The sequence below is a fragment of the Pseudochaenichthys georgianus genome, chromosome 7 (assembly GCF_902827115.2).
Source record: "Pseudochaenichthys georgianus chromosome 7, fPseGeo1.2, whole genome shotgun sequence".
Classification (NCBI taxonomy): Eukaryota; Metazoa; Chordata; class Actinopteri; order Perciformes; family Channichthyidae; genus Pseudochaenichthys; species Pseudochaenichthys georgianus.
In genome coordinates, this window is record NC_047509.1 from 25,862,015 (window position 1) to 25,934,103 (window position 72,089).

Sequence of the window (72,089 nt, forward strand, 5' to 3'; positions counted from 1 at the left end):
GCTCAGACAGGATTTGAATATCACACCAAGCCTAACAAAGCTAAAAGCCAAGCTGCAGCACACATCTGGTGGCGCACATTTGTTTTGCTCTTCAAAGTTGACAAAGGTAAACTCAAAGCGTCGTATGGGCTTCTCAACCAATAGCTGTCCAGCTCTGACAGGCTTCATGCACCTTAGTGTACGTACCCCATGCTCTACACAATGCCAGCTCTCTAGCAATCTATTAATGAACAGACGTGTATCGTAAAAAGAGACACAATGTAAAGCTTTGGGGGAAAATATGCTGTTTACATGTTTGTCTTTTCGTTATATCCTCGGATGTAAGGGTTTAAAGCTGCTCTAGTATACAGGAGAGGAATTGGACAGGAAGGACAGGTTTGTTGGCGGGGTTTTTGAATATTGGATTTCTGATTGAGGGGGATCCATTGTGCGGCCATATCACGGGCACGAGAACAGCACGAGCCAGGCAAACAAAGGCACCAGATGGCTTTCCTGCTCCGATAAATTGTGTTGAAGGTACAGAGATGCAAGGGTCATTAAGAGTTGTCTGGGGGGAAATCAAAGAGTTTAATCACAAAAACACATTAATATCAAGTTATTCTATATTGCAGCAGTGTGCACTGTCCACTATCGAAGACAAATATTCAGATAATTATAAAGGAGTGTGTTGTGTTACAAAAAGAGATATAAAGAAAAATACAAAAACGAGATGAAATATAAAATGAAATATTCAAAATTGTTGCTATAGGATATTTATGGCATTTGCAAAGATATATGGAATATGTTATTTAATTTTGAATAAAACAAAATCTACTTCGTAGAAACAAATAAGAAATACATTTCTTTCTTTTGATCCAATATCTGTTGCAAGAAAATTCCAAAAGAATAAAACGGGCTTATAAAGAATTAACGAATAGAATTTAAAATCTTGAAATGTTTAGTCTTTATTTCCTGCTGTTGCATGGTGCTCGGTCTTGCAGGGGTTGTTTGAGGAGGGCATCAGAGCCATGGGAGGGCGTGGCCTGCACGAGGCTCCGCCCACAGAGGAAACGCGTCTCTGTAATTTGTCCTCAGACCTCGTGCAGTAAAAGGGCGCTCAATACAACTTCAGTCTTCAACCAGCAAAGACCTGCACGCACCGCCGCATGGCCTTTAATCGACGAGTCACACCATGGTAGGCATATTATTTTTACATTTTACAAACGTGATATAATATTTATAGCTTTTGTGTTTTGGGAATGTCGTTTATGTTTAGTATGGACTTAATTGAATCTGAAGACAACGTGATTTACATGGAATTTCAGCCATTTATCTTGACTTGTCTAAATTTGCTTGTATGTTATGGTAAATGTTTATTGATTAAAACGTGAATTCATTTGTATGTATTAATGTAACGCTGTCTAAGCTTGAATAATAAGGTTTAACAACCCCTAAATGACACCTATGTAGTTTAACTGTAACATGTGACTGAATGTTTACATGAGATGTTATATCATTGCAACAGGTGAAGATAGTCTTCTTTTATTTCTTAATTCTTTACATTTCTTGTTTGGGGTACAGCTTTTATGATGTACAGTTAGTTACAGTAAGCGTAAGCAACAGTTGAATAACTGCACTGACATTGTCTGTCTAACAGAAAAGGACAAAAAGAAACAATTAACATCTAAACACATCCAGTCATTAGTGGTCTCAAACTTTTTGGACCTCTCACTGTGAGCTTCATTGTTAAAATGCCTGTCTTGTCAAATCACTTGTCCTGTTTCTGTCAGTCTAATGGCCTGAGTGTGAGAAAGTCTGACTGTAGAAATTCTCACTGCAGCTCACGGATGACTGGGTCCCTGTGGGAGACACATCACGCCTGCATGGTGAGTTCAAGGGGACAGAAGACATCTAACTAATGTTGAGAAGGGAACAACCCCCCAAATTCACCGTTCATTCAGAAACATGGCATTTTCCCCCCTGCTTTTGTTATAATGCTGTTGGATATTTGTAGAATGTTGCATTGTTCAAGGGATGACAAGGAAATAAACAATGTTTCTTCAACTATATAGAATATGCAGAAACGTGACTTTTGTCTGGATGGTATTTATATACTTCTATATCTTTACATCTTCAGTGAAAAAACCCTCCAATTCAGCACATTTTAAATATTTGTATGCACAAATGCTAAGTAAGCTCATTTACAGTATAGACAAAACCTAATAGTCAGTATTCAGAAACTAGCTGCAGTGTTTATTTATTATAACCACCATCCAAGAAGAGCTTGACTTAAAATGACCCTTATTTATGTCCAAGTGTTTCAAATATAACTCTGAAATATATTACAATTGTAAATGTAAAATGTTTTATTTTTAACTAGATTATAAAATGTATTGGTTTTAAATAAACTTCATTTAGTCTCCTGTAGCAAAAACCTTACAGGACATAATAGCTTACATGATGAATTTTAAATGTGTCAGTTATTAAATAAATTGCAGCTCCAGCTAGAACATTTCAATGCAAGACTGCAAGAAAGACAGAAAGAAGCTCAGCATTTAAGAAGAAAGACAGAAAAACAGAAAGGGAGAAAGAAAGACAGAAGGACAACATTTAAGATAAAATACAGAAAGAATGAAAAAGAACGAAAGAGAGAAAGAAAAAATGAAGAAAAAAGAAACAAAGAAATATTCATGGGAAGATTAAAAGATGCAACCTTTGGAGATGGATGAAAAAGGTTAATAAAGCAATGTCCTCTGTGTGTGTTGGTCTTTTTTCAGCTGTTAAATAAAGATGATTGGGTCTGGTCTCCTTTTTTAAAAACTGAACCTCTTGTAATATATGATGGGGAATGATTATTATTACTTCTATTACTATTATAAGAATTGTATTTTATATATTAAGGTAAAGACCTGCTTCACTTTTCTGTTTAACATACACTGAAGGCATCCTCCCTGCACGCGCCCAGGTTTACTGAAGAAAAGCAATTACTGCAGGGCACGCGCCAACCAGCTGGGCCGTTGCAGATGGGCGCGAGGAGCTGCTTTATACATAGTCATGTATGCATATGATTTTGACATAACCTTGTTTTGTTTCAAATATGGAGTAAATTGAGAAAATACAAATATATAAGTTAGGCCTACTATCATTATTACTATTATTATTATTATTATTATTATTATTAGCGACCCAAGTAAGACAATTTAAACTAAAATAGGCTAAATCATAAAAATATTTAAACTCGTCCTTTCAAAAATATGTCTCTGTGTTAGCCATTAAATATATACTTGTATTACGTTTCTACGGCAGGCATAGCTTGCACTTAGGAAAGCACACGTCAATTATTCACTTTAATCAGTGAATGATGTGTATTTTCGCTGGGACATTACCTGCTGTTTTAATGGCTTTGGGGCATGACAGGTTGCAAACAAGGCAGTGGGTTTGTATGCGCTATAATAAGCAGCATGAATTTGAGAAGAACATTTCCGTATTTGAATGTTCCCGCGCAGCAGCAGATGTGACCACACAATAGATGAGGCCCACGCCTGAATAATTGAGTCCAATTTGAATAACTGTCGCATGTCTGACGCGTGCAAGAAATTTCCCAGGCTTTGTAGGAAAACCGTTGGCAGCCCCTTTCCAGTTCAATAGGGATTTAGCCTCTGATTGCTTGAAGTTGTGGGAACGTCTTTAATGAAGCCTGGGAAAAGACTCCAGATACACATGATTACATCCTGTGTTAAAACCTTTATTATAAAGGTGCCTAACATCATGCAGCAGCTGCACCAAAAACTGCCCTGCTCTTATGTCTGGACCTCAATTACCAAACTGGCAAATAAATAAGCCTAACAGAATAGTGGATAGCCTACATAAACATACTTTCAAGACAGTATGTCTAGCCGTATAGTTAATACCCATTTAAATGTTTTTCTTTAAATTCACATTCTGTGTAGGTCTATAAATTTGTGCCATAATATATGTTTTAAACTGGAAGGTATTTATTAAACAACAAGCAAAACGAAAAAGTTGTTATTGCAACCACATATGTTATATTACAGGAAATTCTGTCTGGGTTTACATATTGAAAAATAAATATGATAGCGTGCTAGAACACCAATAAATAGCTTAATCCAAAAAACAGAACGTTTTGTTATCGTTCAAATTGGCCTTATCATATCGGTCTTTACTTATGTTATTTATAGGATACCAAATAAATAACTCCTGTAAAAAGAAAGATATCTGAGGCTATGCTGGCATTGATATAGAGCCCCCCCGAATCGTGTTAAGGAGTTATTATTGTCCTTATTCTTTGGGGAATTGTACCATTAGTCAGACTCGTGGGGATTTCCCCCCACGCCTCCTCCCCCAAATCGGCGCGTGGTGTCTATGACAGTTGGACCGGTGCAACAGATGGACCGGAGAGGCACGCGCCAAGCACGAGCATGAGCCCCCTCCCACTCATCAGCAAACCCACCCACATCAAGCAGCCGACTAAGCGCAAAATCACTCAACCTAATCTGACAGTGAAGGCGCAGAAAGTGTGAAACACGGAGTATGTCTCGGAGTTCATGTTAGAAAATCATCCCATGAAAATATAAAAGCCTTCCAAACAGATATTAACACATACACAAGACCTCTAAATACTGTCTTGCATTTAATAAACTATTACATTGTGTTTCAAATGAAGCCTGCAGAGCACTTATAATTACTTACTAACACAAATTATGTGATGAAACGGGACGTTACTTAAGTTTTGCTATATAGTATTAGTCGTTATTCAGTTATCGTGTGTGAGGTAACTACAGTTATTTAGAGAAGCCAATACAAAATGTCCACTTGACACCTGAACATCTCAGGTGCATCTATACGTTAGTCAACATGAAGCTTTCATGCCACCGTTTGGTGACCAAAATAAGTATTACAGTTCGTCAAATTCATGGTTATATACTTAATCCAAATACTGAATCCAAATATCCATAGAACAAGTTCAGTCAAACCAAACTAAGATCATATTTTGTTTTATTTGACCAGTGTACATGCAAGGGGCAGTATGAGTAAATGGGTTCACAGAGAAACATGTTAACGGATTATACTTGTACGCTTTGAATGAGTTTAACTGTTGTCAGAAAAACGTTAATTATCAAAACGTAACATTATAAAAAAGAGTATAACTATTACAATCATTATAAAAAGGGGTCCATTTTAGTGTTAAATATTGAATTATTGTTATAGATTCATTAACATTGGAGCAAAAAAAAAATCGAGTTGGTGGTGTGGAGCTAATTTATTTTATCTTTAATAAACCATCATATTTAAGATCATGTGTGTTGTAGGTCTACATAAAATCAAAATCTGCAGAGTAACTAATAACTATTAATATTACAATTCAAGAACAATTAGTGGCTCTTTGACCACGCTCACAGCCTGCAAAGATAAGGCTGTGTGTGTGTGTGTGTGTGTGTGTGTGTGTGTGTGTGTGTGTGTGTGTGTGTGTGTGTGTGTGTGTGTGTGTGTGTGTGTGTGTGTGTGTGTGTGTGTGTGTGTGTGTGTGTGTGTGTGCGTGTGTGTGTGTGTGTGTGTGTGCGTGTGTGTGTGCGCGTGTGTGTGTGCGCGTGTGCGTGTGTGTGTGTGTGAGGAGCTCCACGGATTGGTCCATTTGGTCGTCGGATACGTCACTGACCAGGAAGAAAAAAATGAAAAAATAAAAATCTCCAACGAGGCGTTCTGGGGCAGCAGGTCTTTTCTGTGTTAGAGTTTTACTCGCTACAGGGTGTACTTGGAGGGTTTGTGACTTTGCAGACCGTTTACATGCATAAAAAGCTTCATAACACACATGGGGACGGGTAATAACCGGAAATGCATGTCATGGGACCTTTAATACATTTACACAATAAACTTCCACTTAAAAGAAAGAATAAACACTCTTTTTTATATTGACTCATTTGCTAAAAATATATAAAAATATCGTCTTCTTTAGGCCAACTAAGCAGACACATAAGTGATATAACATGCCATATTAAATTGTACAGATTTAAAAGGGTGCTTTGTTCCCCTTCAGTTCAACATAAGGCCAATATGGTTTAAAAGTCAACTAAAGTCCAAAAGTATTGCTAACATGAACTCTCCTAAATCAATAAACAACCAAAACTCAAATGTGTGATATCATTATTATATCTGAAACTGTTCTAAGGAAAACCATTTGAGAAGGATGTTAGATGACAGCCCCATGGGGAATAATCCGGGGTTCTGTTTCAGAACTGACAACACAATGAAAAAAAGCTCACTTGGGAATAGACCTAAAATATCTTAAACAAAAGTGCAACCATTTTTCAGAAGACTTTCCACCAAAGGCCACCAGATGGACCTCTGTGTACAAACTGTGCGTGTCTACTGATGCTGATTTCACTGCCATTATGTAATATTAATGCCGGGGAGGAAGCATGCAAACGAGACTGCGGGCGTGAGTTCAAAAAGTCCATTGTTGAGTTAGTGTTTACTGTTTAGCCATAATTATGTCTATATTTGACTGACACTTATCAACACAGTTGTACAACTTTCTCTGTCGGACTATACTAACGAGTTTTAAGAGGCAATTTCGTACTGTCCCTTTAACTTCTGAGCCGATTTCCAGAAGGCTACAACCTGTAACAGGCTCAGCGATCCTCCCCCTGATGGATTATTTAACAGGCGCTGAGTCCCCTGTCGCCATCTGCTATAGGTAGAAAAACACCGTGGACTATTCGTAGGCACATGATACCTACACGTTAACAAACAGGGTAAATTAAACAAAAAATAATTTTCTGGAGTTTAACTTGCGCAACAGGTGTTCAGCATCCTGCGGGTTTAAGAGCGAAAAGAAGCGGATAACTGAGACACATCGACGGGCAAAATAGAAAGCAGGTTAGTTTATCGCTCAGATAAAGAGTAATGGATTAAGTTTTAACTCAACATGTACAAATGTTCCAATCACATTGGAACATGTTCATGAACGGGACTTGCTTTTGACAATTTGGCTCTGGGAGGATGTGGAGCTATCACTGAGTTTACCCACTCCACTAACCGGGTGACTGAGATGATCTGAGGCTGTGTAAATACGATGCTGACCCCATTAGCACGGTGAAGTGATCGGGCTCAAAGCAGGCAACCACAGGAAGGAGTCGCGCTGTGTGCAGCATGGTGGTGGAGGGGGAGCGGACGCTGCTGGCCGCGAGGCAGGGGGACGTGCCGACCCTGAAGGGGCAGCTGGCCCAGAAAGCCCTCGGCAGCGACATCAAGGACGGGCTGGGGGCTTCACCCGTCCACCACGCAGCCCGGGCCGGGAAACTAACCTGCCTGCGCTTCCTAGTGGAGGAGGCTGGGCTGCCGGGGAACTGCCTGGCTAACAATGGGGCGAGCCCGGCACATGACGCAGCAGCCACCGGGAACCTGGCCTGCTTACAGTGGCTGCTGACCCAGGGGGGATGTGGGCCAGAGGTGAGTGACCGGAGCTTTAGTTGAACACGTTGGAAATGGAGCAGACTGAAGCCTAATTCTCTCTTTCCTCTGACCTGCTGTCATTTCTCAGAACTGTGCAGCCTGTTAATCTTGGGTGGTCTAGTTTCATGCGTAAAACAGCAACATCATGTTGAATGTTCTCTGAAGAACTGTTCCAAATGAAAAAAGCTTCTGTAACACAATTAACCTAAACATTCACCAACCTACTATAATAAAATGCCCCCCAAGGTAGGGGGAGAATTTGCTGTTTTACATGTGGGAACTCAGAGATACATTAGTCTTAATTAATTGGGGATTAAATTGAATGACTACATCCCATATTACATTGTACAGACTTAACAGGGTGTTTTGTTTCCCTTCAGTTGAACAAAAGGTGAATAAATATGGTTTAAAAGGCAACTGCACCCATTTTCTAAATTCAGGTTATTCCTAGGTCTGGTGAGTCAACAAATATTGTTAACATACACTCTCTCCCAAATGTATAAACAACCAAAACTCCAATTTCTGATATCAATATTATATCTGAAACTGTCGAACAACTATTTGAGAAGGATGTTCAGCACCGTGGGGATGGGGAATGAATCAAGTGTATGTTCTGTTTCAGAACTGACGACACTACAAAGAATAAAGCTCACTTGGGTATAAAAAAAGAAAACATGAACTGTGTGGGTCCCCAAAATCAGTCCCCATTCTTTCATTGTCTATGGGTAGATAATAACGGATGGATAATCTGCCTATAATAAGGACATCACAAGTTTAAGACTTGCTTCTCTGGTTTCTTGCTTTGAGGAAGAGCATGATTGAAAATACTGAACTTCCATGAAAATAACATAATTGAATTCTCTTATACCGTATCATGCCACCATGAATTCACTCATAATGGTCTATAATACTAGAATAATGTTATGGTGATTAGTTATTTAGTTGAGAAAAAATAAATAACTTCAACTTCAACTTAGCATTGAGCCTGATGTGTCTCTGAAAGCTTATGTTGTTGTCCTGACGACAAAGGATTGGAAAACAAATAAATGAAATTTTACTCAAAAGTTCAGCAGATGCAAAATAATGTCAGCTGTTAGAACATTTTGTGTTTAGTCTTTTGCTGCACTGACTCATGTTTCTCTGGTAATGAAGTATGCAAAACTCGATTTGCAAAATGTATATTAATTTACAGCCCACACAGTAACTCACAAAAAGAACACATACAAATACATAATGACAGTGTGGCTTGATATGATATCGGGGAAGATGAAGAATATAGTTGAACATTATGATCTCTTTCGACTCAATAACCTCAGTTCCATGTCGCTGCTGTTACTAAAATGCAAAGCATTAACTTCATGCTTGAAGTAAATGATGTATACAGTATATATTTAACATTATTTGTTGCCATGGTGTGCCTCTATCAATAATGCATTGTTTCCCTTTAGTAAAACAATATAATCCATTTGTTTTCTACAACTTACTTCTACAACTATAATATGTAGACTGCAAGCAAATCAATTTCCTGCTGCTTTATACTCCACAACAATTCTGAGAAGAATATTTTACTTTTCACACTACCACACCACTACATCTATTTGATAATTTAAATTACTTTGAATATTCAAATAAAGATTAATAACAGAATAATAAACAAAAAAATATCTAGCATTATTATAAGTTATACTTTATTGATCCCTTGGTGAAGTCCACAGTTTTTTAAGTCAAAGATAATAAGCTCCCCCACAGCAGCAAATGTTAAGTGTTGCACACATTAATGCAGGGCTATTCAATTAGTTTGGAATGGGGCCGGGCCGGCTGATGAAAATGATCCAAATCAAGGGGCCGGGAAAAAGATGACTTGAAATATGAGCAATCATATTAAGAGCTTCAGATACAGTAAATACTACAACAGCATATGGAGTGCATATATTAATTAAATCAAACAACATAGCCCCAAGGCCTTTTATAGATCTAAATGGCAAGTTCAGAACTCCGTAGGCCTACATATGAAGCTAATTTAACCATCAACATCATTTCATTTGATTTAATTTAGGTGAAATTATCTAATCATTCACGCAGAGATGCAATAAATGACAGGAGTTGTCAGTAGCTAGTAGGTGGGTTCGAAACCCGAGCCTGCCGAAGTTTTCAGGCAATCTTCCCCTCTATCTCTCAATGTAACACCCTCTCTGGAATAAAGGCACTCTTGCCCAAAAAAAAGTAGATCTATTACTTTTTAACATTATACTCAAAGGCCAGTAAATATCACACCGGGGCCGCCAATTGAATAGCCCTGCATTAATGTTATTCTTAAATGGTCCGTAGTGCATGAGCACTTTTTTAGATGTGTAGGCATATTCCTTTGCACATTTTTTAAATGTAATATTTTCTACACTGTGGTATTACTCAAGTAAAAGATCTGAGTACTTCTTCCAAAGTATCCCAGAATGCTTAGGGTGAGAGGGAAAACCTTCTCATCCTCAACACTGTCTTATCAGGCCGCAGTGCTAATGACAAAGTGCTGCAAATGAGTCAATCGACCACTCAATCTAACCTTTAGTCATCTTTGTTTCTAAACGTAACGCAACGCAGACGGACCTTTCCACCGGGTGCGTCTGCGCCAACCCCTAGATTCCACCGGGTCCGTCTGCGGTCCGTCTGCGGTCCGTCTGCGGTCCGTCTGCGGTCCGTCTGCGGTCCGCCTGCAGCGCGTTACGGCTGCGCCGCGGCGTCCGCTAGAATCGCGGCCACTCTAGTCAATGGGTGCTATTCCACCAGATGCGCCGTGTTACGGCTTAAAAGCGTCCCAGAAGCGTCTCTCCGCTGGGCTCCGCTGGGCTCCGCTAGAAATAGGATTGAAGTCTATTTTTCGACGCGACGCAGCCGTACGGTAGTAGGCTTGTTTGAGACAAGCGAGACCTGCGCAGTTGCGATCAACGTCTTGCTAGTGCGTTGCATGATGGTTAGTCATTTTGTCCGACTTGCTCTGGAGGCTCGCCAGGGTTGGGTTGTAACGGAATACATGTAACGGCGTTACGTAATCATAATACAAAAATCAAGTAATTGTATTCAGCTCGCATTACATTTGAAAAACGAGTAATCTGATTACAGTTACTTTCATAAACCTGAAGTGAATACATTGTGGATTACTTATTGGAATTATTGGTGGAAAGATTTCCTCACAACATTTAATATTCATTACTAAGGGTACAGCCGAATCATCACAGCGCACAAAAACCTTTACCGCCGCAGATGGACCAAAAAAGGGAGCGTTTGAAAAAAAAGGGGCGGGTCCGCTCAGTGAAACAATAACAACGAAACATGGAGGAACAAAAGTCTGCGTTTAAGTCGTGTGTGTGTGTGTGTGTGTGTGTGTGTGTGTGTGTGTGTGTGTGTGTGTGTGTGTGTGTGTGTGTGTGTGTGTGTGTGTGTGTGTGTGTGTGTGTGTGTGTGTGTGTGTGTGTGTGTGTGTGTGTGTGTGTGTGTGTGTGTGTGTGTGTGTGTGTGTGTGTGTGTGTGTGTGTGTGTAGAGGTGTGTGTGGTTCAAACACATCAGCCTGTGGTCACTCTTTAGCCTTATGATTCTGAAGGTAAACACAGCGAAGGCAGTGCGTGAAAGGCGGTGCGTGAAAGGCGGTGCGTGAAAGGCGGTGCGTGAAAGGCGGTGCGTGAAAGGCACTGCGCGCTCGTCTTCTCAGAGGCTGAGATAACCCTCCCGCTGCCTCTTGGTGCTGCAGAGATTTCATGAAGTGAAGGAGGTTTTCCTTCTATAAAACAGCTGTGGGCAGCAGATACTGTGAGAGTCACATACATGAATTCATAGATCAAGGCAGACTGGTGCACACACTCTCCTGTTTTGCCAATCCGGTGCTTAACAAATATAGCTCTACACCCCTGGCCGAAATGTCCTTAAAATGAAGTCCGAGTTCGACATTTTAATTAATGTCCTGCCAACACTGGCAGGACAGTAGGCGACACGCACGTTCTAAGCCGTGTCCCTCACTCCTCACATCCCAAGCGGCATCCCCAAAAAGTGTATTATGTTGTTACATCGTTTCAGATGTAATGTTTCAGTTGTGCTCTTGATAAGCCATTAAAACAGTAAAAACACGTTCAGTTTCCTTTTGCTTTTTGTGTCTCCTGTTCACCAAAACATACCCATCTGTGATGGAAAAAGAAAGTAATCCAAAAGTGATCTAAAAGTAATCTGATTACGTTACTTTTTTAAGACACGTAACTGTAACTGTATTCGGATTACTTTCAGAGCCATGTATTCAGTAATCAGTAACTGATTACATTTACAAAGTAACCCTCCCAACCCCATGGAAACGACTCGCTGGTATCTCGAGCTGAGCGCTCATTGATGGTTTTTACCCCGTGCTGCTATAGAAACTCTTCAATTGGCTCGGCAAAAGTTTGTTGTTGTTTTGTGTCAGTTTTACGTCGCCACATCCATTTCCATTTTTCATCATTGTTCCACAATGTTTATCATCATGAAATTAATATCTATATATTTTATACTATACTTGCACTGCTTACCGTTTTCATACTTTATATATCTTAGCATATTCATACACACTGTTCATACTGCTCACAGGCTGATATCTAGTGTATTCATACCCCTCACTGTTCATTCATCATTCAATTCATTCTATATTTTATTCTGTCTATTGTGTACATTACTTTTCACTTCACTGCTTGTTGCTCCTGGTTAGAAGCTAAACTGCATTTTGTTGTCTCAGTACCTGTAATATGTGCAATAACAATAAAGTTGAATCTAATCTTGAGCAGGAACAAATGTATTTACTTAGTACATATCTGACATTAACGATTAAACACGTGTGTGCATTCTTTATAAATGCAAACCGAGTCAAGCCGACTCCGGAGGTGGCGGTATGCACCTTAAAGTTGTTTGCAATCTGCCAAAAAACCGAGAGAAGAAGAAGAAGACGAAGCCGACTCCGAGGCTGCAGTCGAATAGTCCAAAGATCAGATCCTAAGTTGCCAGCGTTCTCCTCCGGTTTACAGGCACTGTAAATTATATATATAGAATAATTATGATGATGAATGCATTTTTTTACCACTAAAATACAGCAACACATCTTTGATTCATGTCGTTTATAACTGGGATATTACAATTATTATTAACTTTGTCTGTACAAAGTAGCCTGTCCAGGAAATATGCCCAAATCAACAAAAACTGCGAGCCGGCAGGCAAGACGCTCCGCTTCTGAAACGCGCCCGGTAGGGTATGACGCCGGAGGAGGCCGGACCAAAACCGCGCCGCAGCCGTAACGCGCCGCAAACGGACCGGGGGGAATCTAGGGGTTAAGACTAGAATAAGTATCGGAGGGATGAAACCCTCTTTAATGTCCACACATGCAGAGCACACAGTAAAATGTGGCCTCTGCATTTAACCCATCCTAGTACCAGGAGTCTAGTAGGCTATATGAGCAGACTTGGCTGACATTTAGTAAAACAGGCATGAAAACGGGTCAGGGGTGAAAAAGGTGAGAAGGATATTATTCCTCTAGGGGGGTCCGGGGGCATGCTCCCCCGGAAGAACATTTTGAATATTCCATATTTTAAAGCATCAATCTGATGCATTTTGAGATGCATTTTTTTTGCCAACCTGGGGAGAGCTGGGGAAACTTAACTTCAGCCATGAGTCAAAAATATTATGGCCTCCTTACCAAGTATTATCAGGGATGCAAACTCATCAGGTATGGAAAAGGTGACAAGGACCCGAGCCCCCCGACCCCACGGAATATCGGCTTTAAAATGAGGAATAACAGAGGATTTTAGCAGTCAAAACAACTAAAGCAGCAGTGTTAATAATAACAGAAACGCTAAAGAGTCACATCTAATATAAATATATAAAAGCATTTATTTTAATTGTGTAGCAGTCAGTTTATAATTTTGGCAGCACTGTTGAGCATTTTGAAAATCTATTGTCATGCCTCTGTGCAAGGCTGAGTCTTTCTATCTTTATGACATCTGGTGTAAAGTAACTAGATTCATAAACTCAAGTATGCTGTACCCAAGTACTATACTTGGGTACAATTTTGAGATAATGTTTTGCTACTTTGTTCTTCTTCTCCTCTACAGTTCAGAGGTAAATGGTGTACTTTGACTCCACTACATGTATTAGTTACTTTACAGATGTGGATGAATGATGTGAAATCTAATCAAGTATTGAATCAGACTTTAGTTCCACCTGGAGTAAATCCACAAGCTACCCTGCAGTATACAAAGTCATTCAAACTAGCTGCACCTTTACCAGCTTTGAGAACACTTTCATGATCAATCATTATAAAACATATCATATACATTATTCTGAAATGGACCGACTACTTTTACTGTGACTACTTTCACTATATTTTGATGAGAATACTTTTCTACTTTTACTTGAGCAACATTTTGAAAGCAGTATACTTTTACTAACAGAGTATTCCTACACTCTGGTACTTCTACTTTTACTCAAGTACAAGACCTGAGTACTTCTACTTTTACTCAAGTACAAGATCTGAGTATTTCTGCTTTTAATCAAGTACAAGATCTGAGTACTTCTACTTTTAATCAAGTACAAGATCTGAGTACTTCTACTTTTACTCAAGTACAAGATCTGAGTATTTCTGCTTTTAATCAAGTATCTGAGTACTTCTACTTTTACTCTAGTACAAGATCTGAGTGCTTCTACTTTTACTCAAGTACAAGATCTATACTTATACAGGGTTTCCCACACATAGACTATACTTGGTCGGGCCGCCCAGGTATATTAACGGCCGCCCAAGTATATTTCGCGACCCATTTAGGTTTTTTTTTAAATAATTTTTTAATAATTTTTTTTTTTATAATTTTTTTTTGTATTCGTCCGTGACCACGACGCCATCTGCGATCGATTAACTTGTGGACAATGATCCCTAGCTCCCTGCACTGATCTCGCCTCCTTCTGGCCTGTTAAGTTGTTAAGTGGCCTGCCTCACACAGGGTGACTGGCTGTCCACATGATGTGGCCTGCCGACATGGCCACTGCCATACAGATCATAAATCAAAGCCCTTGATTGGTCTCTGTGTGTCATTCAAGCTCGGGATAACCTCAGCTCAGATGAGGTAAAGGACTCTCTGAGTGTTTAGATAGTTAACTTAGTCTAAGTTCTCAGTGGGTCTCAAACGGTGTGGTCACCATTTATGTAAACACACATTTCCATTTGAGAGGGTAGTGATTGGTCTAATCTTGGATAGTGAGGCGGGCTGAAGATCGGAAGGCTGTGAGTTCAAATCCCGCCAGGAACACCACCCTTGAGTAAGGCACTTAGCCCTTAGTTACTCCAGGGAGAATGTCCCTGTAATCGGTCATTATAAGTCGCTTTGGATAAAAGCGTCAGCTAAATGAAATGTAATGTATGTGATTAGTAAAATATGCATGAATAAATAAATAAAAAGTTAACTGGGTGAAAAAAGGTAAGATACACTTTTAAAACGTGTTGAGAGAAAACTAGTCTTTGCTGCTGCCTCAAAGAGGAGCAGGGGGAGAGGAGGGAGACAGGAGAGGCTGATTCAGGAGCACAGACACACTCACAACTATAAATGAACCAAAAATAAATTAATAAACAAGTTTCAGTGTTTTTTTCATATTGGAAATGGTATGTTATTGGTTATGGCCATGATTTTATGATTATTGAAATGTATACAGTTCTATTTAATATAGGTGTTTCCATAAATCTAGTCTCTTTATTTTCCCCTCAAAATGCACCAGATTGATGCATTTAACTCCAAAATAAAATCTTACCGGGGGGCATGCCCCTGGACCCCCCTAGAGGATTTGAGGTCGACCCCCACTAAAAATCACATGGATAGGTTCCTAAATACATTTATAAATACATTTATTTTTTAAAATAGTAACCCATTTCCATATGTTCATGTGTGGGTAATAGATGTAAACTATAGGGCTATCATTATGGGCCCTGCCTGTACCTGTTCGCTCTGCCATCGCGTGAAGGGTCTGCTAACAAGCGACCAACAGAAAGGTTAATGTTGTTGCACGTCACCTCACCACCCCCCCCCCCCACACTGATTTGATCTCATTGCAACATGCTCATTTGATGCATTCCACATGGCCCTGATCTATCCACAGGGGGTGGATGGATGTCACGCATGTGTTTGTGTGTTAGCTGTTGATCCACCTCTTGGCACAAAGGATTCAAGTGAGAGGACGCTGGGTTGGTGGAGAGTTGCTAATCTGTGCGTCTTTAAAAGCTACTTTAGTCGTGATAGGTATTTGCATTTAATAGCTGGGATCTTTTAGGCTGCGGCCCCACGAGGACGAAAACGGCTAAACGCATAGGATTAACGCTAACGCAATCGCAAACGGCTTCCGTCCACATGCAATAATTATCCGGATAGTGTCTGCCCACACGAGACCGCTCCGTTTAGCTCCAACCGCTGGAGAAGCTGCAGTACATATGCAGGAGCCTCTACGTGGCGCTGTAACTTCCTCCACAAAAGCAGCGAAGAAGCATGGTTGTCATGGTTGCCCTTCTGTTTATTCTCCGCGGTGGGGGCCGAGGGAACCGGGCAGAGTTTTTCGCCAGTCAGCGTGTATTAAAGTTGAAATCTTCCGGACAAAATTATAAAAGTGCCGGTCAAAGGTCTTCTTTGTTATTTATTGAGCTTTAAAACAAATGAATAACGACTCTATATAATATAATGATAAAATACACGGAGCCTCTCTTTTTCCTCCCCCTCTTCAGACAGCGTCAGTGTCTGTCTCATGCAGCAGCTCATCCAGTAATCAGTGACCCGGCCGACTGTAAAAATAAACATATTTATAACTAGTTTAGGGAGTTTGAGAGGTAATTAAAATAGCTATGGGTGATGATCTGACTTGAAGTGTGTGTTTTGCTGCAGCGGGAGGAGCTGCAGGTGAGCAGAGCTGCGTGTCTCCGTCCTGTCAGATTAGACTTCACTCGCGAGAGAAAGATAAATAATCTGAATTCAGGGTGCAGTTTACTTTGACGCGGGGGTGAGCAGCAGAGGTGGGGAGAGGTGGGGCTATTGCCTCATCATTATTGCTGTAGATGTTGCACAAACAACTGTAGCATGGTCAATAGCGTCCGGAGCACGATAGCAACTCTGCGATCCGCCATTGTTGTTGTTGTTGGTGGCGAAACACTTCAGCACTGGCGCGGGGTAAGCGGAGGTGAGCAGAAGAGGTGGGGAGAGGCGGGGCTATTGCGCAATCACTATCAGTGATCTGAAAATGTCCGTATAGGGCGCACACACGGAGCCGTTTGACCCCCCAGAGAGTGGCGTATGCATTTCTATCCACCTTGGGACCCGTTGTCGTTTCCTCAGTCGTTTAGTGCCGTATTCGGTCGTCCTCGTGTGGCCGAACAGTCTATATGACACTAAACAGTAACGCAAACGACCGAATTCGTCCTCGTGGGGCCGCAGCCTTAGATTCTCTTCTCCTTTTCTGGCTGAGCTGATTGTACTCTGAGTTTGACAGAAATGATCAGCTCAGAAATGCAGCATGAGAAGCTCAAGTTTTCTCCCAGAAAGTTGCATGTGGGGGATATTTCAATAACAAGGTAAGCTTTTATACGCAAACTAAGCAAGGACTTATTCCGTTGCTCAAAAATGCCCGCTACTAAATCACAGTGTAAGGAGCTTTGAGGCTTGAAGGAAATGAACCAGCAGAATCATTCAAACCACCTGTTAATATATATTTCCGACATACTATGACTTTTTCAATACACTATACTAGGTTCATTTTCCTGATATTTTCGACATAGTATCCCATGTCGTTTTTAAAACTTTAAACATTCACGGACATTTTATATGTACAGGACACAGAACTCAACCAAATGTTCACAGTGAACACTTAAATATAGTATCAAATAGTCATTTGCATGTTGTTTTTATGAATTCCTCAAATGAACTATGATAAATAGACAGTCTCTCATACAGGTTGCTAGTTAACAAACATGGTGGTTTGTCTGGTTTCTTCTTGTCAACCATTGCGGGTTTTAAGGTAGTACAGATTTCATGTTGTTGAAAAAGTCTTTAACAGGTCTGCTTGACATTTTTTGCATTTCAGACTTCGGGAATATATTGCGATATGAAGCCGATACAATAAATCAAAATCCAGTACCATTCTGAAATCCTCAGGATGTGTCCTAATCAAACCAAAAGAGAAAATGCAGATATTATACTCATAAAAGAAATGGTAGACATATCAGTACTCTTAGTGCCAAGTTGTCTCAGACAATCTGCATTTCCTAATGTGGGACAGTTCTGTGCAAAATGTGGGACACTGAAAAGTCTATGTTAAAAAGCCTCAGTCACCTTAATTCATGTAATAAAAACATCTCAGGCCAGTAACACTCAAAGCTAAATGTGCAATACCATGTTCAGCTATGTTACTCTTTATAATGTTATTGTTGTTATACAGAAGATGTTTTTCTTTAAATTGAAGTTAAATGCATCAATCTGGTGCACTTTGAGGGCAAAATTAAGAGATGTATGGATACATCTCTCAACACTCATATGAAACAGAACTGTATATATTTCAATATTCCAAAAACCATTAGAATATTCTCACAACCAATACAAAATATTTGATAAACTCCTCTCTCCTATCTTTATCTTACCTATCGTCTGCATTCTTTCTTTTTTATTTATGCATATTCGACTAATCACTCCCCTTTTAAACTGTGTTTTTTAATTTGTTTACTGACCTATTGGAATGATTTCTTAACTTAGGCTATTTTTTACAACGTATGTTGGAAGGATTTATTAAATTACTATGAATATTTGGGCTTAAATTAATTGCCATCTTTTAAACTCAGACATTTATCCCTAACATTATCCCTGACTTTGTCATACCATTTTAACAGAGCCCCCCCAATTACCCCCAATAAAGCCCCAGATACCCCCAATTATTTAATATAATTTGCCCTTCACCTTAAATATCTAAAATAATGCATTAGAAGACTAAAACCCTGTAAATAACCATTGCTCTTGCACAATCCATGCCCCTTTTAGACCTGGCCACATTAGGCAAATCATACTGTCCCACTTTGCGAAACATGTTTCCTAAAGTGGGACGATGGAACATTTGATTGAAATAAAAAATATAGAGTATATTTACACCATATTATAATATGTTCTGATGAACACACATATCATGAACACATCCTGATAAAAACTTGCAAGATTGTTTTATTTATACGAAATTTAAAACCTTGCATTACATTTGTCAAAACACTATGTCACTGACCTTTGGGTGGTCTTCACACAGGGTACTTCCTGTTTGAAGGTTTTTCCACCATCATCTGTAATTGGACATTTGAGAAGTCATGTGATTTTGATCGCATGACATCACAGCTTGTGTTATCCCGTAGTTTCATTGACTTTCATTTGTTTGCGGAAGACCTACACCCATTTGACCTTAGGTGTCCCACATTAGGGCGTGTCCCACATTAGGGCAACTCACCCTATATTGATTATTAACTTTTATGTATTCATACAACACCATATTTCAACTGTATTTCTTATATGTTTGATTGACAGGACCGGGATAGTTCTGGTGCCACAGTTCTCCACCTAGCGTCCCGCTTTAGCCACCATGAGATCACAGACTGGCTGCTGAAGAGCGGCGAGGTGGACCCCGGGGCGTCTACCGACACAGGAGCCGTCCCCGTTCACTACGCTGCTGCCAAGGGAGACCTGCCCTCTCTCCGCCTGCTACTGGGGCACAGCCCAAAGTAAGAGCATATGGTTTTGCTTGATGGATTATCAATGCTAACTTTCACTGCAGCGCTCTGTTTTTAGAATCTGATATGTTAGTGGGATTTATATATTGTTGATTGCTTCTCGCTGTTGACGTAGTGATTTAATTTGGTAATTCTTCTGATTTTCTTTTGTGCAGGGAAGGAAGCTTCCCTCGTTGTGAATACAATCTTTAAACGTGGACTGGGTGTTGACGGTAAACAGTGCTCAACAAAATATGTTATCTGAATATATACTTCCTCCAGCAAAGCTTGACATTAAGAAATACACAATAAAGGGTATTGTCACTTCTCGATGGCATCTAGTCAGCTTCCTAGTTACTGTTTGTAACTAAAACGGGTTGCAGTAGATGGACTGTTCGGATTCAGATTTCTGACCCTTTAGCAGTCTAACATTAATAAATGATTAACCATTAGGTAAAAATGTTTCATATCAGATGAGCACTGCTGGATTTTCAGTTGTTCGATCAGCTTTGGGCTCATGCTACACGCATTATTTACAGCACCAACTGGCACTGGTGGGACACAACCAGGACTTTGCTCTTTTGATACCCATGGAGCAAACAAAATACTTAAAGTGGACCTATCATGCTATATTTGAAACATATATTGTAGGGCCATACCTATACAAAACATGTCTGTGAAGTGTTGTTTTCAAAATACCAAACAGTTCACCCATTGTAGCCATCCCTCATACTGCTCAAACCCCTCTTTTGAAGCCCTGTTAGAGAAACGCGGATCTTGGGTACTTAGCATGAAAAAAAAGAAAGAAGAGGAGGCGGAGCTAATGCCTGATCAGAATTCTACCGGAGATAAAGTTAAATTCTGCTGTGATAAAATGCCATCCTGTCTAAACCACGTCAAGGATTATTTCTGAAACAGTATGGAGCTCAAATACTTTTTCTCTTGCGGGTTTATCACAAGGTGAGTTCCTTTTTTTTATTTCCTGCTTTTTAAACACATGTGCTCTACACAGTACAGGTTAGCTCTGAGTGTTAGTGAGGCTTGCTAATGTAAACAAAGACGAGATTACGTCCAAAACACGTCAGGCATTGTTTCTGATAGCAACTTTCTGTGGGTCCGCTGCCGAGTTGACGTCAGTTCGGATGGAATCTGTATCCGCTCGTTGCACACCCGTTTTTAAAAGATTTGGGTACGGAGGAAAAGAGAGATGGTTTTATTTTCTGACGCTGCGTGAGTTCTCCGATGCACCGGGGACACATACTGTATGTATGTATGTATAAAAGACATCACAAAGTGAATTTTGCATGATAGGTCCCCTTTAATGTTCAAAATCCCAATTAGAAAAAAACCCTCTTAGTTATATAACTTACACAAAATACTGCACACTTCCATAACAATGTGCTGCTTGTGTAATACATCCAGAATCCTTTCTCTAATGTTCACCAACGTCTGTATGCGAGTCACTTCAACAAATAAGTACGTGTAATCAAATACTTTCTTACAAACCTGCACTGTTGATGGTAAAATCAGGTACAATGTAAGACTAACAATTATTTTCTTGATCAATAAATTAGTTGATGCTATAAAATATAAGAAAAAGGGCACCCTGGTATAGTTATCTTTGACTTTCCAATAAAACAGGCACATCAAATAAGCAAAATGTGTAGTGTTTTACCAAAATAATCTCAGAGATCTGGGTCGGACATTACCAAGTAGGTGCGTGAGATGTTTATCTGTTAATTAGTGCCACACTTACACGATTAAAGTCACTGGAGTAAACACTGAGGAAAGTTGTATATGCTGCTCTTCCTTTAAAGAAACAGCTGATTGTCTGAGATATTTTGTGGGTTGCACTAAAGTACAAGTGCAGTGACTTGCTTAGTTGTATGGTTAATTCCTTACAGTGCTTGGTAAATAGTAAATGCTTTTTAAAGTTAATAAGCGGGTCCCTTGTAATCCAAGATAGGCAAATCCATATTCCTTGTTTGGTTTCAGTACAGTTTAGCATTATTGATAGCAGCACCTGTCTGGTGCTAAAATAATAAAAAAGGTAAATACGGAGGTAACCCTTGAGCTAACCGATGTTGAATATGCTAGCTAGTGTATAGTTCATCAAAAAGGATTACTCACAGCTGCCATAAAGAAATATAAATGTAATTAATTTACAACCTAGTCTTTATCTAAGCAGCCCCTGTAATGAATGTTTTGACATGGATGACCTGATCAGGATGAGCAGCTTGTCAGGCACTTACCCCGTGCTCAGCACCTCCAATAATGTTTGGTTGCACTCCAGACAGGTGCATAGCTGCTGAAAATTTAATGATCCTCAGGGACATGGTAGCTCCCTGATAGCAGGGCCCCATTCACTCTCCTCCACCACCACTCACACTATTACTGTTTACCACCATCTCCACGGCGACACGCAGTAGCACCAACCAGCGATAAGGTATATGAGGAAAACAAATCCATTTGAATAGACAAGCTGCTTTCTAGTGGCTGCCTCAGCCGTTGTTCAAAATTGAACTTTGCAGAAGAGAGATAACATTCTTGTATTCAGGGTTTATTACAAGCTGCACATTTGTATCTGCTAGTTTTAAGAGGAGATTGGATGTCTCGGAGTTGCTTCTGTTTGAAAAACCACAAGTACTACATGAAACCCCTCCTCCTTACTAACGGTAAACAAACTACAACTACATTTTAACTCATTATACTTAACCACTGGTTGTAAGTTCTATTTCAGCGTCATTCTCCCTAGACAATCTATTTCAAGACCTCAGACTTTCAGCTGTCTGCAGTGTTGGACTCATTGATCAATCGCTGTCATTTTGTGTTACAATTGGCAATGCACAGATGCTGCTTTGTTTCCCCTGATTTCAGTGTTTGTTAGACTTCTAAGCTATATCTGAATGCTTAGCTCGTTCGCCCATCCATCCCAGAGAACCAAAACCAACAGGCTCATGTGCTGCGGCTCTGCTGATAGCCTCAGTAAACAAAAGAGTGAATGAATGAAGAGAGAGACAGAGAGCATGAGGCCACAGACAGGTTATGTAATCAATTAGTACAGATTAAGATCTTTGGCCAAGCCATAATTCAAAGATGTAGTTGCAAAGGTCAACCTCTGCATTAGGATGTTCTAGAAAGTTATCTGTCTAAACCTCCAGTTTGGAACTATTATAGCCATTGAAGATAAAATAATAATAATTAAAAGGAACCACATGTGTTATTTAAATCTCTATATATTACCCCACTCCCCTGGCTCGATTATTATTGTTTCTTATTTACCTAGGATACCGACGATTGCCCTTTTGAATCTTGTAATATTTATACAGACGTATTTAGTCTTCAGGGATGTATACAGAATATGTATATATATTGTACATCTCCATTCATTTCCTCCCCCTTAAAAGAAAGGGAAGAAGTGATGGTTTAACTGATGTTTGTTAATTTTCAGCCCACAAACGGCTAAAACCAGCGCTCTTTAAAGCTATGAGTTATTAGTTCTTAAGTCAGGAGCCATGGCTGTACCCACCATTGGGGTCACCGAGGTCCGGACCTCGGTCATTTTTTCGAGGTGTATATAATAAAAGTCGTGAAATAACTGCACATAATTAACAGGGTTCCTTGTAGTAGTTTCATTTAGTGGCGGTGGGGGCGCTGCATAACTACATAGCCTACATTAAAGCAAACAGAAGTAGACGACATTGATTTATCAACAAACCTCCGCAGTCCAGACTTGTATCGGAGCAGCGGAGGAGTGATGAGGTATCTAGAGATCTGAGTCCAGCGGGCTGCTTGTGTCATAGGACCAGCAGATCCTGTGTGAATGCTCTACGTTAGTCAGTGGACGTCCGACAACTTGCCCAATAACTTATATTGCAACTATAGTCTATACTTTGGTTTAAATTCCATGAATAAAATAGCTAGATAGCTAAAGTTAATTTCATTCATCCAATTTCAGACCTTTGGTGCAATGTCAGACCTTTTAATTAAAGTTTCAATGCTTTTCTTTCATTACAATTTGAGTAAAAGTTTGAAGAGATAACATTTATTGTCTTTTTCACTGACACAGATATAATAAAAAATACTATCTGTCCAAGCTTAGCTTTGGAAAACAGATATCTAGATCATGAAAATCTAAAATCCGGGGGGGCGAAATCCTGGATACGGGCCTGTCAGGAGCCGTTCAGCTTCAAGTTTAGACCTGGAAAGTAAAGGGTGAATAGATGAGTAGTTTTCACTTCAGCCATTTGCTGAGTGGCTTTTTTTCCAGCACTAATCTCCTTAATAAGTTATTGGTACATGTTGGATAAAAAACGTTTCTGTTCTCCTTTACAACAAGTGGTTTATACTGACAAATGTAATGTTAATTGCCATTTTGAGATTCTCAGGCAAACGGCCCTAGGTATTACAATTGTACATCTTGTTAAGTAGTGTTATCAAGATAAAAACAATTCGTAAAGTGTTATGCTCGTGATATACATGGTTATGAACAATAGAGTAAATCATTGTAGCTCCTAAAATCAAATGTATACTGTATATAAAGCTGCATCGTGTGTAATCAGTGAATTCCCATGATGGAATATGTTAAATCTTTCCAAATTTCATACACAATAAACTTTGGTCACATAGCTAAACAAAGTGCATGAAGTTTCCAACAACATTCTTCATATGTAAAGACAAAAGCCACAGAAAAGCGAACAAGCCGCTCTCCGGGAAGAAAACCATTAGCATGACATCAATTACTCTGTTAGTAATGAAGATAACCTTGCTCTTTGTTACCAAGTAGATGGGGGAGGGGAGGGGAGAGCGAACAGATAATTACTGGGCTAAATTACTCATCAGAGCTGAACTGGAAATATATCAAATGTCTGCTACTTTAAGCATGTGTTTTTTCTTCTTTGACTGACAAAGTGACCACCGAGGTAGAAGCCCTTGCGCCACTTGTTAGCTCTGTGGTCACAGAAGGCTAACCTCTTTCTTAGATCTTTGAAATCTACACCTGTTCTCCAAAAGCACTTCTTTAGTGGAGTGTTCAAGCTTCTTCCCTTTGGAGAGTTGTGACAAAGGCAGTGAATGTTTTGTTAGAAACGCATCCATCGTTCCTCTTAACCATCAACGTTGTCACTCTCAAAGTTTATGGTTAGGAATAAGGACAAGTTTAAGCGTCTCCCTCATACAGACCCCTTTAAGCAGGTGAACATCAACCCACTTCGGTTACACTCATAAATAATCAACCTGTTTGCCCACTTCCTGATGACAGAACCGTAGATTACTTCATTCTTATTTTGAAATGTTTAAAGTACGCTCGTTGATTGGTGAAACATTTACTCAAACTTTTTTTCCTGAAAGAAAATTGCCAAATTGCTGACTAGATTTATTTGGTAGCACACTTTATCACTTTTTACAATTTCCCTTAACACTAGAACCGCCAACGGGTACATTTGACCCGCAGCTGTTTTTTGATTGTATGTAACTTTTTTTCCATAGCATATTAAAGTCTCCCAGTCCGTGACTTTTCCTGAAAGTGTGTTATATAGCACCCTCTGTTTTTAAAAATTGTCAATAGGAAGTCAGATTGAAAAAATTGCCAAAAAAATGGCCATTTATACCTACAGTGGGGCAAAAAAGTATTTAGTCAGCCACCAATTGTGCAAGTTCTCACACTTAAAAAGACGAGAGGCCTGTAATTTTCATCCTAGGTATACCTCAACTATGAGAGACAAAATGAGAAGGAAAAAAAATCCAGAAAATCACATTGTCTGATTTTTAAAGAATTTATTTGCAAATTATGGTGGAAAATAAGTATTTGGTCAATAACAAAAGTTCATCTCAATACTTTGTTATATACCCTTTGTTGGAAATGACAGAGGTCAAACGTTTTCTGTAAGTCTTCACAAGGTTTTCACACACTGTTGCTGGTATTTTGGCCCATTCCTCCATGCAGATCTCCTCTAGAGCAGTGATTTTTTTGGGGCTGTCGCTGGGCAACACGGACTTTCAACTCCGTCCAAAGATTTTCTATGGGGTTGAGATCTGGAGACTGGCTAGGCCACTCCAGGACCTTGAAATGCTTCTTACGAAGCCACTCCTTTGTTGCCCGGGCGGTGTGTTTGGGATCATTGTCATGCTGAAAGACCCAGCCACGTTTCATCTTCAATGCCCTTGCTGATGGAAGGAGGTTGTCACTCAAAATCTCACGATACATGGCCCCATTCATTCTTTCCTTTACACGGATCAGTCGTCCTGGTCCCTTTGCAGAAAAACAGCCCCAAAGAATGATGTTTCCACCCCCATGTTTCACAGTAGGTATGGTGTTCTTTGGATGCAACTCAGCATTATTTCTCCTCCAAACACGTCTAGTTGAGTTTTTACCAAAAAGTTCTATTTTGGTTTCATCTGACCATATGACATTCTCCCAATCCTCTTCTGGATCATCTAAATGCTCTCTAGCAAACTTCAGATCGGCCTGGACATGTAATGGCTTAAGCAGGGGGACACGTCTGGCACTGCAGGATTTGAGTCCCTGGCGGCGTAGTGTGTTACTGATGGTAGCCTTTGTTACTTTGGTCCCAGCTCTCTGCAGGTCATTGACTAGGTCCCCCCGTGTGGTTCTGGGATTTTTGCTCACCGTTCTTGTGATCATTTTGACCCCACTGGGTGAGATCTTGCGTGGAGCCCCAGATCGAGGGAGATTATCAGTGGTCTTGTATGTCTTCCATTTACAGGCCTCTCTCATCTTTTTAAGTGGGAGAACTTGCACAATTGGTGGCTGACTAAATACTTTTTTGCCCCACTGTATATCCACCAGCGGGTAATATTTACCTCATAGAAAATGCAGCGTGAACATGACATGTTGCTATATCAAACGCCTTCGTTTAAATCAGCACTGGTAGCGATATTTTATACTTCATGCTATCTGCACTATAGCATATGAAAAGCTGAGAGTCCACATATTCTATTGGTATAAGTTTCATCCCTGTGCGATCAAAACTCACTGTTCTGAATGATAAATAAAAGAACATTGTACCTTGAAAATCAATAGCGGGTACATTTGACCCGTTGGCGGTTTTAGGTATACAGCGACCTCTGGCAGTTCTAGTGTTAAGAATGTGATAATAATGACATATAGCCTTGGATGTAAATTTGGACCAAATCATGGTGCCATTTTAATACAGGGTCTTTCGTCACATTAGGTTTGGCCGTGAGCCACATCCTTTCTTGGGAAAGTTTGGCAGGGTCATGTTTATGTCTACAAGATCCACCCGCCTTAAACCCTGCCTCTCATTTCCCTCACCTCCTCTCCACATACTCAGTCCACTGTAGCCTTTCGCTAAGCACAAAGTTAGGCAAAGCCAGTAAAGGGATAATCCTCTTAGGACACTCATTGCTTATTTGTCAGGGTCCAAATAAAGCATGCAATTATGGGATTTAGAGGGGAATCTCTGGTTCACTCCCTGAACTCCCGCTGTGGGACGAGGTGGGAAACAGGCAATTGACAGGCTTTGGAGGCGGAGATAAGGCCCTTTGGAAAAAGGAGAGCGGGATTTGTGTAAGCGTCACCGCTGTCTGCTATATAAATAGCTGGATGTTGACACTGACTAAGGAATGTTACCTGTTCGATACCTGTTGCCTATAGACTACATTTAGCCTCCTCTGTTGCTCTCCCTGAGGTTTCTCCCATTTTTCCCTTTAAACTGGGTTTTCTCCGGAAGTTTTTCCTTGTACGATGTGAGGGTCTACGGACAGAGGGTGTCGTACTGTCATACTGATATTCTGTACACACTGTGAAGACCACTGAGACAAATGTAACATTTGTGATATTGGGCTATATAAATAAACATTGATTGATTGATTGATTGATTGATTGATTGATTGATTGATTGATTGATTGATTGATTGATTGATTGATTGATTGATTTACACAAACGAGCTTTCAAATAAATGTGTTTCTGTCTTCAGATAAAAAGTATTTCAGGAAAATTTAATATTTTATAGCTGTCTGAATAAACAGTGTGTGCATGGGACAGTTATGAGAAGATTTTTTTGAATGTATTGATAAGTTGTAGAAGAAGGTAAAGGTAGACAAGCCACTATTACAGTATTGTAATGTTTGTAATGTGTCCTTTTTCTAGGCACAGCAGAGGCACTATTTGTAGTTTTCTTTTGTTTGTTCATAGGCTGCGTGTAATGGTTTTGCATTCAATTCAAATGTTGCATTGTCATTTGCAGCCTACGCTCTCTGTGACTACTGCAAACAATCCATCCGCTTGTGCTTCTTAAAATATACATAATATACATACATACTGTATATTACAATAATGACTGTTTTCACCTCTTAATTTGCTTCTTTGTTAAAAGCCTTTTGAGATACTCCACAAACATTCAATAACGCATGCACCACAATATTATGAAGCTGAATCCACACTACTGAATTTCAAGTGAGTTGAATTTAATGTCCACAATTGTAAGTATCTTTTTCGTGGTGTCATTTTAAAAGAAGTTACTTTTCTTAGTGTCTAACCATTTGATTTTAGTGATGAAAAGCTGCAACATATAACTTCATCATAGATATTAGGTGTCCCGTTTACTTATTTTATTGTTTAATTTTCCTACAGCGTTGTCAACTCCCAAACTAAGAATGGTGCCACACCGCTCTACCTGGCCTGCCAGGAGGGTCACCTGGAGGTTGTCCAATACTTGGTCAAGGATTGTGGGGCGGATCCGAGCATCAGAGCCAATGACGGGATGACACCTCTACACGCTGCTGCCCAGATGGGCCACAACACTGTCATCGTCTGGCTAGTATGTTGGGATGTCAGTCAAAATACCAAACCTTGTAGAAAATATAGTACATTGATTGAGTCCTCAATTCACACCTCGTAATAGATTATAGTGTTTAAAAAAACAATTTATGTTGTCATTAAATCATCAATGTCTGATGAGGCAAATTACATTTTCAAATATTTTTTGAGTATCAGGCCGAGTATAGTCATTAAAGAAAAGGACTCATTAACACTAAAAGAACTTTGAAAAGTGCTCCCAGTCAATACAGCAGACGATGACTAACTCGTTATCTTCCCTCTTTTAGATGAGTTTCACAGAGATCAGCCTGACAGGCAGGGATAATGACGGGGCCACAGCGATGCACTTTGCAGCCAGCCGGGGCCACGCTAAGGTGCTCAGCTGGCTGCTGCTGCACGGCGGAGAGATTGTCACTGACAACTGGGGAGGAACGCCGCTTCACGACGCTGCGGAGAACGGTGAACTGGAGGTGTGTTTTTATGTTTTTCTTCTACTGTTGTACAGTCAGACTGAAACTAACAACACAAGTAAAAGCAGGTGAGTGGTTCACACTGAACCATCTGTTTTGAATGAATGGCCTCATGCTTGCCACTACTCTGACCTTCTGCTTTGAGTAACGTATTGTTGTATCAATACACGCAGATGACCACAATATTGACGTATTGCATGCAGAGAAAATAGAATTTTTTCTCAGATTTTTACACCACGTTGAAGTCAAATTGACATTGAACTCAATGGAAAATGACCCTTACCCTGACTCTAAAGATGCTGGCCTATGAATTAAATGGTTGGAGACTCATAAGGTCCTATTTTTCAGCCCACCTTTTTGCAGCCTTATGAGCAATCCAGGTGTAGGTATGGGTATTTTTAGATCTTGAATCATTATATATCAAGTGTAAATATAATAACAAAAGTTAATAGCTAAACTTTTTACAGTTTCTAAACAGTAATCATCTCACAAAGCTTTATGTAAGTTATATTTGTTCTGACTGAAGCAAGCTGATTTAGTGCACGGCTGTCACATTGACTGCCACTGTCATTTTCTCCATCTTATTCATAACTTCTACCACTCTCTCCGTGCCTCTCATGTCACTCTCCAGTGCTGTCAGATCCTTGTGGTCAATGGGGTGGACCTGGGCGTCAGGGACCAGGACGGCTTCACAGGAGCAGACTTGGCTGAGTACAACGGCCACTCCCAGTGTGCCAAATATCTGTGCACTGTGGAGAACATGGTAAGAGAGAGCTGTGCACCATGACTAACTCGAACCTCCCTAAACCTAGAGGGAATTATCAGTGGGGATCAAAGTCCAATCTTACAAAAATATAGCATAAGTCCGAAAGAATGAGGTTTAAATTGTGTAAATGCTGTTAAAATGATCTTCATTAAACTACCAAAGAAGGAAAGAAAGCCCCAACCTACTCTATACTAAATAAGATTACCCCAGAGCTGAATGCAGTGACAGGCAGTCATCATAAGTGACATTCATGGGCAATTGGACCATAGATAGACCCAGAATAAAGTACAATATTTATTTTAGACAGAACATTTGCACAGCACATAATGTGAAATGTTGCCTTGTTTGATTAAATAGCAGCAAAATTGCCCAACTTCCACTTTATCCGCATCTGCATGAAATGATCAGTTATCATTTCTGCTTTAATACTTGTTCCATGACCAAACTGTAGTCCAAATGTTGGGTAATATCAGTCAAACTTATCCTTTAAATATGCTAATTAAAAGACATAATTAGAATTCTTCCTTTGTTGCCCAAATGCAACCATGGAAAAAAAACAATCTGGCACTGAGCGAACATGTCCCTCAACTGGCATCAGTTGTTGCCAATTACCGGGCTATTAACTCTTGGTATACAGTGTACTCCACGGCTTCAACCACACAATATCCCCAAGTGGCCAGAGGAATAATAAGCCGTCCACACTGAACTCTCTCTGGTGTGTGGGAAACATATTTCCCCCCCCTCTGGGACTCTTTCCATTAGGGACATTCAGCGAACTGAGTCCCGTGCTGTGGGAAAAGCAGAGGGCTCCAGAGCCTTTTTGATCAGCTGTGAGATGTTTCATTAGTATGCAGTAATTAAACTCATAATGCTGTTCTCCTCGTGTAAGTCATCAGGGAATAAGAGGTAGTAGGATTTATGAACTGATGAATGAACGGATAGATAATAGATTTATTTATTATGTGTAATGACACTGTATCTTTTTACATATAATAATAATAATAATAATAATAAAACTGATATGATGATAGCTGTTTTCATGAACTGCATCTTTTGACAGAGTGTGGAGCACCGTGTTTTGTCCCGGGACCCCTCAATGGACCTCGAGTACAAGCAGCCGGACTCGGGCCTCTCGTCCCCAAACACCACCATGCCCCCCGCCAGCCAGGCGGCACACTTTGACATAAATTCACCATCCAGCTCTCTGTCCAACTACGACTCAGCCAACTCCAGCCAGTCCAGCACCGGGGAGAAAAGGAGCAGCTTGCCCGCGACACGCGGGCCGCCAGCTCAGCTGAACACAGTCGCACACACAGGTCTGTGAGAACGAGTTATAAAAACATTAAGCTTTTTAACTTCAGACTACAATTTATTTTTAATTGGGAGAACCAACAAGGGGAAAATGACTTTAGGCTTCTAAATGTTTAAATAATCATAATATTTCCACCATTCTGCTTCTTAAATGAAATACCAAAAACGCTAGAGGAAAAATCCAATATTTGTACCATCAAACTATTATGATTATCTATTAATGGCTAAATATATTTCTATTTGTAAACAGGCTTTGCTGTCTTCAGTCATTTAGCTATACATTCTCAAATGCCATTTCTTGTAGTGCAACACATAGTATCTGAGCAATAGTGGAACGCCCTAGATATTTACTGAAGTAGAGCCAGCATGCAGCAGTTTGCACAGGTGTATAATATACTGGTGCTGCACCCTAGTGGTCTGCATGCAGATAGTTTGTTTGGATGAGAGGTGGACCATCATTAGAGTAACTCATGTTTCATATGTTTGAATGGTGCATTGGGAAAAGCAAACTGAGCGAATGTTTAAAGGGTTATGCAACACTTTGCTGTATTAAGTGGACCGTGTCTTCACAGGTGCATCAGAGTCAGCCATTTCAGACATGCAGGCGTATATGGACATGCTAAACCCAGACATAAGATCTGAAGTGACCAAGAAGAACGAGATACCTTCTGATGCCGCCTCCAAGCCCCCACCACCACCAACCTATCCACCCCCGCCTCCCCCACAGGCTCCCCCGTCGCCCCCTCCACCCCCCAGCTTTCAAGCACCAACGCCCCCTAAGGAGCCGACATCAGCGGAGTTCCTGAAGGTGAAAAGCAACCTGCGACACGTGGACAGCAACACCAGCAAGACGGAGGTGAGGACAGAGTTTGTGCATGAGTTCAAAGGTTCTATGTGTTTTTTTGCAGCATATTATATACAGTGGGTGAGGTAATTGTTGCTCAAACATGTATAAATATTTCCAAGTTTGGGAAAACAAATTAAGAAGTATTTGCTGACTATAAAATGATGAGCAATATGGAACAATCCAAAAGAAGCAGAAGGATGGTGGTGTTTGGCCATTAGCTGCCATTTTCCCTTGTGTCTAATCAGTTGGGCTACTGCTCCATTCGGGCTGTAGCTTTTGTGTAACAATGTTTCTTGTCTTGGTGCGTACAATGATGTTATTGTGTTGGAATGGTTAACGAGGCTAACAAAGATGCTCATTACCGTGGCAGGCCTGACACACACAATGGTTGTTGTGATGGGTCTGATCTTAATTCCAGTAATTAATCTGGCTACAGATCACTCAAAAGTGTGTTTGAAGAGCTGACAATTAAAGTGGCATCGACATTACTTTCAGTACTGCTGGTGGTTTAGTTCTGCTGTGAAGTACGTTATCATTGTTTAATCTTATTGATTTGGACAAAGAACACTACAATTTGGGGAAAAATAACCAATCCAAGAGATGACTTTCCCCTCATGAACGTATTTCCTAGTTGTTACAAAGACTTCCAGTATGATAACAGCACATTTTCCAAATGATTATTGTGCCCAAATCTACCTAATTAAAGGTTTTCTGTTGTTCATGGTGTCATCTTAAAGCAGAGGTGCAGTATAAAGTCAGGGAATTTTTGGAGAAAACAATAGTTAAGACAGAAAGACGAAGGCTATAAAGATCTGCTATGCGAAGTCAGTAGTTGTTAGCTGTTCTAAAGTCCACAGGTAGCAACAGTGTCCCGTCTCCAGGGTGATCTGTGTGTGTTTTCACGCATGTGCCATCAGCCATATAGGGGAGGGCTTTAATTAGTGCCACCCCCTCTCCTACCTGTACCCAGGTGACCAGCCCGGGGCCAGCCCTCATTAACAATTTAACAAAAGCCAATGCAGATCACATGCACAAATGCGTGCACACACACAGACACACACAATTAAGATCAGTGTCTCTACCATATACATTGGGAAAAACAATCTACCACGGGCGCCATAGTAACAGGGAACAGTAACTTTATCCAGGGACACAGCCGATCAGATTAACCAATCCTACAACATGGAAATGTGTTCAGCCTGTTGTATACAATCTTATTTTTATTTTTTTTCAACAGATTAATATAAAAAGGATGTCTTTGTGGCTGCTAAGCTCACCTCATTTGTCTGTATTTGCTTTGACTGAAGCAAAATGTTGTGTGTGAAGCAGCCAAACAAATGACTGCTTTGCCTCCCACGTTTTTTATACCTACTGTTGGCCAGAAAACCTGGACTTTGAGATCTCATACTGGATTAGTATATTTTCAGCTGGTAATTAAGGCTAAAATATTCTAATAATCCTGGGGGCAGTGCCTGGGTCTTTGTGTTTTGCATAAGAGTATAGCCCTTAAGAGCCACTGGGGCAGGGTTGGGGAGTGGTTGGTCTGCGGGCTAGAGGTGACATCATTGCCACTGCTGGGGCCGGCCTGATAGGTAATTGATGAGGCCTGTGGGTAAAGTGAGAGGGCAGGTAGAGTGACAGCGCAGCCCTGAGCAGGGAGGAGGGAGGAGGGAGGAGGGAGGAGGCGACTCTGAATTTGGTGGCAGCCACTCTGTGCTCTGCTTGGCTTTGTGGATGAGGCTCTGTCCAGACTGGAGGAGAGCTGCATGAGAGGATTATTAAAGCCAAGGTAAGGTGTGAAGAAGAGTAAAATGGTGTTGTTTAAAAAGAAATTCGTAGCAAGTGTCTTTGTGTTTTTTGTCTTATTTTCAGGTGCTGAAGTTATTGGAGCTGCTTTATGGTTGAACAATAATGCTTTGCATATTGTCAGGTTTAATTTTGTACTTTTTCCTTGTTTACACATTTCAAAAGGGCGCATAGAGTATAGATGTCTACAATGCATACAAATGCATTTGGCTGTGAAAACAAATATACAAAAATGACTTTATGCTGACAGATAGATCTGTATAATGGGGAGAAAGGCGGTCCGTCTGTGTTTGACCGTCTGTATGAAGGACGAAAGGGAGGGGGGCTAAAACGCTTTGTACATTTTGCTTTTGTTGGCCCACCTCCCTGGAGGATGACAATCAAACCATCTGTAGCGCTCCCCTGCTCACATTTCCCTCCCACCTGATGAGTGCTCAGGGACAATTTCTTTGACAGCAGACATAAGTCAACATCATTAAGCTGGTTTATAAGAACTCAGAACATGACACCACAAAAGGAGGAGAGGTCAGAGGTCAGCTTTCAATTATTTCAGCTTGCGTTAACCTTGGAGATCTGCTTGACCTAAATGTAAATGAACGCATGTATAATGCTGATCCTTGATTTGAAAGTCAACGGAACTGTACATTTTTCTATGATGACTCAGTCATGATTATTGACAGCTTTTAAGCTTGTTTATTGTAAAAAATATACAGTGAAAAGTGCATTCACATTTAAACACAATGTTTAATGTACATATTTAATTTATTTTTGAGCAACACACTCAATGCAAATGCAAGGCTCTTTGCATTATGTAAAGTATGCACTGATTTACCTGTAGGCTTCTTTATGTTAGTGATTATGACTGCTTGAAATGCAGCAAGGTGAGCTAACTTACTACGCACATGTCAAATAGCAGCCTACAGTAAATTAACAGAAGTTTGGATCATGTTGCCGGAGATAGATGTCAGGTAAAAAGTGAAAGGTCAAAGTTATTGAAGTATCATGCTATGAGGAAATAAGGGGCTCTCTTATATTTTGGAAAAGTTATCTCTTATGTTCTGGGGCCCCTGCAGTCTATACATGACACAGTGTTAATGTTTTACTGAACTAAAGCCTCGTTATGTTATTCAAATCAGGCTGCTTTAGTGAAGCGAGAGCTCATCTGGAAACAAACCCTACTAAGTATGTCTTACAGTATGTCAGCTCACAAAAGACAAAAGCAGGTTTTAGCCATATTTAATCACCTTTCTTTAACCCTGATTACTAAACAAAATGTAATTACATGTTTTGCAAAGTGAACACAGTGCTATTTCCATTTTCCATTTCCTGTAATGACAAGAAATGTACTTCCTTGTATATCATTTTAAATTGGGCTGAAAATAAGGATTATTTATTTTCACTGATTAATATGGGTACCGGCAAATATGGCTAATGAAAATTCTCCGTTTTTGTATTTCTTAAGCAGCTGACTCCTGGAGAAAAACACGACAAATTGCGGCGTGTGGATTCAAACAGGAAGTCAAGGAGTTTCAGTAAGCAGCCCAGCACTGGGGATTACTACAAGAGCCTGGGCAGCGACACAGCCGAGCCCCGAGGGAGCAAAGGGATGGCGCCCAACGAGGAGGTGAGCCGGATCTCTGCAGTTTACATAAATATATTTGAAATATTAGAAGGGGTTCTGCCACCATTAGTGGTAGTTCAAAAACATACTGTAAAATGAATAGGTTACCACAACAGAGGATCTGCATTGCTCTGTATTCACATTTATTTCCATAAACCAACAGGCACTGACCTGATGACTGAAAGGAAAATGCCACCATTATAATATTATATTACACGTGGGTGGTTGGAAACACGCTGTTTCACACATTAAAAGGTCCCATGTCATGCTTTTCTGGTTATTACCCGTCCCCTTGTGTGTTATGTAGCTTTTTATGCATGTAAACGGTCTGCAGAGTCACAAACCCTCAAAGTACACCCTGTAGCGAGTAAAACTCTAACACAGAAAATACCTGTCTATGCTGCCCCAGAACGCCTCGTTGGAGATTTCTCTTTTTCCATTGTTTTCTTCCTGGTCACAGTGACGTAACGACGACCAACTGGACCAATCCGTGGAGCTCCTCACACACTCACTCAGCCTTATCTTTTCTCAGGCTGTGAGGCGAACTGTGTGGCGAACAGCCTGGCTGTGTGTGTGTGTGTGTGTGTGTGTGTGTGTGTGTGTGTGTGTGTGTGTGTGTGTGTGTGTGTGTGTGTGTGTGTGTGTGTGTGTGTGTGTGTGTGTGTGTGTGTGTGTGTGTGTGTGTGTGTGTGTGTGTGTGTGTGTGTGTGTGTGTGTGTGTGTGTGTGTGTGTGTGTGTGTGTGTGTGTGTGTGCGTGCGTGCTCAGGCTGAGCTCCGTGGTGTCTCGCTGTCTCGCAGACCCCATGCAGCAACCAGGAAACAACACCAGTAATCCAGCTCACACTGTCCGCTCCTCGAGCCTCAAAGGGCGGAGCAGCGAGCCCCGCAACGCCCCCCCAACACGGCACCCAGACCCCACGCAGCATTCTCATCTGTTTGTCATTACTGGTGTCATTTTCTGGTTGCTAACAAATGCCATTGTAACACATAATCACTGATGTTCCGCTGTAACGGTGGTGGACTCATCAGAACAGAGTGGGAGAGCTGACCAATCAGAGCACAGTGGGCTCATAGGGAGGGGGGGGCAGGAGCTCCAACAAGGCGTGCAGGACAGAGTGAATACACATACTATACAGAGATGCTGTATGAGAAAACATTGGACAATGTAAATCTATTCTAGTAGACCTCAACAATGGAATTATGATCAGTAGAAATGGCCATGTCATGGGACCTTTAACTTTTTTTTCATGTTTATCATATTAAAAAACCCACATACATTGTGTTACTGCCAGTCATTGTCAATCATTGGGAAATAATCTCTTAATCCAATCAAATGTCCTTTTGAAATGGTGCAGCCTTTTTCATTGTGCCGGCAGCTAATTTCAGACAAGATTCTATTTGATTTGATAGAGTTGATTATAATTTACAATGTTAAAATGTTATTATGTATTTGTAAGTAACTAAGTATACTTAAAAATAGCAAAAATAAATAATGTTAAAATGGCTGTAACCCTGTTATGGGTAAAAGGTTGATATGTGTGCCCGGGTTGTATTGTTTAAGTTTGTTAGTGCTTCTTATACGGTCCTGTTCAGGGTGAGGTTTAGCTGAGTGGTGGTCTGTTGGCGTTGGGTTACCACAATGACTGCACTATTTGCCTGCGCATTATGCCACTCAGTGTGTTACATAGTCTCCTGTCCCCCTTGGCTTTTGTTTGCCACCTGATGCAAACGTTTCCCTCATTTCCATTTCCTCAAGTCTCCACCCTGTTGTGTAAACTGTCCAACAACCAACAATAGAACAAAATCAGGACAATAGAGCACTTAGCAGGGAGTCACAAATCACACAAAGTCAATACCACTGAATCTTTCATTTCAACGTTTTTTATTACCAATATTAGGTTGCATTTGTTAGTTGTTTCATTGAATGTATTATTTATTATTTTGTTTTATCTTTTCCAAAAGAGCTTAAACCCACAATCAAGTCTGTAAGAAAACACATAATACATTACAGACTTTGTAATCATTCAATTCACTCATGTATTACTGATTATTTTGAAGCCTGAAGCCATACAAATTGAAACAGCGTTGTGGTCATGAAGCACCTGTTGTGGCCACATACCGGCACAGGCATCTTAATGATAGAGTCTATTGGACTCTCATCGATGTCCCTGGAGAGGTGTTCCTATAATCTCATGGGTATCAGTAGTGGGGGCGACACAGGGCTCAATCCGCATTGAGCCAATTAAGGTCTCAGTGGGGCCCCTCCTGGTCTCAGAGGCACCCTAGCAGATGGGCGGCTAATCATCAGGAGCAACGGCACGTGCCGCCAAGAACCATCTGGAAACAGCCCTCCCCCAACTCTCTGGGGGGATTGAAAAGTAAAGGGGGCAACAATGATGAGCACGCGTATGAAGAACTAAGGAGGGGCGGGGTCAAATTAAATGTCACGGCCCATTAAGTTGCTTCCCGCTGAGTGATGGCACGCTTTCAGAGCGTGTCAGGCACTTGCATGCTGGGGGGCGCAGGTGGGGGGGGGTTAAAGCCCTATCACTTGCAGTGACAGATGGCTTCTTCCCACTGTTTTCACTCAGTTTCCCCAAGAGATTAGGTCTTATTAGCTCTTTTATTAGCAACAGGGTGTTGTGTCTTTATGAGTGGATTAAAGATGGCGGGAAGCAGAGGGAGGGCACATCCAATAGAGCGGCTACATCTGTCACTGACGGCAGTCTCTATGAAAGAAGGTGTTGCTCATTCACAGACAGAGTTTTAGATGGCATGCCACTGTCACAGTGTTGTGTTTAATTATTTTAATGAAATAAAACATTATATTTTCAGTGTTGGTTTGTTATTCATTAGTCTAAAAAGGTGTTAGAAGTGTTTTGATTGTTTAAAATCTTTATGTTTTCTTAATTGTAATATAAATTATTTGATAGGTTTTAAGAATATAACAACTTGCATAATGCAAAGAACAAATAAAAGAATCACACTGATTACCAGGCACTAAAAAAGTATTTGGGATTTTAATCATCAATGTTGGAGTGGTATTTAAATTGGAGTGAAGTATCACTTTATGGGCCACTGGTTATATTCCTGTTATCAGTGACTACATATTGACTTACACAGTAATACAACAATGTGGTTGCTAAGAGAAAGTTAATGTGTGTAAAATATGACTAATATTTGAGTCCCTCCCTCTTGTCCTATCAGGGCTCTGTGTTATTGGAGGAGCCGACCGACAGCCCGGCCCACAGCTCAGAGAACGGCACCACAGAGGAATCAGCTGCACCGCCCCCTCCTCCACCTCCGCCCCCTCTACCTCCAAACAACCCCACGCCAACACCCCCTCCACCTCCTCCATTGCCCCCGGAGACGCCAACCACCCCTCAACACTCTGCCGGTAGCACCTCCAACAACCAGCGACGCCTATCTTCCTCATCAGGAAGTGAGTGTCACTTAACTATTTTTTTCTCCTTACATCCTTTCTTTTTTTCTTTTTTTTTTAAGTGTTTTTCAATTTTTGCCTATTTCTTGGCACTACACAAATGGCAATGCATTTATACAAATAAATCCAGTGTTTATGCTTATTCATGCACACTTACACCAAGGATATATAGCCTCCAGTATTAATGGTCACAATGTAATCACACTGGGTTAAGATGAATTGAGTCTGACCCCAGCATCCTAAATAACAGATTATAAATTAATGATGTAGAGCTACCATTACCCTGAGAACTGGTTTAGTGTTTATCCATTTCCTTAAGTGCCCCACACTGCCCTGTATGCAAATAACTAAAGCTACAAATAAATAAATGTGTATAAAGATGAGTACTCACAGTATACCAGGAAGCTCATTTTAAACAAAGGTGAATTGTGTCATAGCTGACAAGCAGCTCACTGGGCAACATACACCACAGGTTTTTTATAAACCAGTAATATACAGCAACATCAATTAAGCCGTAAATTATTAATTGCTCTATTTAGGCGCCTTTTTACAATCTATGCATTTTATCTTTACTCTTTGTTCAACAAATATCCAATTGTCTCATCTCTCTCTGCTCCCCCTGCTGCCTAATGTTAGGAAACCAATAAAACACTTCAAGCTAAAGAGCAGAGTGTGCACACTAATGGCATGATTTGGTCTTCAGCGTTAATCTTGTAATAAACAGCCAGTTAGGGGGTCATAAAATGAAAAGCCACCAACACATCTGAGAGCTCCAGCTGATTTTACTGCTCAGATAGACGCGAGACCACGGCAACAAAACAGGTGGCTGAAGGAAAGTGCTGCTATAACAATTTAAATGGATTGAAATTCTCTATTGTTGTCTATTGATCAACAGGAAGGAGAGGATTATACTTTGTACAGGACACATCTGAATCAGAGGTGCTAAAGAGCAGTGTTTGCTCCCTAATGATATGAGTTCTTCAACAGCGTTAATCAGGTAGTAAACAGACAGTTAGGGAGTCATAAAATGAAAAGCCACCAACGCATCTGAGAGCTCGAGATGGATTCACTGCTCAGATACTTAAGATGACGGCAACAAGACAGGTGGCTGATTGAAAACGCTGCTGAACATTGTAGACTGTTTTTATATTACAGGAAACATCTCTATCTAAAGTGCTTTGTGACAGCGCCGTTATGAACAGATGCAGCAGCCTGACTGTCATTTCTAACACGGAGCAGAAAAGCTTTTGTGCTGTGATCATAAGAGGGCATTTGTCAAATGTTCCCTACCTGTCACAGCTCCACCCTCCTTGGACTCACTGTGGCTGAGTCCACACCTCTAAGCCTAAACAGAATATAGCAAACACACACACACACATACACACACGCACATATACAAACACGCACACCTTGTCTCAAAAACTACTATGGCCACTACGTTCTATTTAAACAGATATACACCAAGTTAAGTGCAGTGAAATTGTTTGACCATCACCTGGTACTCTTACTTTCTCTGTAATCAGTGAAAAAGAGGTAAATGAGAGGTGTATGCAAGTGTTTGCTGCAGTACAAATTGGTCTGGTAAAGTGGACTAACAAACTGTGTGTATGTGTGCTCGCCAAACTGCATCTGTCCATGTGTGCATGCGTGTTAATCTGGTCGGCTTGCCAATGGCTTGCTGTCACTTTCAGTTACTGGTGATTCCTTTAGACTTCCCCCAACTGTGATGATGGGTCTTTAATGGAGAGTTGCGCTCTACTCCGAGAGAGAGAGAGAGAGAGAGAGAGAGAGAGAGAGAGAGAGAGAGAGAGAGAGAGAGAGAGAGAGAGAGAGAGAGAGAGAGAGAGAGAGAGAGAGAGAGAGAGAGGCGGACTAGTGAGGCTTTGAGCCCAGCTAGACCATTGTGTTGCCGCCTCAACAAGGAGCTTCTAACGGGAGGACTATTTCTTTTTATTGCCCAAGTAGAATATGAGTGATCAATGAGGAACTGAGGATTCATAATTTATTGGAGGTTGACATTCACTGAAACAGGTGAGGTAGCCGACGCCTCTTGGTCTGTTTGGGCCAATACATGTAATAGTTCACTCTACAGTATATTAGTAGTTTGATTAGGATTAGACAATTTTCCAGCTACATTTTAAAAGTTTCTTGTATAAATATAACCTATATAATAACAAACTTGTTTATGTTCCATATTTTGGTACTTTCCAATTGGCACTAGACTTTACTGTCAGTATACATTTGTATTTGTTAATTCATGTGTTCATGTATTTAGAAATGTTGAGGTTTTAAAAAACATTTTCATATCGATCAGCAGGTGTACAACATATGGCCTATCCTAGGCTTCTTTGATGTTTCCTGTTTGAAACCGGATTTTTCTTTCATTTTGTCTATACTTAAAAAGTTGTTTTGTAATCGCATTTCAAGTGTATAGGAACATGAGGCATTGTTAACTATAAGCAGATTAGGGTCCATGGAAGCTGGATGTATATGCATTTTTCCCCAAATCTACTTTTTGAGAAGTTAAAAGTACAGCAAGAGCTTAGCTGTGTGTACATCAGGTGACCAGAGATTGTGTGCCTCCTCTCTTTGGGTTCACTGTAGTGAAATAATGTTGAATGGCTCCTCCCCATCTAATCCCGGCTCGCTGCAACTGTTGATTGGGGCCACAGTCGCCTCATGTGCCGAATTTGGTGTATTTGCAAAAAAGTACTAAATGGAGCTTGGTTGCTTGGAAGCCATTTGAATAATTCAAACTGTGTTTCAGAGAGACATGTCTTAAGCACGACACAAAGAAACTTATTAAGCTCTTCTATGTGAGACAGTGGCTCAGTACACCAAAATGACCTCCAATCACCATGCAACACACTCCAGGGCAGCATTGTTGCCTGCCTAATCGGATGAAATATTTAACACTGAAATGCCACCCAACCCTTCTCTCTCGCCTCCTCTTCAGTGCATCCCTCTCACTCTCTCCAATTCCCTCTCTCCCTCTATTCTGTCTTTCTCTCTGACCGGTTTCACTTTTCTGCTCCATCCTTTTGTCTGCAGGCACAAAATCTTTCAACATGATGTCCCCCACTGGCGACAACTCAGAGCTGCTGGCAGAGATCAAAGCAGGGAAGAACCTGAAGCCAACACCTCACAGTAAAGGCTACACCACCGTGTTCTCCAACAGCGGACCCACAGGCAATAATGTAGGTCTACAGCCTCCCACCATTAGTGACACACAATTGTGTAAAACTCAACAGATAAATACAGATTTGCTCATTTTAGAAATATAGACTTAGCCTAACCTAAGTCATGCAAAACAATCCCACATCAAACATGTAATAAGGTATCCAAAACATGCCTCGCCTGTTACTCCAAAACCTTGTCAACCAGTGAACCCCTGGGGGATTCTTCCTTATTTATCACATCATTAGCAAAGGGACACTAAAGTAGTCATTTCCCAATTCCTAATTGTTAAATATACAGATTTTATACACACATTCTTTGATTTGTCTTGTTACCAATATACAATACCACACTGCAATGCTTCTTCTAAAATATGTTGTCATTGGTCCCTTAAGGCTAAAATAAACTGGCAACTCAATTCATGCACATCACAATGTCATCCTTTATACTGATGGCGGTGTGTTCTGTGAACTGTTGAGCATTGCAGTGCCTTACATATTGGTGTCTTTTTTTCTCCAGGAAAACCCATCTCCACCAGAGACACGCACACCTAGCCCACTAGGCAAGCAGCCCTCTCCCGTCTCCAATGCATCCGTCACCACCCCACCTACCACCCCTAGCCCCAGCCCTACTGGCTCTGGATCTGCCAGGACCATGTCGACCTCGGCAAGCTTCGAGCGACTGTCCTCTAACCCTGTGGTCAATGGTAATGGCGGTGGCAGCACAGCAGGAGCTGAGTCGGGGCGGAAGATGAGCCTTGCAGATGTGGAGGCGCTGGTGCCCACTCATGATGAACAGGGAAAAGCCATCCCTGAATGGAAGAGGCAGGTCATGGTGCGAAAGCTTCAGGTCAAGATGCAAGATGAGGAGGAGCACAAGCGCAAGGTAGGCATAATGCTGCAAAGCTGCAGAAAGATCTACGTTTCCTTTTCTCTAAGCTATCCCATTTGTGATCCGGTCAATTCAAAATTATTGTGATTATAAATGGCTTCAGTTTGAAATTAAATATATTAATTAAAAACGCAAAGGGAATAGCTGTTGCATGGATTGGAGTGTTGATTTTTGAGAATTTGAACAGTGAGGTTGTATAAATGTACTTTTACTAATCTGTCAGCTAAACAGTGAGTGAGAATTATTGAAGGGGAAATCAGACTACAAGTTCATTTAGCATCTATGCTTTTCTTCATAGTTTAAGGAGAGTCTATACGTCAAATGACTGGCAGTTGGGGACTGATTTGCTTTGAATGGCCCTCACCTGCCTTGTACTTATCTTCAAAGCAAATCAAATGGCAGTGTTTACGCGGCCACACGAGGACGAAAACGGCTAAACGCATAGGATTAACGCAAACGCAATCACAAACAAGCTTCCGTCCACACGCAATAATTATCCGGATAGTGTCTGCCCACACGAGACCGCTCCGTTTAGCTCCAACCGCTGGAGAAGCTGCAGTACATATGCAGGAGCCTGTACGTGGCGCTGTAACTTCCTCCACAAAAGCAGCGAAGAAGCATGGTTGTCATGGTTGCCCTTCTGTTTATTCTCTGCGGTGGGGGCCGAGGGAACCGGGCAGAGTTTTTCGCCAGTCAGCGTGTATTAAAGTTGAAATCTTCCGGACAAAATTATAAAAGTGCCGGTCAAAGGTCTTCTTTGTTATTTATTGAGCTTTAAAACAAATGAATAACGACTCTATATATTATAATAATAAAATACTCGGAGCCTCTCTTTTTCCTCCCTCTCTTCAGACAGCGCCAGTGTCTGTCTCATGCAGCAGCTCATCCAGTAATCAGTGACCCGGCCGACTGTAAAAATAAACATATTTATAACTAGTTTAGGGAGTTTGAGAGGTAATTAAAATAGCTAAGGGTGATGATCTGACTTGAAGTGTGTGTTTTGCTGCAGCGGGAGGAGCTGCAGGTGAGCAGAGCTGCGTGTCTCCGTCCTGTCAGATTAGACTTCACTCACGTTTATGTCCATATCGAGAGAAAGATAAATAATCTGAATTCAGGATGCAGTTTACTTTGACGTGGGGGTGAGCAGCAGAGGTGGGGAGAGGCGGGGCTATTGCCTCATCATTATTGCTGTAGATGTTGCACAAACAACTGTAGCATGGTCAATAGCGTCCGGAGCACGATAGCAACTCTGCGATCCGCCATTGTTGTTGTTGTTGGTGGCGAAACACTTCAGCAATGGCGCGGGGTAAGCGGAGGTGAGCAGAAGAGGTGGGGCTATTGCGCAATCACTATCAGTGATCTGAAAATGTTCGGATAGGGCGCACACACGGAGCCGTTTGACCCCCCAGAGAGTTGCGTATGCCTTTCTATCCACCTTGGGACCCGGTTATCGTTTCCTCAGTCGTTTAGTACCGTATTCGGTCGTCCTCGTGTGGCCGAACGGTCTATATGACACTAAACAGTAACGTAAACGACCAAATTCGTCCTCGTGTGGCCGCAGCCTAAGGCAGCATGTTGATCTTGTTTCACAAATAAGCTTTGTTTCTAATTTTGATCATTAGGCTTTAACCATATTCATGCAGTTATAGTATATGCATTTACACCAGGTATTGATTATTAATTCATACTATAGCAATCTCTGCACTTGTTAGTCCATAGTAAAACAAGAAGGCCACTATGTAGTATGTGATTTGATTGAATACATTTGACTGATTAATAATTCATTGTAATCAAGGATTGCTATCTCATATTCTTAAAGGATCTAGTAGGTAGAAATTGTCTCCGATGTCCCTGGTGACATGTAGTTAATTTTTTGAGATGCAGTGTCATTATAATGTCTACCTGGCTTTGAGGCCTTAAAGTAACAAACTATTCTAACCACAAAGCATTTAAGTTATTTAATTTCCCACTGTAAATAACATACTGAAGCTGAAGGACCTTTTAGTAATTGCATGAAACGGCATTGGTCATATATAGACATCCATGTTCTCACTTATTTCTGGAAAAATCCTTGTTTCTTTATTTAACTTTGTGTATATGCATGCTTTCCTTTTTTCATATTCTCAGTCTTTGTTAATAGTAAGATACTCTTTTGGGTGCAGTGAATTGAATACTTGGCTACAATGCCCATCACAACATTAACACACTGGACAAATGGAGTCTCGGTGTGAGCTGGTGTTTGCTGATGGAGTTTGGTGGCTCCAAGTTGTTACATGCTGATTCAGTGGTGTGATGACGAGCCCATGCACACTACAGGTGGTTTTGGAGGAAGATGAGGATACGTTATAGAGTAACTCCATACCAAGTCCCTTAATCAGAAAAACCTTTGTTGCACTGACCTCTTTGGGTTGACAGTTTCAACTTTGCTGCACCTCTAGCCACACCCAGTATGTTTTCCTGTCACTGTTGGGTGTGGACTGAAGTGTATATCTGTTCCACTGACGCAACACTGCACTTAAGAGTTGTGTTACACCATATTTGGGATGCAGACAGATACAAAAACTCAACCGCTGGATGGCAGTAAAAGCAGAATATTTGTGTAGTTACTCTTTAAACTATCAAAAAACATAAATAACCTAAAAACTTTAGTGAGTAACTGTTATAAAGGCTTTGAATAGTTATGTTAAATATGTTGTTAATCGTTAACACTTAAAAGAAAATAACTAAAAGGGCTCTCTGTTCTGTCTGACTAAAACATAACAAAATAAGTATTGTCTTTTGAGGCAGTGCCATTGCACCACTAAATCCATGTAAATTCTGTGTGTCAAGATGGGTTTGCATCCAAGCGTGTGTTCACACCAGGAACCTCAAGCTGAAGGAATCCCCTCCCCCCCCCTCCTCCTTCCCTTTTTTCTTGTCTTCTGGTCTCCTTTGACCGCTGATTTAGTTTGCGGCAAGCGGACACTACCAGCCTCAAGAATGGCACTACTCCCACGTCCACAATGCCATTTTGGGCCCATTTGGAGAATTGATGACAGAGGATGACCTAAACCGTATTGAGAAGCAAATTGAGAACCTGCAGGTTATGCACAAGGTCTCAGAAGTCGAGAAGGAGCTGGAAGAACTGGAACGGGAGCTTCACCAACTTCTACCAGTTTCTGCTGCCCTCAATCAGGGGCACTTTTCGGTCAATCCAAAGCAGGTTCACGGACAGGCCGAAGATCTTCCAGGCTGGTGCAGCAAGATTTCTACCCTGCTCAAGAGTATGGCCATTCTTCTCGCCACACTGGGAGGAAAAGAGATAGACATCTTGGACCTAATATGTCCTGGATATTCTCAAGAAGAGGCAATGAATGTGAGCACGGGTCAGTCTGAATCAGAAGGAACCAACGGCACAGGTGTGATTGGACGGTCTCAGTCCTTTTCAACAAGAGAAGATGTGGAGAAAGAAATAAAGCAGTGTGGAGTTTCGGTGAAGAACCTCAAGGCCAATTATGAAATTCAAAACCAGCAGTCTGCAGATAACAATGCTAATAGGGTTTACAAACGCAAGAGGTCACTCCCTGTGGTAAGTGAGTCTAGCTACCAGACTCCAGAGTCCATTTGCGAAAATCAGGTCCCTTCCTCTACAGAGGCCGTTCAGTCCAATATCAATGGTAATTTACCTTCATTGGAAGAAGCAGTCTTACCCCTTGTTGAAGAGCCAGTTATAATTGCATCTCATGTTCCTCAGACGTATGCACCCTCTGAGGTAATGGCTCCAACCAACATTGAACAGTTCAATCAGGTTCTTTCTGCAGACCCCATTTTAAATAATGATCAATTAACAAGAAGCTTGGAGGTGCAGACAGATATAAGCTATGTCCAGGAATGCATTGAAATGAGGAAAGAAAGAATTGTTTTCCTGTTCCTTGAACACTGGCGGAAGTACACCATCTCTGAATCTTTTCGGACTAAAATGACTGCCGTGAAAGGAAATAATTTAGACGTGGGCTGGGAGGACTACAACGATTTTAGTGCACAGATTACTGGGGAGATGCAGAACGAAGATGACAAGCTCTTCCTTTTCATGAAGTCAAAGCAGGTAGTAGGGAATCTTATTGGCCACTGGAGGACAATCATGAGTCAAGTGCCCACACGCCAGATCCGCAGGCTGAGTCGTGCCCAGATGATTTACTGGCCAGAGCACTTTTTGCCACACATCAACGGGTCTCCTGTGAGCTACGAAAGCCTAACCCTTGACCTTTTCATGCTTGGATACTTTCAGTTGCTGGAAATGAGCATGTCCCGCAGTGAGCGCAAATTCCGCCACCTCTTGTGCTATGAGATGTTTGACCGTCTTGGCAGCCATAAATGGGAGGTCATTAGGCAGTTTCACAAGGAGGTAATGGAGGGTATTGAGAGAGGGAAGCAAGACTGGGCCGATGGTTTTGAAGACATAAAACTCAAGTATTTTGGAGACTCAAATGATGGGGGAGGTATGATGACGTCTTCCCTACATTCCATGTCATCTGACTTGTCCATTATGCAGGAGCCACTTCCTCCTCCACCTCCTCCTCATCCTCCACCTCCTCCACCAACTGCACCAACAGCCCCCCAGTCAACTGTAGCTCCATCATCATTGCCTGCTGCATCCCAGGATGCAATATCTGACAAAAGCCTGTGTATGGAGCAGGGAACTCTGAAGAAGCCATTGCAGGAAAATATTCAGAGGGATGTCAAAAGCAGTGAGACTATGTCATCAAATGAGGCAGTGGCTTCTAATGGAACAAGTTCTGAGCAGAACCATGTGCAGAGCTTGAAAACTGAAACTGTACCACACATTGATGCAGCAGCAAACGCTGAAACGTCACTGGACACAACTAAAAGCTCAGGACCAGTAAAAGATGTTCCACCTGTTACTGTTAAAATCATAGAGGAACCTAAAGTTGATAAACCTCCACCCAGGGAGGGACATAATGAAGATTCAATAAAAGTTATTTATGAGCTAAAAGAGTTCAGCAATGAGGAGATCATTAGATACATTGACAGAAGCTTTGCGTTTTGGAAAGAGAAGGAAGCTGAGCTTTTTGATATCTAACAACCATGTGAAGTAAGGGTGCAGTTAAAGCCCATTTCCGCCGTACAATGAGAGAAGAAAGGTCAGGGAAACTAGGCTGCAAAGTCAAACATGCTGAGAAAGGGAAACTAATCTTGTGTGTTAGCTTTAAGGGCATGTATCATAAGAGACTTAACTGCCGCATGCCATATGCTTTAACATATGCATTAAGGCTGAAGTGGATGAAAAGAAAGCCTGTGATGTCAAAAGACAACTACAGACTCGCTACAACCATCTAATGTTGAGTTGTGTTAAACCCAGAGCAATTTGACATTGATTATGATTGATTGCCATGGCACACTACTACCAGGAAAAGTTTAATACGTTTTTAAAGAAAAGGATTTGCCATAAAAGTCATGTAGTGTTTGTTCAGGTCAACTTTGTAATTCAGGACATAACTGAAACACTCTTCACATTGTATTGAATATATTATATTATATATAAGAAAGGTAAGGGACTCAAAGCCAGTGACTGGTAAGACAGTCACTACAATTAAATACAGAGAGTTTAAGGAAACTTTACAAATAATTTTAAAGACAGAAAGACCAAGAAACAAGGTCTTCAGTGGGTTTGCAAGGGATCAAGGTTACACGTTCATAAATGGCCTTTGTGTTTAAGTGACCTCATGGTTTTGATTTAAACAATGTGTGCCTTTCAGTATAGATTACAAAGATTAAGAAGTATGTTAAATGCAAAGCCTGGAGAAACAGCAAGCTTTTTCATAAGTAGCTTGATTCAGAACTAAAATTGCACATTTCTGTCAGCAAAGGAAAGCGTTTACTTGAAAAAGTTATTATCATCTGAACGAAACATAAAATTAAGGTTTTGCTATTTTTCCCTAAAGCTTTACATTTTGGTGTTACTCTATAACTCGAGTGTTTTAGATATTTGTTCAACCTTTCCATTATTTCTATTTGTGTTCTCTCATTATTTGCTTTCTACATTGTTGTTAGAAATAAAGTTTGCAGACATTTTTGTGATTAGAAGATTTCAGTAGTTATTTCCTAAGAGTAACTGTTTGTTTTACTGAACACACAGCCAACATAATATTATAATGATCTGAATAGAGATCTGGACATTTTAAACAAACAAACAAACAAACAAACAAACAAACAAACAAACAAACTGAGAGGCGTATAATTGAAGGAGTCTAAGACAGAACAGTGTAAAACTATACCACTGTCATTTCATTTCTTCTTTAGCATCAAGATTACCTTCCAATAACCCTCTTAGTGCCACCCGCTGTCATGCTATCCGTGGCTTACAGCAGCCATAAGGAGGTCACAATGAAGTCCCAAGCCCAAAGGGGAGGCAGTAAGATTGTAAACTTTAGAAAATAGAGAGATTTGTTTTAATGTACAGTGTTAAGAGTATGCGGTTGTGTTTTTAATTCCTCAATTGAAGTTTTTACAATGCGAGTCATGTACAGAACTATAATTTGTTTCACTTTTAATATGCCCAGCTTGCACACTCCACAAGGTCAAACGTGCAGTACTGCTGCACAGATGCAATTGACTGTCAAGTCAACATTAAGTCCAGACAATGGATACAATTAGCAAATAAAACAAATAACAAAGATGTGTTTGTTCAAATGATATTGAAATTCAAAGGGCCAATTCACAGAATGTGTCCACAGGTCTAGGAATTATATGTCTCAAAAACCATAAAGAAGGACTTTACTAAATATACAAATATGCATTTAAAAACTGGTAACATGTCATACTATTGTTTATAGTTGACATGAAACAGACACCCCAGTCCAGCCTGTATTAGCATCAAGGATCAATCCAAAAAACAATGCCTATTAATGATTCCCGGCGACTACAAGCACAACATACAAGATAAGCTATTCCTTTAAGAGGTTAAGCTGAAGTGAGTAATGATGCCTTTGACATAATTCTGACGTATCTGTATTATCTGTCTGTAAGTACATATCAAGGTTAATCTGCCCTTAAACTTGTTATTCAGAGGCGCTCAACAATTCCCACAGCCAATACAGAACAATGAATAGGCTAAATGAAAAATTCATTCAAGTTTAAATGAATCATTAGGAACTTTATTGTTAGTAATTTACAAGGTATCTTGTCTATTACTGATTGTAATGGATGTTTTTCAGTGCAATATTTGTTGAAAAATATTAATACAACCGGGTCGATGCCTTTGCCGAGTTTGCATGTGCATCTGGACTGCAGTCAGTTCTAGTTGGCGCTCAAAGACAGTCACTCAACTCATCACCACATACTCTTATTATTTCTGCATGTAACTTTACTGTTCACACTAAATCATTTTTTCAGCTGATTAAATGCTCCAAAGTCTAAAATATGCAACACATTGTAAAAGCAGGTACAATTCATAAGAGATTTCAATACCATTTGATTGTCATCAAGATTAAGCGGAACATGTAGAATATACGGGATATGACATACTGTAGCTAAAAAAACCTTACTAAAATGACTCACTGTAAATTACCAAGTACAAGTAAAACTGTAATTTGCAGACGTTTTATTTCAGTAAAAATGAAACTTACATTTTAATATGTGAATTAATTAGCAATAGCAAATCCCTCAGTTAACTTTTGTTTTGACTTTTTTGTTTTCTTGCTCTGATATTCCCAGGGGATTCAGAACACATTCACTGTGTAGATAATCTATGGAATAATGTCTGCCAGGGCAAGTGAAATGCTTCATTCAGAGGAATGCAAAAGGGTAATCTATCTTCTCAGGCGAGGATGAGAAATCCAAGATGGCTACCTTCTGTCTCTTCCCCTTCTCCAACTCCGATTACAGCCTGAAGAGAGAAAAGGGTCCAGTTACCATTTGTGCGCTGTCTGCAAGAACATCCTGTAACACAGAGTTCTGTCCAGTTAAAATACTTTATTTTTCAGAAGACAGGAGATGAGTAGCTATTGTGTATGTCCAAGCTCTATTTGCTTTTGTTCTATTTGCAGTTACACATTAGTTTACACAGCATGCTATATGCTCTATATGCTCTTCCATTAAGGCCATTGTCAAACATTTGACATTGGAGCATGTGTATATTGGAACAATAGCTTGGACATATCATGAGTTTTTCTACGCAGGTGTTTTCTTGCACTCTCCAGTAAGTAGAGAGGTATATAATGAGACTGCAGGCATTACACATTAATACCAGCATTGATTAAGGTTTTCAAATTGGGTGACAACCTCCTAGAACTTCCGTTTCCGCAGCTTTATTTAGTAAGTAACTATGCAGGGTAAGATGCTGGAAATACCCAAAAAACTGCAACAATATTTGAAGTAAGTATTTAAAAGTAGAACTACTGTTTATTGACTGTTTTAAACATGTGGAGTGTTTGATGCAAGGGACAGTTTACTGTATTGAACATCAATGAAATTGTGTTTTATGTGATTTGCATACATGTTGTGACTGACACCATTAAGGACATGAGTGTTTCCATGTGAAAATGTTATGGGTCCCTTTCTCTGTCTACCCTGACCCCTCTGTCCCTCCACAGGTTGAGGAGGAGGCTGCACGCCTGGCATCGATGCCGGCCTGGAGGAGAGACATGATGAAGAAGAAAATGGACGAAGAGAGGTGAATAAAAGCTGTGTTGCTCTGCATATCTGCATTTAGTTTTTCTTATATCCAGGGCCAATAAGGGGAGACTGAGTTGGCTTTGATTATGTTCCGCATTCTTTGTCTTTGGGTGGGTTTTTACAAAGAATACCCTTAGAAATAAGGACAGGAAGTTGCTGCTATACATGACCAAAGTTTATACCTTGGTTTGTTTTTTCAACATTAAGACACTGAGGACATTTTATCAGGAAGACGAAGTACAGCAGAAGTGAGGATTCTCTCTCTCTCCTGCAGTTGAGCTTGAATCTTTCAGGGAAACTACTAAACAGGAACGAAAACGATCCAAAGACAGAAATCTGAAGGCTTTACATGATGATTCAGTAAACCTAAAATGCCTAAGACATTACATTTGCACAATGTATTTAAAAAGTATAAAAAAGTATACTCAAGGTTTTTATTTGTCATACGAAAATAGCTATAGTGTAGTTATGACGATAAAAATCTTAGGTCACTGGCTCCTCCAACAGCGCAACACAATAAAACAGATTTAAACAGAAAAATAAAGTGCAATTAAATAGTAAATAGTAAATTCATCTCTTCGTGGCAAGGGGTTTAGCCATAGCTATATCAGTGTTACTACAGTCAACTCCGCTTAATATTCATAACATTCCCTTTATTTTGTCAATTGCATTGTTGTTGCTATTTAAGGTATTTACCATGGTATTTAAACATTTTCTTTGTGCTTATCCCCTCCTGATGTGACAGGGAACAAAAAAGGTAAGAAATAATTACACAGTTATTACCCTTACATGCATCTGTAACTGTGTAAAAGGATACGAAAACACTACAGACTATCTAGGCTACATTTTAGATCAATGCTTCCACCTTGAGGCCATCCTAAAATAGTCACATAATGTCCCATGTTGATAAAGCATTATAATAGAATGAATCAAACCGGAACCAGTGGAAAATCACATAAGCAATTTAGCCATATGTTTACGCAATATTTTCTCAACAGCAAAACACTAGAAACTAGCAAAAGCTGTGTTCAAATTCAAGGGAGAAACTGTAAAGAGCACGGAGTAAGCGGTGTGGCAGTTTTATAGTCGTGCCCCCCACCGATAAGCTAACACACTGTTTCAATATGTATTGTGTTAATATAACTTATAATAAAGACACACGCTGTCTTAAACTCAAGTACTTCGCTCACTAACTCCACAACTGCCGCTCTTGCCCGGTGCACCCCACATTGTCATCCCCATGGCAACGAACACACACATTAGCTCATGCTAACGCCAGAAGCTAGCTAAAGTCCAGCGGACCACTCATAGGACCACCCACACTCACCTGTCGTTTTAGTTCCTAAACCTCTTCATGTGGGCTGAATCATGTCACACAGTGGAGTAAAGTCCTGCAAAAGGACCTACATATGTTCCTAAATGTGCAGTGTGTTAGTAGCCTAGGTAAGCCAACGCAACTTTTTCAAACAACTTTTTACCGCTCACGTTACTTTACTCAGAGGTCAGAGTTCATCAGAGAGCAGCTACACACAGGTGTTTTTGAGTTCTCCTAATTATCACCACGTGGGTTGAACAGCCAATCCCTTCATGTCAACAGAGTTACCTAACATCACGCAATTGTTTTTGTTTTTCCTGCTGACCCAAGAGCTTAAATACGCTGACACTTTATCTAACAGAGCCATCTTAAAGATATGTATATGACTTGTTACTGTTATGTATGCGTATACTTTGTTTATATACTATGTTAACTTATAATTTCAATTTTCTCATACACTTACTGATATATTGTTTATTCTAACTTCTATTTTGTTTCGGGCCCTTTGCCCACCTTTCCTTGTGGATGCATCTAGAAAACAGGAGCAGCAAGCCAAACAGGTGAAGGACATGGAGGAGAAGACGGAGCTGGAGCGACTACGGAACCTGGGCTACGATGAGACCAAGCTGGCCCCCTGGCAGCGACAGATCATTCTGAAGAAAGGGGATTTAGCCAAATAGTAAACTAAGCCGTCTGCCCCTGCTCCTTCCAAGGCCTTCACTGAACACCGCCCCGCCCCTAATCCTCGCACTGTACACTGGACAGTGGAGAAAGCTTGTCTCAATCTCCGACCTTCAGAATCACAGGACCATGCTATGGCTCACCCTGGGTGGAGTGACCTGCCACCTCCCATTGAAAGTCTCTTGGACAAAAACTATTGATCTTTTAGTGCTAACAATAGTCGTGACATGCACTGATTCTCCTTACTTAAGACATTTGCTATTAATGCATGTGTCTTGACTAAATTATGATTATCTGTTGTATGTATTGCTTTCCTGCAAATCAATAGAAGCTATTTCACATAAAAGATTTACAAAAAAAAGAAGTTAGTGTGGGAAAGGGGCTTACTTACTTGTTATCATTCATTGCATGTATATTTTATTTTCATTAGCCACACTCACTGTGTAAGGAATTTAAAAGTAACTCCATAACAGTCGTGTCATGTGACAATGGCATTGACATACTCAGCAAAGTCTTATTAAACCCTGAAGCAGCTAATCCATTCTGTATGTAGAAAATCACTTCTTCATTATGTTATATTAGTCATAAGATTTTTGTATCATGCTCATAGAAGCAATTTCTAAATGGCTTCAATTTACTGCCAGAGTTGTTATCCTAACACTGCTCAAACTAATCTATTTCTTTAGATAAGCTTGTTGTAATTTCTCAGTGGATTGAAATATGGATATATATGATATTTTAAACAAGGTAAAGATGATGTAGCTGTGCAAATATAACTTGACTAATAATATTTGAGAAAAAGCTGTATGTGGACTTAAATGTTAGACTGTTATGATCATGAATCGAGCATGTAGTTATGTAAATGTACGCCCATTTGCCTCAAGGACCCTGGAATGTCTTTGAAGAATAGCAAACAAAAAACAAGACAGTACAATTTTGCTAGGTTTCAAATTCAACATGACTTATAATACATATTAGGAGCAGCTTCTTACATCAGATGTCTCATTTGCACCCTGAAAAGACAAGTAAAGAAGACATCAGTTTATCCCGTGTCCTGATCTGGCCTTCGTCCCACTAACCTGGAGGATACATTTTTGATGAGCAGATCTGCTTACAGAATACAGAGGGCTCTCTTACTGCCACCAATAACACCACAAATCTAATCTAATAGTACAAACACTAGAGTGTAAAGCATAGTTTCAATATTTTTGGCTCAAATATCGGATTATGAACATTAGGAAGACATATACAATGTACTACTATATACGATTTACATTTGGAAAAAATAATTTGACAGAAGCAACACAAATGCCAGGTTGATACTTTTACAGCTACTTTCTAAACACATTTGTTGTGCATGGGTTTGTACATTTGGGGCTAAATATGAACATGTGAGGCTGTGTTGAATGTTTTTGGCAGAACTGAAAAGGCAGATTTGAAATGGTAGTAGTGCAATAGTCTGTGACATTTAAGAGCAACTGAACCTCCCTTATAATGTCAGATGAAGTTTCCCCACACAATGGAAAAATATTCTCTGTTTACTACATTTATGTTGGATGTACATTTTTTCATGTGTAGGGCACGTCATGAAAGACAATGCTTCTGGTTGGGGAAACATTTGGAATTTCTCTTATTCACTTTCATCGGATGCCATATGATGTTGAAATTGAGAAATGATGTTAACGTCATTGCCATTTGAATTTCTATACATATTTAAACTCTGTATATAGTGACCCTCTCAGATTGTTGTTGTTTCATTGTTTCCATATTGCATTACATGTCTCAGCCTTGCTTGAATAGAATGTGGCTAATTCATGTGTAATTATATTTTCAGACTGTTAAAAATAAAGACAATAAATCACCAAACAACATTCAGTCTGTGCTTTTGTTGCCTCCAACAGAAAAACATGTACAATAAAATCCATTAGACTAGTGCAACAGTAAAAGACCTCTAATAAATCTGACCTGAAGCTTATTATTTTTACTTTTGGTTGAGGTTGATTAAGCTGAAGTATCGGGCAGGCAACACTAGGAACATACAGCTGGAACAAAAGGCAGGGATAGGCAGAAATAACTATTAATATTAATCAACTATTTATCTAGGCAGTAGTTTATGGGCAACCTGCTTCTGTAAAGTGACATGTCACCGTATAATAAACGTACACTGAACAAAAATATAAATGCAACACTTTTGTTTTTGCTCCCATTTTTCATGAGATGAACTCAAAGATCTAAAACATTGTCTCTATACACAAAATAACCGTTTCTCTCAAATATTGTTCACAAATCTGAAAAAATCTGTGATAGTGAACACTTCTCCTTTGCCAAGATAATCCATCCCACCTCACAGGTGTGGCATATCAAGATGCTGATTAGACAGCATGATTATTGCACAGGTGTGCCTTAGGCTGGCCACAATAAAAGGCCACTCTAAAATGTTCAGTTTTATCACACAGCACAATGCCACAGATTTCGCAAGTTTTGAGGGAGCGTGCAATTGGCATGCTGACAGCAGGAATGTCCACCAGAGCTGTTGCCTGTGAATTGAATGTTCATTTCTCTACCATAAGCCGTCTCCAAAGGCGTTTCAGAGAATTTGGCAGTACATCCAACCGGCCTCACAACCGCAGACCACGTGTAACCACACCAGCCCAGGACCTCCACATCCAGCATGTTCACCTCCAAGATCGTCTGAGACCAGCCACTCGGACAGCTGCTGCAACAATCGGTTTGCATAACCAAAGAATTTCTGCACAAACTGTCAGAAACCGTCTCAGGGAAGCTCATCTGCATGCTCGTCGTCCTCATCGGGGTCTCGACCTGACTCCGGTTCGTCGTTGTAACCGACTTGAGTGGGCAAATGCTCACATTCGATGGCGTCTGGCACGTTGGAGAGGTGTTGTCTTCACGGATGAATCCCGGTTTTCACTGTTCAGGGCAGATGGCAGACAGCGTGTGTGGCGTCGTGTGGGTGAGCGGTTTTCTGATGTCAATGTTGTGAATCGAGTGGCCCATGGTGGTGGTGGGGTTATGTATGGGCAGGCGTATGTTATGGACGACGAACACAGGTGCATTTTATTGATGGCATTGTGAATGCACAGAGATACCGTGACGAGATCCTGAGGCCCATTGTTGTGCCATTCATCCACGACCATCACCTCATGCTGCAGCATGATAATGCACGGCCCCATGTTGCAAGGATCTGTACACAATTCCTGGAGGCTGAAAACATCCCAGTTCTTGCATGGCCAGCATACTCACCGGACATGTCACCCATTGAGCATGTTTGGGATGCTCTGGATCGGCGTATACGACAGCGTGTTCCAGTTCCTGCCAATATCCAGCAACTTCGCACAGCCATTGAAGAGGAGTGGACCAACATTCCACAGGCTTTGCAAGCTCTTGCGGGCCACATCAAATGAAGTCGCGGGCCGAATTTGGCCCCCGGGCCTTGAGTTTGAGACCCCTGTTTTACTTCTGAATTGTATTAACTGCTTTCAAGAATCTTTAAAATAAGAAAACTCTATCATTATGGTCAATATTTCTATTCAGACACGCAAACAGACAGTCAGACTAGACGGACCAACAGACACAGGTATATAAATGTTGAGCCTACATCCACAAACAAATATAATCCAACATAGATATATAATTTCCTTCTTTAGTATCTTTTTAATGAAACACTCCCTATGGATACTCTTTCGTAAAAACAAGCATTTATCTGTTACTTAAAGTAGTTTGGATTTGTAACAGTTTGAATCATCACATTCTGATGCCTTTACAGACTCAAAATGCTGCTTGTCGTTATGGAGACATACAGGTTGTTGTGACAAGCCTCCAGTGAGTAATAACCTGACTTCCAACAGAGGAACATCTCTTAGAGGAAAACTGCAAATATGGAAAGTACACCAGAACTACAATCAAATACCAAAACTCCAATACCACCACCGTATAAGTGTTCAGCAGACATGAAGAAAAGCGAAAACTTAGAACACAAGGAATCTTGGGACAGGTAATTTGACTGTAAACCTTAAAACTGAACTAACTGACTGGTAGGGTTAACTTTGATTTAAACATTTGTAGAATAGTAAGAGCTTTATTGAGTAGGTGTAACTGTATTAAGGGTTAAACTCATAACTTTATAACTTAGGGTTTAATGTAATTGACTTAAAAGACAATAACGAGTCAGGAGGAAGCCAGTCTAGATTTCCTTTTGAGGGCCACCAGCTGCAGAGAGTTAAAGGGACGTGGCCCCACAGCTGTGAGAACTCAGCAATCAGGTGTCCATTTTAGGCAGCACTTTCCTGGAGCGTCAGACAGGCTAAGACATTAGAGTCCTGCGGGAGTCAAAGAGGAGGCAAATCCTACTTTCATTGAGCTAAGTGTCGCTGGTGTTTTATTTTTATTTTATTTGGTTGTTTAGCCTAGTGATGGCAAAATGAAGCTTTGAATGAAGCATCGAACCACTTGGACAATTGTGTCGGAAATAGGTTCATTTCTCGAAGCTTCAGTTACAGCGACCTCTCCTGGCGAAGTGCAAGGCTGCAGTGGGTTTAACGTATCTTTGCCTTGAAAAATATTCAATGCACACATACACTAAGACTGAATATCATGTTCTATTTGCAATTAAAGATTGATAATTGTGTGTATTGGGTTATTGAGAAGAGACTAGAGAGTGCTGGACATCTTTTTGGGAGGAGAGGGCCTTTTATCAGTTATTAAAGTTGAAAAGCAATGATAAAATACATCCATTCCGGGCTTTGAACCAGCTGAGCAGAGGACATCACCGCATTCGGGCCACCGGCTCTACCCACTGGGCTATCTATTCCTTAAAATATTGAACTGTTTTTATATGACTGATGACTTTTTTTCTTTTTGTTCACAACTTCTCCACATTTCGAAGTGTTTCCCGAGCCAGAACGACCTATCTTTCTTCCTGGCTTGCTCTATAATGATACTACAATTCAAATGCAATACCAACAACAACTCAACAGCAACAACGCAAACTACGACAACAACCCACACATTGCGCATTGTTTAGAGCGGTCATAAAGTGTTGAAGCACTCAAATTTGAAACTGTTTCAACCTGTCACCTGTCAGAATCGAGACGAGGCAGTGCATTGAATCGCGTGAATGGACCGCGAACCAGTCAAGTGATTAATTCAGGAAATGAAGCAGTTGCTGGTTCGGACGTCACATGTCACGTGATTTGAAGCAGTTGCTGCTTCTGACGTCATATGTCACGTGATTTGAAACAAGCTTCGAAGCACTGCTTCTATGAAATAGGAAGTCCAGGGTTGAAGCTCCGTTCGAAGCTTCAGTGTCAAACTGCCATCACTAGTTTAGCCCCTCATGCTATACTATAATCATGTGTGTTTTCTCCATTCCTGTCTATGTGTCTTCTCGCAATTATCACTGGCCCCGTGCATCTCGTAATCGATATAACCGGCCTGCTCTCGTCTATCCCACATGCTCCACTGACATCCAACATCTAGTTTCAGACGGCCTGTGGAACTGCCAGTCAGCTGTTCCTAAGGCTGACTTCATCTCTGGCTACGCTTCCCTGCAGTCTCTGGATTTCCTTGCTCTCACTGAAACCTGGATTACTCCATTCAACACATCCACCCCAGCAGCTCTCTCCACAGCATACTCCTTCTCCCATACACCCAGACCCACTGGCAGAGGAGGTGGCACTGGTCTCCTGCTCTCTCCCAAATGGAGCTTTTCCCTCTTCAAGCTACCTAACTTCACTCCTTCCACCTTTGAATTCCATGCCGTCACAGTAACCCATCCTATATTAACCATTGTTGTTCTCTACCGTCCACCAGGCGCCTTGGGGGACTTCTTGGAGGAATTAGATCATCTCCTCTCACACATCCCTGAAACTGGCCCTCCCGCTGTACTTCTCGGAGACTTCAACCTCCAGACGGGGGAAGATAGACGAACTAACATCTCTGTTAACCGCCTTTGCTTTCTCACTGTCTCCGTCCCCACCAACTCATAAAGCTGGCAATGTCCTTGATCTCATATTCTCAAGGAACTCTACTTCTAACCTCTCTGTAAACCCGCTCCACACATCCGATCACTTCTTCATTTCATTCTCTCTACCCCTTTCCAAACATAACAAACTAATCTCTTCTCATCCTGCACCTGTCCGCCGTAACCTTCATTCCCTCTCCCCCTCTACCTTTGCCTCATCGGTGCTCTCAGCCCTCCCTTCCTCTGACTCGTTCCAACTCCTGCCTCCAAACTCTGCTGCAGAAACTCTCCTCTCTACTCTCTCATCCTCTCTGGACTCTCTCTGTCCTCTCACATCTCGGCAGGCTCGTCAGTCCCCTCCTGCTCCCTGGCTAAATGACGCACTGCGTGCTAATAGAACCGTCTTTAGGGCAGCAGAGCAGAAACGGTGGAAATCCAAACACCATGACGACCTCCAAATCTATCAGGCTCTCCTCTCCTCTTTCTCTGCTTCCATCTCTCAGGCAAAAAGCACTTTCTTTCAAGATAAGATCCAATCTTCCTATTCCAATCCCCAAAAACTATTTTCCATCTTCTCCTCCCTCCTGGACCCCCCCCAAAGCCCCTTCCCCCTCCTCCCTTCTGTCAAGCGACTTTGTTAACCACTTTGAAAAAAAGGTTGATGATATTCGCTCTTCTTTTTCTGACTCACCTTTACTCACCGCTGGGTCACCAGACCCTCCTTTCACCCACACACTGACCTCCTTTTCCCCTCTCTCTCCAAGTGAGGTTCTTACCCTCATTACCTCTGCCCGCCCTACCACCTGTCCTCTGGACCCTATCCCTTCAAACCTCCTTCAGACTATCGCTCCTGATATTCTACCGTTTCTCACCCATTTCATCAACACTTCTCTAACTTCTGGTCACTTTCCAAACAGTCTCAAGGAGGCAAGAGTAAACCCTCTCCTAAAGAAACCCACTCTCAACCCGTCTGATGTTATAAACTACAGGCCTGTCTCTCTCCTCCCGTTCCTGTCTAAAACACTTGAACGAGCTGTCTTTAGACAACTCTCCTGTTATCTCCATCAGAACAACCTTCTGGATCCGCACCAGTCTGGTTTCAAGGCAGGTCACTCCACAGAAACTGCCCTCCTCGCTTTCTTTGAGGAACTGCACACTGCTAAAGCAGCCTCCCTCTCCTCTGTCATCATCCTGTTGGACCTGTCTGCTGCATTCGACACGGTGAACCATCAGATCCTCCTTCGCACTCTCCAAGAACTTGGAGTTTCAGGCTCTGCACTTTCCCTCCTCACCTCATACCTCAAAGACCGCACCTACATGGTTACTTGGAGAGGGTCCGAGTCCGACCCTTGTCAATTAACTACAGGGGTCCCTCAGGGCTCTGTTCTTGGTCCCCTCCTCTTCTCCTTGTACACAAACTCGCTCGGATCAGTCATTAGCCCGCATAGTTTTTCATACCACTGCTACGCTGACGACACCCAATTAATTCTGTCCTTTCCCCGCTCACAGACCCAGGTCGTCGCACGCATCTCTGCTTGTCTAGCTGACATCTCTCAGTGGATGTCTGATCATCACCTCAAGCTCAACCTTGACAAGACTGAACTGCTTTTCCTTCCGGGAAAAGATGGTCCCACTCTTGACCTGACAATCAACATTGGCACCTCTGTTGTTTCCCCGACTCAGACTGCAAGGAATCTGGGCGTGATCCTAGATAACAACCTGTCCTTCACTGCAAACATCGCTGCTACAACCCGCTGCTGCAGATACACGCTTTACAACAGCAGGAGGATACGTCCCCAGCTGACCCAGAAAGCGACGCAGGTTCTGGTCCAGGCTCTCGTCATCTCACGCCTAGACTACTGCAACTCCCTCCTGGCTGGTCTACCTGCTGTGCCATCCGACCTCTGCAGCTCATCCAGAATGCAGCGGCTCGTCTGGTCTTCAACCTTCCTAAATTCTCCCACACCACGCCGCTCCTCCGCTCCCTCCACTGGCTTCCGGTAACTGCTAGAATCCACTTCAAGACAATGGTACTTGCGTACCATGCTGCGAATGGATCTGGCCCTTCTTACATCCAGGACATGCACTCCGCTCTGCATCAACCAAACGGCTCGCTGCACCATCGCTGCGAAGGGGACCCAAGTTCCCATCAGCAAAAACACGTGGGTTTGCTATCCTGGCTCCAAAATGGTGGAATGAGCTCCCCATTGACATCAGGACAGCAGATAGCTTACACACCTTCCGGCGCAGACTGAAAACTCATCTCTTTCGACTCCACTTCGAGCGATAGAACTATTAACAAAGCACTTATATAGTAATAAAGGGCTGGCTTATCTAAAGCCAGTTGAGTAGCACTTGAAATGTTTTTGCTCTATGAAGCCTGATGTACTTATATGATTCTGTTTTCTTCAAGTTTGTATTTTGTTGGTCGAACGCACTTATTGTAAGTCGCTTTGGATAAAAGCGTCAGCTAAATGCAATTTAATGTAATGTAATGTAATGTAAGCTTCTTTATAAACATGAGACACATTTAGGCATTGTTTTTGTCCTACATTTATATTAAACATCTTTGTTTTTGTGTTATTCCTTAATTCTTTGTCAATGCTTCAATGAATTTTAAAGAGAGGAATAAGCTAGCCATACTCTGAAAGGCCACTTGTTTTCCCCATTGTATTTACATTAACAGTATTAAAACAATGTGGGCTGTGGGACAATTGTGTGATATCACTTTTTTTGTATTTCCACAATTGTTTATATTTTTTAATATTTGTTCGTATTGAGACATTTGTTAATGTTTAGTTTACAATGTTCTAATGCTTTCAGTTTTACGACACAACAAAGTCATATAGATGTTTTGTGTTGCTGAATTTTACATACAATTAGTTTTTGTGGATTTCTGTTGAGGGTATTTACATTTCTATTAAGTGATGGTATTTCAGTGAAATATAGAAAAAAACGATTTCATTTATAACCCATATAGTAAATGTAGAATCTGAATATTTAGGCTGAAGCAATGAATTAAGGATTTGTTTGCTTGTAGTTATGCAAGGATCTTTTCAACAGCTGCAAATTGCTACACTTCATTCACTTCTCTATTACATGCATATTTTTGTCTTTCAGTACTCCCAATGGACTCTATGCAGAATCCTACACGCCGTGCAACGGACGACCTTTTAGTGTCAACTATGTTTATGGTCAAATGTGACATGGTTGAAGCTTTAGAGTTTGCAAGAGCCAGTCAAAAAATGTTTCACGCTCAGCACATGAAGTCAAACAGAACATCTAAAGAACATGAGGAGACCCGCTTTCTGACAGAAATTCTACACACCCAGAGAATGGAGATAGAGAAGGTCAAAAAAGACAGGAACATGGAGCAAGACCATTTCAATGACATGAAACGATACTGTGTGTTATACAGAGGGAGATATCCAAAATGAAAACTGTGCAGCAGGAAATTGAGAAGAAGGTGAGCCAGGTAAACCAGGAAAAGGAGGATGAGATCACCAGAGTCAGAGGAAATGAGTGCGCTGGTCAAGAGAAATCTGGAGAGCTTGGCCAAGGTGAGAGCAATAGACACAAAGGTCCGCCAGATTGAGACAGTGAAGAAGGAGGAGCGCTTGAGGAAAACACAGGAGGTGTGGAAACATATCAGAGAGATGGAGGAGGAGGAGGAGGAGGAGGAGGAGGAGGAGGAGGAGGAGGAGGAGGAGGAGGAGGAGGAGGAGGAGGAGGAGGAGGAGGAGTGGCTCTACAAGGAGGAGGGCTGGTTCTACAAGGAGAGCAGGATGGAGAAGGAGGTAAAGCTCCTGATCCTGCAAAATACATACGCTAATCATTTTTGTTCAACCTTTCAAAGAAAAAATACTAAAATGATATGCTCTCTCTGGGTTTTCAGGGGCTGACCCTTAAAACAGACAAGGTCAAGGAGAAAGGAAGAATAACATATTTTCTCCCTATCTAACCATTAGCACCACATGAACCCCCTCCCACTTACCCTGTTTTTGAATTATCATAAATCATAAAAGGTTCTTGCTTTGGTGTTATTTGTTCTTCCTACAACATTGAATAACCCTTTTTAAAATATGTGCACCACCATTCCTGCTAATGAAGAAATACTAAACTTTGGAACACCTTCACACACGCCTGACTCATCGCTAGAGGGCACAGTAATCCTGCTGTGGCCTCTGTTGGTTGATAAACCTTGTTCTTATAAAGAGTATACATTGTAAATGTTATACTAGTATCCCAGGCATGTCATGTAAAGATTACGTTTTGGAGCTTTACATATATTTTCAGTTTCCGACTAAGAAAGTGGTGGAACGTGTTTAACATTTAAAATGAATAAAACTAAAGGTGCCAAATCGTGGCCAGGGGGGTAAAGTGGAGATACAGATCTCCTCCCACCATACCTCCAAACAGATCTGTGGTTGTTCCCGTCAAAGGAAGAGCCTCCAGCACATTTAGGCTCGATGACACACTTGTTGACTCACTCGGTGAACACAACAATAATGGCATGGAAATAAGTAATGCGAGCATACAGTGCCTCCTGTTGGCCACGAGAGGGAGCCCTCGAGCTGTTTGCAGCCAGTCAATCACATTTCAGTTGTCAACAAACAGAAGGCAACTGTAGAAAAGTGTACAAAGATCAAAAAAGAAAAAACATTAGCTTAGTTCAAACTCATTAAAACGACATGTACAGTTCCAAGTCAAACTCTGACGTTTTAAATACTTTAATGGAAATCTTGCCCTCTTATCTTGCCAAACCGGATTATTGAATTATCCAGCGACAGTAACACCATCTTCATTTAAATATTAAAGATGCTTATCTGTGAATAAATGCTTCCGCAAATGCAAGCCCCTACCTGCTTCGAATAATTGTCCGTTTGCGATGATTGATTGCTTACCTGCGGTGACGTAGGCAGCGCGGCTTAATGGGCGCCTGCAAACAGAGGAGGAAGTGAGTGAGTAAGAAGAAATAGTGACAGAGTGCAGCGGAGGACTACTTCTGCTACTGAAAGCCGCACTTAAGCACGCTCCGGACAGCAGCCCCCTGAGGACGGACTGAGGACGGATATCATTCAATACGAAGGCTGGTGTTTGTATGGTCACCTCGCACAGGTAAGAAAGCCTAATCACAATCTCAGTGTTTGCTGAACTGCGTTTCACCTCGCTGTTATGAACCATGGGAATGTGAGGCAGACATTTTTTTCTCCCACCCTAATCCTTCTTACAAGGAGCGAAGTTATTTGACAATCGGGGTGCGAGTGAACAGAAAGAGCAAGCAACTTTTTGTATTCCTCTTGAGGCGCAACTGTATTTCAAAACTGCTGTAAGAGCTTTTTTTAACTCTGTTGTGAATGTATCTAATATTGACACTGTCACTATAATGACATGGGCCTGGATAATAACTTGTTTACACTTTAAACAGGCTACTCTTTGCACAGGTTTGGGGTATATTCGTCATAAAGAAAGAGTGAATACGTTTTTCTTCTCGTTTCTGTTGCGCACAGATTTGCTGTAGCAGGTCTCCCCTGTGGGCTTTGGTGTGGACAAGTGCAGTGTAGGAGTGAGCGGTGAGTCACGGGTTGAGTCCCTTGTTAGGAGTTTTAGGACTGAGACACAACCGTCTGACTGGGAGTGTGTAAGTTGGGAATTGGATAAGAGGCTCTGTTCTCTGATGGGTCTACATCTTGGAGCCCCACTGTAGGTCACTGGTGGTATTTTAGGGTCATCAAGACAAGAGAGACTTATATTACTCCTGCTGATTATTACTCATGTTTCCATTTAAGGTGCTGGTTTGTACATGTTCGCTGCATGTAGTTTGAACTTGAAGTAAAGTCATTTTACCCTCCTTCAATGTTGTAGGTGCTGCAGAGCTCAATAGACCGGGAGGCGGGAGGCACCATGTCCAACAGCCAGTCAGACAGCTGCATGGGCCACCAGGCCCCTCTAATTCTGGAGAGCGTCTTCTCCACAGAACTCCATATATCTGAGCCTGGAGATGATTGCTCCCCTACACCCCAATCTGAAACACCCCGACCACAGGAAGATGTAGTAGACAGGCTGGTGGTGCCTCAGCAGGTGGTGTTGAGCACCCAGAGTCCTGCAGCACGGAAAGTTGGCAAAAACCAGCTCATCCCAAAGAAGTTGGCCAGCCGGCATAAAGTCCGCCACCACACCACCGTGGTGACCTTCCCTGTGGGACTGGAGAACTCCACCAGTGCGACCCGGAGCCGCCACTCAACTCAGGGGCCAGATTTGTCCTGGGAGGATTATGACAGTGATGGAGACGGCTTTGCTTTGAGAAGGAACCGCAGGAACAAGTCATACAGAGCGGCCGTGACCAGCCTGGACATTGAGGCCATGGCGTCGGGACAGGGGGCCGCATCCACGCTGAAACCTGTCAAAGAGCACCGAGCAGCCAGTCCTGGTCCTGGACGCAAGGTACACAGGGATGGGGTCAAAGGGCAGTATTGTACTATGTTACTTTATCATAAACTCATCGATTTCCTGGAATTTGTAGTTGAGGTTGTCTAATAACAATTACTGTACAAAGTAAATTATGATTGTTGTAATAGAGAACTAACAGAAGCAACATTCTAGATGAAAGTGCCAAGTTTGATGCCAGTTATATCCTTTAGTTTAAGTTTTCCAATAGCCTCATATGTCACAGTCGGCATAGCCATTAGCATTGGCAGTGACCTCTGTTAAATTATAGTGATGTCGATGGCGTGTTCCCACAACTGTTTCCTATCTTCCAGACCACTACGTGTGGAGGAAGGCCCCATAGTGTTTACAGGAGTATACTTAAACAAAAATCTTCATTTAGGGATTAAAAGATGTGCTGAAAAGAAAAGAACATTTCTGGGGAAAAAGGTCTAATAAAGTGTTATTGAGACATATGCATTCTACAGCGTTAAACACTTCACTGCTGTCTCCCCTTTAGAGAACCCTGGGGAGAAAGAGGAACCAGAACAAGCGTGGGTCCTTCAAAGATGGTATGTAATGTGTCACTCTGTCCATTTCTCTAATTTTGCTATAAGAACACAAATAGATTGGAAATAGTACTGCCTATGGCGTTTTTTTGGTGTTGAATGTGTTCTCAATTCAAAATGTAAAGCCTAAAACTGAACTTTATAGCTGGATGCAATCAAATCTGTCATAGCGTAGAAAAGATCCCTTGAGGCATCAGGAGAGGACAGAACAGGAAATCATTCACTCTGAATGTTCCCATCATGCTGAATGTCAGATAGCTGGGTTTAGTTTAGTGTTGAAACTAAACGCTCCTCCTTCAACACACTGCCACTTCTCCTGTTTGGCTTTGAGCTATCAAGATGCAGGCATGAGAAGGTTTGATTAAAGAGCTGTTTGTCACTTGTAAGAGGTGGGGCTCAATATTTGTAGGATGAAGGATTGGTCATCTCAGAAAAACAAGATGACCAATTTCCATCTCAACTCATCATCAGCTTCACATCCACATTAAACACTGTGAGAATAGAACCTGTGATCTTTCACTAACTAACACCCACTGCTGGCATAAATCTGCATTTCAATCGAACTAACCCTGTCACTTTGTTCCAAACAGATGCCTCCTCACCTCCCACACTTTAATCTGCAAAGTTACTCATTGTCATATTAAACACTTAACAAAATAAAGACAAATAACTCAATTCAAAGGCATCCGACAGATTTATGGGTGAATTACATCATAATCCTTCATGCATTAGCCTGTTGTGAGAGAAATAACTCGGTTAAGAAATGACGTACTGTATTTTCACCCTTTCCAACTATGCTTTTTGGGAATTTGCTGTGATTTTCCTGCGTCTATAATCATGAAAATAGTTTTTTACGTGACTTTAAATTCTGAAATAATGTCCGCTAACTAAGACATAACTGAAGTGTTTGTTGATGCGATCACAGCTACACCGCGCCTCTACCAGGAGATCCAAGAGCGAGGGCTGCACTCCACCAACCAGGACGAGCTGCTGGACGATTTTGTGGTGGTGGAGCCTCCAGTGGAGGACCAGGGCATCGTGGTGAAGAGCTACCGGCCCGTACAGCTCACGTGGAGCCAGCTGCCTCAGGTAAACCCCCCACTGCACTGACAAACACAATACACATTGAGGGAGTCAAAGAAGTCTGATTATTAGTTTGCTCTAGATTCCAGAATACCCATAAAGCTTGTCTGGATAGAGTCTTGACATTTCCACCATTTTCAAAACAAGCTTAATCTCGAATATAAAGCGGAATGCAAAGTTTAAGATTAGTTTTCTTGTATCTCTTACAAAGGTGAGGGACACGGGTATCCTGACATTGATCTCACCTCTGGAGAGAAAGAGACAAGAGGTAAGTGTGTTTGTATGTGTGTGTTCAGGTATGCATTCAAAGTATGCCTATAAATGTCCAGTCACAAAGGGAGAAAAGAACGTTGATATGAGAGGAACAAATACCGACAGTTCTATAGACAATACACTACTAGACATAGAAAACGTAATTTCAGTATGGCAGTTAAATTTCATTACAAAATAACTTGTAGAAAGCAGTTTTTAACATCACAGACTGGCGCCATCTCTACAGTGTGAAACTATCTGACGTTGGATTTCCCCTTCAGTCTAACAACACATGTGTCAATATCAAAGGTCTACCCTGTGTGCACTGCAGGCCTTGAATAAAGCCACACCCTGCCAGTGTGATCACACTCAGTCCGTCTGCTGAGCAGCTGCTTGTCTCACTCTGTACCTTTAGTCCCCTTATATTCAGCTTTAGTACTTGACTAATTTACTGTTACTTTTACGGGCATAAAATCATTTTGCTTAAGTTTTGGGCTAACTGAAATGAACTAAACACACTGCTTTCCTATTAAATCAGGAAATAAATCTCCCCACCATTGTTCAGATGGAGAAGAGCTTTACCAGGTCATCCAGACAGACTATCATTTACTGCTACTTTGTGAGAAACGTCAACATTAATGTTGGTGTAAGATTTTCAGAGATATGTGTTCTTGATTTAGCTCAGCTACTGCCCTTTGGTCCTGTCTGAGGACACTTGGCTTTTACAGGAGGTGATGTCATCGCAACCTGATGGCTCACTTATCAGATCCTGACCAAAAACAGGAGAGATTACCTCAGCCCTCCATTTCAATGTTTTCATACATACTGTCATACAGTAAAAACCACAACACTGCTACTATTTAACCACTGCTGATATGTTTGGAAGTCTGCTGGTATAGGTAGCTGATGTCCTTCAATAATCCAGTTTCAGTCTATTCTAAAACATCCAGTAAGAACAGCAGTAAATGTCGGATATACAGAATTTAAATGACCAGAACTCATTTAATTCACAGCATATTGATTATTTGTGTAAGAGACGGGTCTATTGCACATTGTTTTTGTTTAAAACCTGCAAAAGCAGAGGCCATTTATTTGGATTCTCGTTCAAAGGAATTCTAGGAAATCTAAAAAGAACCCAATATATGAAGTAAATCAAAACCTCTGCCAAAAATAACATACCCTCAGGGATCAAACAATAACAGCATCACATGTTGTTATTAACAGTTTAAGCAGGAATAAAGTGCATGTTGTAATGTTTGTGGATCCTTTTATTTATGGTCTTCTTACAGGCCATTTTCGAGATAATCACATCGGAGCATTCGTATCTGCACAGCCTGGGCATCCTGGTGCGTCACTTTAAGAGTAGTGAAGCTCTGAAGAAAACAATGACAGCCACAGAGCACCATCACCTCTTCTCCAACATCTCTGTTATTCACCAAGTCAGCAAAAGGTGGGCACAACATAGGCTTACTCTATTGTTTGTGAGTGTGTGGTGGGAAACTAAAGCTAGGAAAGGGTTTTTGCCACATACAAAAAGGATCTGATGTTATCAGTGTGTAAAGCATTGTAATGGACTGATTATCTGCATACTGTATCTACAGTGGGTCAAAAAAGTATTTGGTCAGCCACCAATTGTGTAAGTTCTCCCACTTAAAAAGATGAAAGAGGCCTGTAATTTTCATCCTAGGTATACCTCAACTATGAGAGACAAAATGAGAGGAAAAAAAAATCCAGAAAATCACATTGTCTGATTTTTAAAGAATTTATTTGCAAATTATGGTGGAAAATAAGTATTTGGTCAATAACAAAAGTTCATCTCAATACTTTGTTATATACCCTTTGTTGGCAATGACAGAGGTCAAACGTTTTCTGTAAGTCTTCACAAGGTTTTCACACATTGTTGCTGGTATTTTGGCCCATTCCTCCATGCAGATCTCCTCTAGAGCAGTGATGTTTTGGGGCTGTCGCTGGGCAACACGGACTTTCAACTCCCTCCAAAGATTTTCTATGGGGTTGAGATCTGGAGACTGGCTAGGCCACTCCAGGACCTTGACATGCTTCTTACGAACCCACTCCTTCGTTGCCCGGGCGGTGTGTTTGGGATCATTGTCATGCTGAAACACCCAGCCACGTTTCATCTTCGATGCCCTTGCTGATGGAAGGAGGTTGTCACTCAAAATCTCACGATACATGGCCCCATTCATTCTTTCCTTTACACGGATCAGTCGTCCTGGTCCCTTTGCAGAAAAACAGCCCCAAAGCACGATGTTTCCACCCCCATGTTTCACAGTAGGTATGGTGTTCTTTGGATGCAACTCAGCGTTCTTTCTCCTCCAAACACGTCGAGTTGAGTATTTACCAAAAAGTTCTATTTTGGTTTCATCTGACCATATGACATTCTCCCAATCCTCTTCTGGATCATCTAAATGCTCTCTAGCAAACTTCAGACGGGCCTGGACATGTACTGGCTTAAGCAGGGGGACACGTCTGGCACTGCAGGATTTGAGTCCCTGGCGGCGTAGTGTGTTACTGATGGTAGCCTTTGTTACTTTGGTCCCAGCTCTCTGCAGGTCATTGACGGTTCCCCCGTGTGGTTCTGGGATTTTTGCTCACCGTTCTTGTGATCATTTTGACCCCACGGGGTGAGATCTTGCGTGGAGCCCCAGATCGAGGGAGATTATCAGTGGTCTTGTATGTCTTCCATTTTCTAATAATTGCTCCCACAGTTGATTTCTTCACACCAAGCTGCTTACCTATTGCAGATTCAGTCTTCCCAGCCTGGTGCAGGTCTACCATTTTGTTTCTGGTGTCCTTTGACAGCTCTTTGGTCTTGGCCATAGTGGAGTTTGGAGTGTGACTGTTTGAGGTTGTGGACAGGTGTCTTTTATACTGATAACGAGTTCAAACAGGTGCCATTAATACAGTTAACAAGTGGAGGACAGAGGAGGCTCTTAAAGAAGAAGTTACAGGTCTGTGAGAGCCAGAAATCTTGTTTGTTTGTAGGTGACCAAATACTTATTTTACTGAGGAATTTAGCAATTCATTCATTAAAAATCCTACAATGTGATTTCCTGGATTCTTTCCCCCCATGCTGTCTCTCATAGTTGAAGTGTACCTAGGATGAAAATTACAGGCCTCTCATCTTTTTAAGTGGGAGAACTTGCACAATTGGTGGCTGACTAAATACTTGTTTGCCCCACTGTACACATGTTTAAAAGGGCTGCACACTAAGTTTTTTGTCGCACAGTTAATGTTGTTTTCCCACTGATATGTTGTTTGAAGCAGTTGTTGATTTAAAGTTTCAGGTAGAGTATTTGCCCCAAGTATGTTTTCAGTATCCTGAAGGCCCCATCAACGTGTTAAAACATGCTGGCCAAACTGGTTTTTGCTGCCTTGCTTGTTCTTCCCGGCTTTGCAGTGTTAATGTGCCTGAGAGCGGCCTGTGTTGCTGTGTGCTTTTGTTGGTTACATTATTTTGAATGAAAATAGAATCCAGTTTTAGCAGCAAGAAAAACTCTTATCTTTAATCCTCTAGTTCTACGACTCAATGTAAAACCGGATCTGTGAAACTAGAAGGCAGAAAGTGTCCCAGGAGCTGTGATCTGACTCGCAGTATCTGTGTGTGAATGTGTGTCCTTACTTTGCTTCGTGGGTTGGGCTGCTTTCCAGGTGTCATTTTACTCCTTTTTTTAAAAAGTCCCTAAGCAAGGGTTGGGCTGCAAGTCATTTATCCTTTTCTAATAATGCAGATAATGGAAAGCCTTTACAATGCTTGAACAGAGAGCTTCACCTGGATCTTATAGTAGAGCAGAGTTTAGTATGTTACTGCATTGACAGATTAGACTATCAGCCTGTGTGCTTTCAGGATCTTTCTGGACTGCACATTTTTCAGAATCCAACAATTAAATGAAGAAGGATGTCTTTTGTTTTCAAAATTCAGGCTTGAATAACTTCTTCATGTGACACAACACATACAAACCTTACCAAACATTACTATTAGACTCAATATCATCTTAGATTGTTGATATTTCAATATGGCCTACATGTGGTATTCTCCTGGTTGCACTATAGTAAAGACGATTAATTTGCTAAACTTTCCAGACTGGGCACGTTGCTGTATTGTTTGGCTTTTCCACTTAGTCATTATATCCAGTTAACTGATGAATGTCATTCAAAAATCTCATTGTCTGAATATTTTTGAAAAGATCAATAGTACAAATAAGGTGGTTTACAGTCAATGTTTACAAAATCCGATGAAACCTTATGACCTTAAGGTGACTTCATAGCAGGGCCGGCCCTGACCAATTTTCCGCCCTAGGCAAGATTTTAGCTGCCCCCCCCCCCCCCCCCCCCCAAATGCAGACACTCACTAAGTGTGGGGGGCCTCCTCTAGGGGGTCCGGGGGCATGCACCCTCGGGAAGACTTTTGTTTTTTTATATTGAAGTTGAAAGCATCAAGCTGGTGCACTTTGAGAGCAACATTAGGAGCTCTATGGAAACACCTCTCAACACCCAGATGAAACAGAACTGGAAGCAGATTTTCTTTTTCTTTATGGATATTTTACCAAATCACTCCTTTCAAACTGTATTCCTTGTTTATTAATAACAACTTTTTTGTACTGTCAGTATTTTATACCTGTTTTTCACCTGTTCTCTTATTTTGTTATAACTATAATAATCATATAAAGATGTGCCTTTACCTCACTGAGCTGAGGTTATCAGAGCCGCTCAGTCTTTCAGGAGAGAGCTCTCTAAAGCTCCCC

The 72,089-nt window shown here is 41.2% G+C and overlaps 2 protein-coding genes across 3 annotated transcripts in view; both read left to right on the plus strand.

Annotated features, from left to right (window-relative positions):
- The first annotated feature begins 6,963 nt into the window (after positions 1-6,963).
- On the plus strand, positions 6,964-54,841 carry espn (espin). The gene is made up of 14 exons (XM_034087734.2): positions 6,964-7,449; positions 19,033-19,226; positions 27,830-28,016; positions 28,303-28,485; positions 29,117-29,248; positions 30,312-30,567; positions 31,135-31,418; positions 34,681-34,839; positions 38,045-38,279; positions 41,331-41,476; positions 41,976-42,341; positions 50,939-51,018; positions 51,766-51,777; positions 52,871-54,841. Exons 1-14 carry the CDS (start codon positions 7,150-7,152, stop codon positions 53,013-53,015), a joined length of 2,679 nt encoding a protein of 892 aa, XP_033943625.1. The 5' UTR covers positions 6,964-7,149; the 3' UTR covers positions 53,016-54,841.
- A 9,107-nt stretch (positions 54,842-63,948) lies between these two features.
- Positions 63,949-72,089, plus strand: part of arhgef16 (Rho guanine nucleotide exchange factor (GEF) 16) — a 14,241-nt gene continuing 6,100 nt past the window's right edge. The window contains exons 1-7 of one of the 2 annotated variants that reach the window (XM_034086779.2): positions 63,949-64,114; positions 64,507-64,569; positions 64,862-65,440; positions 65,943-65,994; positions 66,917-67,080; positions 67,286-67,342; positions 68,616-68,776. In XM_034086779.2, coding sequence (XP_033942670.1) covers positions 64,901-65,440; positions 65,943-65,994; positions 66,917-67,080; positions 67,286-67,342; positions 68,616-68,776 — 974 coding nt within the window. In that variant the 5' untranslated portion in view covers positions 63,949-64,114; positions 64,507-64,569; positions 64,862-64,900. The remainder of the gene's footprint in view (positions 64,115-64,506; positions 64,570-64,861; positions 65,441-65,942; positions 65,995-66,916; positions 67,081-67,285; positions 67,343-68,615; positions 68,777-72,089) is intronic. The other variant, XM_034086780.2, reaches the window with a different exon arrangement.

Excerpts from the sequence above, each read along its gene's own strand:
- espn (XM_034087734.2), top strand. The coding sequence starts at position 7,150 with ATGGTGGTGGAGGGGGAGCGGACGCTGCTGGCCGCGAGGCAGGGGGAC. Across the intron at positions 38,280-41,330 it reads CCTATCTTCCTCATCAGGAA|GCACAAAATCTTTCAACATG; the intron begins GTGAGTGTCACT and ends TTTTGTCTGCAG. Across the intron at positions 42,342-50,938 it reads AGGAGGAGCACAAGCGCAAG|GTTGAGGAGGAGGCTGCACG; the intron begins GTAGGCATAATG and ends GTCCCTCCACAG.